Here is a 53,915-nt window from a genome sequence, read left to right on the forward strand (position 1 = left end):
AAAATTAAGTGGAATAATAGAAAGCAAAATTGATGTAAAAATCGAGATCTACCTCCTCTACTTCTTCAAATTTATTTCTACTAATTATATGTATTTTAAGAAAGTGAATCCTATCAAAACTAGAAAAGGAATTCGATCTAAATTGTGCAAGGACAAATTTTACTTTTATAAATATGAGTGTGTTAGTTTTTTTTATCATCAATAAAAGAAAAGGGAACGTAAAATATCCTAATTTCGCTAATTTTTTTATCTCTTTGAATTTTCTTTTGTAAGGGTCGAGTTGAGCGGGTTGAGAAAAATCTTCTTTCTTCTCGATCTGATCACTATCAGTGAATTTTCATAAATAATTCAGATATTTTTAATTATTTTAAAAATACTATAAAGTTTTGTAATTTGACTTAATGCATGACTTGATATTAGTAGTGGCTTGTTTTTGGGTTACGGGTGACCACTTGTGCCTTTTTTTTTTTGGAAAACAAAAATATCTGATTTTTAAAACTTTATAGGCGAAGGGGATGAGCCTAAGGTTATATCCCCTTCAGGAGGATATAACTACTTAGGCGAACTCCCCCCCCCCCCCCACTCCTACGTGAAAGTGGTAACGTAGTTACCTCTTTCACTCCGGAGTTACCCCCCTCACAGGGGGGATGAAGAATGAAGTGCTTCCCACGCACCCGCGCAGAAAGCACTTCCCCCCTTCTAGGTAGACTTATTCACCGGATATCCCCCCGAGGGGGACGAGGCCACAGGCCGAAGGGCCTCGACCCCTCCCACATGACGGGCCTTGATGTCGATAAAGTCGAGCTGGTCATCGATCAGGGTTGAGATGATTTTATGTATAACTATTTTATTTTACACACAATTTTTTTGTTTTCTGTACAACTTATTATATTTTGTTCTGTATACAACATATCATATTTTGTTTTGTATATAAACCAAGGATTAAAAGATAAATCACCACTAATGCAACAGAGTAGAAAGTAAATTTACAGTTAGTTGCAACCTAGCCATATAGTACTGTCTAGCCCGGGGTTGAACCGGAGAGATCCAACTCTATTTCAGATACCAATAAATTATGCAATAATTCATGATTACATGGCTCTATTTCCTTATATAGTGTGCTATTTCATATTCGACATAAGATCCATAGGCCATTAGATGATTCATAAAGAGCAGCTTTTTCAATATTAGATCTCTCCAGCTCAATTTCGAGTTGAAAAAGATCCTGACCTTTAGTTGTACTATGAGAAAATAGGTTTTTAGCAATGATTTTTCTAGCAGCAAAATAATATTTACCTCTAAAAACAATTTAGTGGCCAAAATAGACCAATGGATGCAAAAATGTAGCTGCTAAAAATTTCTAGTTTGATAGAGATTTTTTTGTAGCTACTATATTTTTTAGTCAGAATAAATATTGTAGCTAAACTTTAGTGATGGTGGCCAAGGAGTCTATTTTTTTTTTATTTTTTTATGAATATCTTTTTAAATATTTCAATTTACATAAATACTCTCTTAAAAATTATATTTATTTATGTATCCTCATAAAATACTGTTTTTGCACAAATGACTCTAATATAACAGTTCTTCTAACACTGTTAATAAAAACTATAATTATTTTAATAAAAAATAAAATAAAATTTTGAAATTACTTTCTTATCATCCATCGCGATCGTCTTATAAATATTTATCTTTACATATCTATCCATTAAGAGCATTTTAGTTATTTTAATTTGAAATCGTTATTTGTTTAACAAGAATAAACATAAGTATTTTATGAGAATATACAAATATCAATTTAAAAAAATATACATACAAAATTTAATATTTAAGGGATTTTTTTTCTTCCCCATAGTCTATCACAATATTTCTTCCGAACACCACTCCCGCTTCACAAACCGTGCCTGCGAGGTCGCGGGCTTGGAGAAGACTCGGTGGAAGACCTTGACCTCGATCACCGCCATCCGTTTTAGGCAAGGCCTCGTTAATTGGACGGCAGCGATTCAAAAGCGGTCCTGATCCGAGTCAAAGCACCATGAAATCCATCAACTTTCCACGAGTCTTTATTGCTCTCCCACCACTGTTCATTACCAAGTACTCAACGCTAATTCCCCAAGTCTTCTTCGTAATGGTTTTGGATCCTTTTTGAAGTCCGCTGATCTCTGCAAGTCCTGTGAGAATGTCCTAGCTGATTCTTTTTAGATACTTTAGTTGCTATGGTTCCATTAACTTAATGAACAATATCTGTCACATAACAAAATTTTTCTCTCCCCTAAATGGAATTTTAAGTTAAAAACAACTCCAAACTAGGAAGGAAACATTAGAAGGTGGATTGATACAAATCTCAAATCAAAGTTATCGTTTTAAGTAAGATCGATCTTCTGCTGAAAAGTTATAAATCTTAGTTACAGCAAAATAATACTTGTCTCTACAAATATTTTGCATATATAGCAGCAAAAATAATTGTCTTTAAAAGAAAAATAAGTAGACCTATAGCGCCCATGGCCGCTCGAATATTTCTATTTTATAGAGATTTTTTGATGCGATTAATTTTTTGTACTAAAATATAAATATTGCCTCTAAAATTTTAGCAACGGTTTCTATATAATACTATATATTTTTTCCATCACGATAATGTTGCTACTAAAAGCCTATGTTGTTATATTATTTGGATAAGCAAAAGGGTAAGCAAATCATACATGTCTAGTAACATGATATATTATTTGGATATGTAATCTCGAAGTCTTAACAATTAAACATATTATACTATAACATACAGAAGTCTAATTCTCTTAGAACTACACCAAACTGAGTGAGACCTCAGCCATGTTGTTCTCTCCTTCGCCTTGCTTTGTCCTCCATCCTGACATTTTTAGATGCATGTTTAACTCCAAATGGAAGTTTTGATTATCACAGCAGGTGTTATACTTGGTGGACTTTAAAATTCATTTTCAGAATAGGATGATACTTTAACTTATGAATTGATGGCTTACATTTATGAATCCATTGAGAAGAATTCTAGATGGATTTGAAGTTATTGTAAGAGATTGGAGAACAGATTGTCGGTCAACGAATGTATTTCCTACAACATTGGTCCTCCGAGATTATCTTCTAATGATGCTTTTCTTCTCATGTAATTTGGTATTTAAAAATATCATTCAAAAAATGCCTAACACTTTGCAAAGGCTTAGCAAATTATGCAGTATCTTGAGCAAACTTTGCTTTGGAGTTTTGGCTTCTTAAAATTTGGAATATTCAAAATCTCAAAAAATTAAACCAAGAGAATTAAGAAAGGTGAATCCACTAGAGTAGAAGAGACTATATAATCTAATATAATAGCATCAAAGACAAACTCAGAATTCTTATGTGAAAGAAATGAGCAGTTGACTCAAAAAAAACTTTCAAGTTTTTGGGTTCTAATGATTCCATAGTACCAAAGCCAAATTCGCAAGAAGTTGCGAGTATAAATCCCCTCTAAGTCTGTTATTTATTTAATTCACTCAATGGTCATCTTGTCTCCAATTTTTCTCTCCACCACTGCGATTCAGGCTAAATATGAGGGAGAGTGTTAAACCTCATATACATTGCTAATTCATTCCTAAACATACTAAGCTTTAGGGTCAGGTCAACACGATACATTAGCGGGCTCAGGATGTATCTTTCGCACAAAAGAATGATTGATCTTCTTTTACAATGCCGACTGTTAGATAGCTCCTTGCATGGATCTCAAAGCATTCTGAATTTTTTCATTCACCCGTCTGCATGGATCTAAAAGCAACTATTGCGCGATCCAACTGTGGATTCGTGCAGACGATTCTTCTTTCATTGACAACTTGCATCGTGTCATCATTTGCTTTAGACTCTTGGATTTAACAATCTTCCAAACAAAAACGTGTAAACTTATCCATTGACTTGGAAATGGTCGTACCAAAATTATCTTTAGTGCTGGCCCTCAACCTATCCCACACGAAAAGTATAATGGAGAAACTGAAGCCCGTTGCTTAAATTGAATAGTATTTAAAGGTGAGGCTGTGGTTCCCATTTATTCCTGTCCCTTGATTTCGATTACCATTTTGCTGTGAATCCTGAATCCACGTATAAAGGTCATTAAAATAGAAGTAATTGCATAGAAACATTGTTTTGGAAAAGATATCTATATTTCTCAGTAACAGGGCCATAGAAATGGGCATTGTTGTGTTATGAACAAGGTTGACCATGTACTAGAGACTGAATGTTAGATGACACTTGGCAAGTAACTAATCATAAGATGGAACTCAAACAAAGAGTATGATATTAAATTGGCTAAGTACGAATCATGCTTGAGCACACCTTAGGATAGCCACTTTGCACTCCCTGACAACCTCAACTGAGAATAAAAAGACACCTTGAAGCAGATAGAAATTTTATATCTTTTGTTATCTTTTCTTTTTCCCTTGTTTTAATCTTTTTGTTGCTAATATCTTCCATTGCCTTATCATCTTGAGTTAACTCGCGAGAATGAAAAAAGAGAATAATATTATCCTTAAAGAAAAAATTTAGTTTTTACTTAGAAGTCATGGGGAGCCAAAAAGGGACTTAGCATGGCTTATCCAGGCTCTGGGGTGATGGAAACATTTTTTTTTTCTTTTTCTTCTTTCTTTTTTTTTTTTTGTTGCTTGAGGAGAATTGAATTCTTATTTAATTCTTTTTGGGAAAGGCTAAAGGTTGTTTATAGTTTCAAGTATTTGATGGATGAATTAATTACATCCTGTAATTGATTAGAGAATTTTTCTGTTCTATATATGATTTTGATAAAATTCTCTATCTTTCAGGATCATTTATTTTGTTTCTCTGCTTAAAAAAGAATCATGAATTGAGCCAAGCGGGGTTATACAAGCAAGATGAGAATAGAAACTTGGGAAAGGTGTTCATGGGAAAATTGAAGGATACATGCTGAGACAAAATAGCTATTTTATTTATTTATTTATTTATTTACTTACTTATTTATTTACTTATTTTATTTATTTATGCTGGATATGTTCAATATGCATGAGATGCAACAGGAATAACTCTATCTACCAACATAATTAAAAAACGTTTTGTCATTCATACAATTTGTAATATATATAGCTCCAACTTCTTTTGTTTTTCTCCATCAAATTAAAAATTAAAACTTTTTAAGTCCTAACTATAACAACATGGAGAGGAATATGATAGTTTGGCATAAAGACCTAGAACCTTGTATATAGTACTCTATGATCTTTGTTATACATCTGATAGATGGCATTATCCTGTTTAGGGTTGGCAATCGAGTTGGGTTGAACCAGATACGGGTCCGATCGGATACAAGATAGATCAAAAAATTGTTATCCCATACTTGACCTATTTATTAAATAGGTCAAAAATTCAGATTCGAAGCTAACCATTATAAGAGATAACCTAACGTGACCTACAATGAGTTGAATCAAGTTAAATGTGTTAAATAGTTAAGTATTGCCACCCTATCAGTCAAAAAGTAGATTTCATGAATATATTTCTACTTTATTTTCATATAGTTCTATGTGCATCATTTTAGGGCAAAGATATAGGGGTATATTTATCATAAATCTAGTCTAAATATAACATTACGGGAAGAAAAAAAAAAGCAAGACAAATGCTCAAAAAGTCTGCTCAAGAGTTTATTAGGAGACCAAAATAGTGATGGTGATGAAACACATATGCCTCATCTGGAGAGTACGGATAGAAATCGGATAGGTTAGATTGGGTTGGAGGTCACCCCTAAACATTCAAATCTCTGCACAAAATCCAACCGACTAATCTTTAGCCCAAGCTCCTCAACCAAAGCGCAACCCGATCTTAATTTTTTGAGCTCAAATTCAAAATCAGGGTGGTTTCGATTGGATTGGGTTGGCTTGATTGGATAGTTTAGCCAAGTCACATTTACATGCATTAACACCATAATTTCTATCCCAAAAAAAAAAAAAAAAAAAAAAGCTATGGCAACATATGAGTATAATGTAGGATTGTAACTGCAGTGGCAGCGGGGATTTATGGACAATAGGCCGATCTAAGGACCTGCTTATGTGGACAATAGGCATTCATAAGGGGAGAAAAGATGTTCATATAAAGCATAATAAGATCAAATTTCATATTATTTCCTTTATTTGGTGTTGGGTTTATGGGGTGGTAGCTCTTTAGCAAGCAGCTTAAGCCTCATGAGACTTGTATGTGATTTGCTACTTTGTTTTAATGCACTAATAATATGTTCAGTGTATCTCGAAATGGAGGAAAAAAGAAATTCACATGATTTCATCTGGCTGGGCTCCGTAAGCGTAGTTCAAAGTCTGTAGCTATCATTGTATAGCACCATTCAAGCTCATCAGGAGCCCAAGACAGGCTTCTCTCCGTGGTTTAAGCTATTCCTTTAGGCTAAGGTGCAAATCATAGTAAACCACAATTGTCAAATGTTCTCATAGTTTATTTTTTCTAACAAAAAAAATATCCCACTTCTGCAGGATCCTAGGAAGGTTTAAGAGGGTGGGCTTGATGTAGCTTAACAAAGTTTGAAGGAAATGAAGGATCATGGTTGTGTCCTTCGCATTCCTTCGCACCCATCCGCCTTTGGATTGCCAACTGTGCAAATCTCAAAATGCCTCAAACTCTGTTATTCACCTGCCTGCATAGATCTTAAAGTGAGTAGTGGATGATCCAATAAAGAATATTTGCCGAGAAAAATCTTTCTTCCAGAAATAAAAAGTTTTCAGGCACTAAAAATTATAAAAAATAGAAAATTCAAACTGTCACCATTACCCGCTATCTACTTGGACTGATCTAACCTTTGCCCTTTTATGTTCCTATAAACCATAACCCCCCCCCCCCCCCCCCCCCCCCCCCCCCCCCCCCCTCCCCCCCTCTTTTTTTTCCGATACAATGGCTGTCGCAAAACCTATCATTGTATTTGTCCGCCGAAGCCTTTTACCATTATAGCAAGCAATAACCCCAAACATAATATTGCTTACTAATTGTTTCTTACAAAAGATCCTTTCCATCAGATGTTAAGTAATAAATTTTTGACCACTGTAATGAAGAAAGGGAAAATAATTTTTCCTCCCTCTCGTGCTTAACCTGCAAAACTTCATCACAAACATGACATGCACATTGCTCAACCTCTTTGGAACCAATGATGAAAAATGACATGCAGTGATTAGTATAAAAAAGAGCCATCCATCATCCTCACTGCATGACAAGTAAACATGGAACATTGTGTTCAGCATAAAAATCCAACCCTAGTAGAGCAGAACTCGATGGTTAGTTGCTCTGTCAAAATCTGCACTTGGTTGAAGAAGCTTGCCATCACATTTTAATAGGAGATTCAGAAGTTTGAACCATGTGCTCGAGACTTGGTTCTTCAGAAATACCATTACTCCAAAACATGCTTTAAATAAGAAGCCATGATTGATTTAGACAAAGACAGGTTATCATCTGTTGCAACATGCAACAATGAGAATTCAACTAAAGCCTCCTACTGATAGAAAATTAAGAAATGGACTCATCAGAAGCTGATGGTCGGGTTGTCTATTCCTTTGAAACCTACCACCAACCTCCGCTTTGCTGATTTAGTCCGATAACACCATACTTCAAATGCCTCACTGAGATCAGGATATTTCAACTGCTCGGTCCTCTGCATCCATTCCATGAGTATGTCTGCCTGATCATTTGATGGCAATGCAAGCACCAGCGAGGTGATAGCCCCTTCAATATTCTGGCACAGATCGCTGTCCATCTTGTAAGGAAATGCTTCATCATCGGCACTCTTTGAATCCAGCAAGGGCTTCAGCTTCCTAATATAAGGCAGCCATGTCTTGAGGAACTGGACCCTCGATGGTGCCGGAAGAACCACATTCCCATACCCAATGGCATCCAGAGCCTTCCCTGTCACTTCTATGAGCTTTGCTTTGATCGCCCACAAGCCAGAGCTGTACTTCTCATCTTGAACCACTGCAAGCACATGATCAGATATGCAAGCCCAGCCGGAAACGAAATCCTTCATCATTTCCATTTTTGGTAGTATGCTACAGATCCACTCAAGGTCCGATAGGCTCTGCAAGACTCTCTGCTCTGCCGCTTCTGGTGACCGATCAAACTCCGAGGGCAGCAAACTCAGTCCCTTCTCAAAATTGGTGAACATCTTCCCAAGGCCTGACCTCGCTTCGTATTTCACTTCTTCATCCACTGCTATTAATGAAGTCTCTTCATCCTCTAGAAGCATGTACTCTACTTGTTCCTGAGCAGAAGTCTTCAGTTCATCTGTAAATGGAGGAAACGAATTTTCGAGAGTTGTAGCAAGGCGAATTGCAGAGATGAAAACAGTCTTTGTGGCATTGGTGTCGACAGGTTGGACCCGTGCCAGTATGGGCATGGCTTCCGGACCTAAGGTTGGAACGACTTTTAAAATTTCCTCCTCTTCCTTTTCGTCCCATGGCACAGCCTCCAAGTACTGGATGCAGCTCTTGGTGATTGTTTCACACTGAAGAGCAATGGAAGCTCGGAGAACACCAAGGGAGGATTTTACAGAATCCCATGAGTCTGAAACTGACTCTTCAGAGAGGTAGCTTAGCTTCAAGAGCTTAACATAATGATCCAACTCAGATCCTGGGCAGTGCACTTCGATGCAGTTATTAGATTCAGGACTTGGATAAGTAGGATGTTTAGAAATCCAGTTTGCAAAGAACTTGCTCTTTTTCATTAATATGGACGAGTGGCAGTGGAACCACTCTGGCCTCCCATCTCTGTTTCTTAAGCGAACAGTGACATCGCTTGTGGTTTGATCACCAAACTCGCATGTCTCAGCTGCACTGGCTTGGTCCATGTGGTTATGTAAAGTCCAAAGAAATTCATACTTCATATAAATGATAAAAAGCCCCTAGATAGATCTGAAAAGAAGATAGTGAACTCAGCTATGAAATTTTAACAAATTTTAATGCGGCACAGCAGGAAAAATAGTATGAACTAAAAATATGATAACTTGGATTCCGACAATATAATTCCAACGAAACCATTCAATATGTCAATGAAGCCCATTACGTAAAGTTTTGACTCCCTTTATCTTTTCTATTCTTTCTTTAACAGCGCTAGTGGTGCAATGCCGTGGTATACCTTAGTAGTTTTTCATCTTGCAATATATATTTTCTTGAAGCTTCATATCCAGAAGAGTCACTGTTGTATTTTGAAATAACAATTCAGAAAGACATGCTACTGGAAAATCGATAATTCATTATGAAATGAAATTATCGTTCCTTAAAACCACAATTTATTAGGAAGAAGTGCATAACACTTGGTTGATAGACCCAAAAGAGAGCTACCCTTCATAAAATAGAGAGCATATGAGCACTTCACATAGAATTATTCTTGAACATCTCTTCAGGATTACAATATATCCCTCTCATACCACCTCTAGCTACAGAATCAGACTATTCATCATAAATTTCAAAAATATAGTGCCCAATGCACCCTCACGGCCTCACCTCTTATATGCAGTTAGGCAAGCACAGCTGAAAGAGGATTTGATACCTAAGTCCATTAAAAAATTATGTCAAAATCTCCAATTACCACTATATTGGAGTAAACTGAAAAACTTCTTTAGCAGAACCTTTCGATATCAGATAACAACCCATACAAATCTAATCACCTATTAGTTAACTAGAATAACATTTCTACTAAAACATTACGAACCAAGAAGATATGATTTCAAACTTGTTTCCAGAAAGGCTTTGGGTAGGTTTCTGACATCTTGTAATTAGATTAATTAGATTTTTGATCAAACACTCATTTAAAAATATCATAGCAGCCCGTACACCTGGGGAGAACAATAACTTGTAATTGTTTATTTATGGCAATTAAAAAAAGAGAGGCCAAATATGATAAATCACTTACTTGTCTAATCATTTCTCTAGGAACTTAAGCTCAAGCTCATTCTGAATGGATTCATGATTCAAGCTTTTAGGGCTGGGCCTTAACGAAGGGCCAAATTTCTGAGCTTGGAGCTCAACTACACAGGCATGGTCATTATTGCTGGTTGGGCTAGTGCAGCCCATTGACACTTTTACCCTCATTGCCTTCCCCACCTATCCATCTTGCATTTTCCATGCTGCTAGATCCCTTCAAATGCTGCTACTCAGAATGTCTCCAAGAAAGAAAGCTCTGAAAGCTGACAATAAAGAGTTAAAGACCATTCACAAAAACAAATCTTTTTGATGTTAGTGTTTGTATGCCTAGGGAATAGAGTTGGAAACAGGCTTGGACTGGTTCAGAGCCTTTCAGGGTGGGCTGCTCTTGAACCAGGCTGACACAAACCTTTCTAAAATTCAGGCCATGCAGAGATAAAGTGGAATGGATGTCATACTTCAAATAGCCTCGGATAGGCTTGAAGCCTGAACTCGCAGACATATATCAATTCCTGGCCATTCATTTCTCTACGATGGATTCTAGGATTGTCAATTCTATCTCATTCTCCATTAACAAATGGAAAGCCCTAGGCACTCTATCGTCTGTCAATCTCCTCCCCTTCATACCACATGTTGACTGCTCTCCTCATGAATCCACCCTTCCACTTGCCAAGCACCACACACTGCTTTACCATCCCATGGCTGCTCCACCCCTTTAATCCCATCTCTCCACTGTCATGAACTCCTCTCTCATCCACCTCTGTCCCCCCTTCCTCCAATCTTCCATTTCCCCTCTTCCCTTATCCTCCAAAAAATTCTCTTCGTTCACTGCGCTCCTGTCTCCCCTTCCAACAACCTCTCTTCCTTCACTCTCCTCCTTGGGTTCTTGCCTCCTTTATTCCTCATCTAGTCCTCTACACTTCTTTGTGCTCTCCGATCATTGAGCCTCCATCACTAGTTCATCTCATTGACATCAAACTCCACATTGTGCCACTGTTGCAACTTTACAGCCTAACTCTTTGTCACTCTGCCCATCCCCGAGCCTTGGGCTCAGTTGAAGCTAGGATTGAGCCTCTAGCTTTCGGGCTTGAACCAAATTAAAAACTAGCCTCCACATTTTCATTTTGGACCCCAGACAAGAATTAATACAACTACAATAAGTCATATCAAGCCAAGGCTAGAAGGGCAAGTCTTAAGCCCAACCTGTTTCCAGCCCTGCTAGCGAAGAGAAGCCAATGAATGTATTGCAAGGACATTAGCTGGATTCCTTGAAACTGAGCCCCTCCTTGACACCTTTAAGCCCTGATCACTTTTTTGAGAAAACGGCAACCCCGGCTTCAAAGTCTTCCTTTCTACCCATGGAACTTTCCAATTGAACTCTCTCTTTCCCAATTCATGATTTGGCTTGGTATGGTTGAGTAGATTAGTGAAACAAAGGATAAAACAGTGAAGAATATTATAGAAAAGAGGGGGAAAGGATATAAGCTACTTGGATGTAAGGACAACAGCTCTAATTGGGTGATAAGTTGGGCGGTTGACCTTATAAAGAAGCAAAGAGGAAGAGAAAAAGAAGAGGAAAAAGCAACCCGTGGTTTTAATCTGCACTTGGTAAGTGGATTTGATAAATCTCTCCACATACACATATATATAAGTATACTGCATATATAGACATATCCACATGCACATGTATATATACATACCAAGGTACGCCGAACTGGTACTGGTCGGCGTACCAGTGGCAACCTGGACCGAGTCGTACCGGTTCGGGCCGTACCGAACCGGTACCGACCCGGTCCGCCGTGCAGCGCGGTTCCCAGCGCGGGCGCGCGCGCTACCCAGTGCGCGCGGGGCATGTTCCTCGCATTTCCCCCGCATTTCCACAGGCGAGGCCGCGCGCACAGGATGCGTTTTACCACGCGGGACGCTCGCAGCCGCATCCTTTTCTTTTTCTTTTCTTCTTTTCTTTTTCTTTTCCTTCTCTTTTTCCTTCTTCTTCCTGATTCTTCTCTTTCCTTCTCCTTTCTTCTCCTCTCTCCTCCTCTCTTCTCCTCCCTTTCCCCCCTTCTCCTGCGAGCACCCCGACAAGGATTACCCCAACGAGACCCGATACCGGTAAGTCTTCTCCTCTTCTTCTTTTCCTCTTTCTCTTCTTCTTCCTCTTCTTTCTTACTCTTTCTTCCTCTTCTTTCCTCTTCTTTTCCATGCGCACGAGCACGTTGCCCCGCGCATACCAGTGCGAACTGGTCCGGTTCGCACAGGTACGTAGCGGAAACTATTTTCCACAGCTGAACTGTACCAATTGGCCCCGATATCAGTACAGTACATGCTGAACCGGCCGGTATGGGCTGGTTCAGCATACTATGATACATACATACATAGATATATAAACATATAGATACACACATGCATATATTATATATGTGTGTGGATGTATGTGTGTATATACATGTATATATGTAATCTAAATAAGAATCTACACTGAATGTTAGGCATGTCTTAGCACCATATTACAGAAAATGTTTTGGAGACAAGAATACAGGAATATATCACCTTTCTTACCGGACCTTACAAATTTAGCAATAATTGGATATAATAGAATTCATAAACTCTTAATACTTGAGAAATAACATAGTTTTTCAATGCCATTATATTAATCTTCCTGCGAAAATAAAAAAAAATTGTTCTTGAATCAACTTTTATTCTAATGGAATTTGAATTTTTGAGAAAATGATGTCAATGTTTCAAATCTAGTCAAGGGACCAAATAGCACATGTGCATTATCAGGCTGAGTATCCTGGTGCATCAGCAATAAGTATTTTTAATATTTTAAATAAATAAAATATATTAATATAACAATAGCGAAAATTATAGCATAATTTATATTGCTAATATTATTAAAAGATTCATGCATCCACCTCACCTGAAACCAATACCTAACCCAATCGCCTATTTGAACCTGCCCCATTCACATGGGCCTGCATAAGAGTGGACCGCATGCGGTCGGAGAATGCTAAAAGAGCTACATTTGCAATTGAATAATAATAAGTAGGCCGCAGAAGCCATTGCATGATGCTAATTTTGTCAATATGTATTGAGATAGTGCTAAGTAAACCTTCCTTTCAGCCCATATGCAGCTCAAATGCATATGGTGTCTGCATACAAGGAATGTGATGCGGTCAAGGAACTCCCAAAAATTTGGTCTTAATTTGAAATAATGATAAGATCTCTCAACTGGAACTATGGGCTCTTTTTAAGCAGAGACTAGGGTATTGCTATAAGTGCTGTCTATGGTTTCCAAATATATTTCATCAAATAAACAACAATACATATTCTTAGCCAATCATTACCATCCATATCAGAATGGATGGATGTTCAGTCCCATAGTGTTTGAAATCTCATGGACTCCTGCTCACTTCATTCTCGTAATATCAGTTTCTTTCTCAAATGGCTCTTCATTGCTATATAGAAGTGCACATGACATAAGAAGGAAAAGGAGACAAAAAGGAAGAGGAACTTGGATCAATTTTTTCATTCAAAAGACGAAAAGGGAGAAGAAGAAGATTGATGGAAGGTCAGTATATTTCTGAATTTTTTTTGCTCATTTAATTATAATTAATGTTTACTAGTTAATTGTTGTTCTAATCAAACAATTTCAAGATACTAGAAATGGCTTGAAGAAAATTATATTTATGAATTTTATGAAGGATAAGGTTTACCCTTCCCCAAGCAAAATCCTGGCTCTGTCATTGGATAAGATGAGGCATTCGGATTCTCAAATATGTGAGTCATAAAGTGCAAACATTAAGGCATAAGGCATAAATCTTGTACAGCGAAATATGCTCCTAACTAAGCCTTTTAAAGAATTTATCAAAACCACATTCCCTAACAAAAGCAATGCTTCTAACTTCTAAGAGTGTGTATTCTATCATTTGAAATAAACATCAGCTGAAATTCAATAATGGTTCCTGTGTTTGGGGTTATCAGCACACCCTGATGCATCATCCAAGGGCATTTGGGTCATGATTTCAGGCAGTCAAGAAACAGATGCCCTAGTGATCCATCAAAAGATTCATTATTAGCAAAAAAAGAAAAAAGAAAAAAAAATCAAACATCAGATCTAATATAATACAAGAACGGAATATGACAATATTTTAGGAAAGATCCATAGACAGTAATAAGCTATAAAGGACATGTAATGGCAACACGTGAGTGACAAGATAGCACAATATAAAGCCTATATAAGGTGCTTTCAGTAGGAAGTATGTCACCCACCATGTTATGCGTAGGCTCCAATTATAGTGCACCAATCTTAGAAGCATGCACCATAGCATCTGTACAAGTGTATTCCCCTATCATTTTAACATTTAAGATAGAGATATTTACACATCTTACAATTCACAATAAACATAACAATTTCAGTGAAACAATCAGCAATCACAAGCGATATTAATAAAATAGATAATTTTGATGGGCAGTGTAGTAGTAAAAGGAAACACAAACAGAAGACTGATGAATATGGCAAAAAAAAATATGAGCATGGACACATTATTAGGTAAATACAAAAAATTGAAGAGTTTGTCCGTCAAAACTGTTGTTAACAGAGAGCTACAAATGGTCTGAGCAATCTTATATGAATAAGGGAGGAAATGGGCCAGGTTGGGTGGGGTCAGTGACCTATATCAAATGTATAAGGGCCTCTCTTAAACCCGGTCGGTTAGGGATGCCCAACTTGAACCTGATAGAGGACCAACCTGTGTGACCAATTTAAGAACCAAGCCCATTTAATTTCTGGGTTTTCTATCTTTTAGGCAGAAAAACCAAGGATTGAAGTACCGAGGATTGAAGTCATACCGACCAAGAGTGGGTTTGGTATTGCGCTGAAATGAGGATCATATGGAAAAAAGGTACCATTGGATATGCATAGATACACCCCAAATACTCTTGGTGTGGCTTTTCTTATCTATTTTCTTATCAAAAGTTATGATTTGCAAGGAAGAACTGTGAGTATTCAGTTAACTACCCTAGTTATGATTTCCTCTTAGAGCTGAAGTTAGAAACATGTATAATTATCACATAAGTAATATATCAAATTACATATATATCACATAGTTGTTAAGATTAGCATTTGAAAAGCAATTAGAATACTAGAAATCATAATATATAAGGGGTATACTAATAATTACAACTAACAGACCGATGCACTCTAAAGAAGTCTAAAACTTTCACAGATTTTTACAGATGGGATAGAAGTGTAAGTATAATTATCTAAAACTTAAGATTTTTCAACATGATAATTTTTTAATATATTTAGAAATAGAAAGTCAAAAAAATTGCTACTAAAATTCAAAAACTAATACAAAAGTTTTATTGCAAACAAAATACACAAACCCAGAACATAGCGTATAATTAGCTATTACATCACAATAAATGATTAATTAAGAAATTAATTAATAACTTAATATTTTATAAATGATTTATTAAGAAATTAATTTTAATAGCTTATAGTCACAAAAATTATTTTTAATTGAGGGCTCTTGTAGACCAGCTCTATATATACATCATATAAAACAATTAGCCGAACATTAGTATTTTTTGCCAAGTAATTTCAAATTTATTTAACTTTCAGGCCTAGGCTCAGTGGAAACGAGCACCTAAATTGACCCTATTATTCGTAAAAAATTGCTAGGATATACATATCACAAGTGCAAACATGCTACCAATATTTTATCAAAATTTTGTATTTTTATTATGCAAAAAAATTAGTCCTGTAGGATTGTAGATTAAAACATTATCTATATCATATCCAAAAAACAAGCCAAACAAATACTCTTTTATCAGATTAGTTCCAGATTAAATTGACTTTTGGGTGTAGTATGTGGGATTGCCCCCAAAATCCACATACTGGAGCTTTGATTCATGTTCTCGAGCATGAATCCAAGCGCGATTATATCTTCCCTAGATTTGGCAAGTTCTCGGGGATCTTACCTGGATTTTTGAAAAAAGTAATAAGAGAAGTGACATACGTTGAGTCCCTTGATGTTTTAAGCCCATATCCTTGATTTTTGATGAAAAGCACCTAGATCCCAAGCCTCCCAAGCCTCTCACCTTGCTTTTTCTCCCTCACTGTTGTTTCTAGCCAAAGATGATGAGAATGAAGGAGAAAGAAGGCTCAAAAGGGGGTATTTGGTGGTATGACTTGGTCTCGCTCTTCTTGAACCAGTCAGTTTGGGCTGAACCAAAGCCAATATATCCAACCAGCTCAATCCCAGAGCAGTTCGGTTGGTTCAGGGTGTGGTTCCCTCTGAACAGAGCCTATGCGAACTGAGAAACCGTTGATTCAGTATGAACTGAGTGATTCCCGCATCCTGAGAAAAAACTGCAAAAATTTGGGCTGTTCATTTTAGGCATTTATGATAATTAAACTAAGACCAAACATTAGAAAAGAAGATAAGAATTGAAAGCTAAAACAATGATCTGCCTAACTATCAGGTTGCAAAATCATGGAGACATGAGTGCAACTTTATCTCCAAGCAGCCAAGTTACCTATAAGAGTTAATAGAAGCCATAACCACCAAAATAGCCATTGCCAAGAGCTGCAACCCTTGGACCAGTCAATAGCTTGGAAGACCCTTACAGACCAAAGCATTTACTTACAAGAAATCTTCAAGCACTTTAACAGATCCCACCCACCTTCTAAAGGGTCTCATTTGAAGCTCTGAAGTAGATAAGCTTGCTAAAGATAAAGAGAAGCGAAACCCATGGCTAAGGAGAAGTGAGGTGAGGAGATCTTAGTGGTCGATCAAGAGGAGTTGAGATAAGGAGACTGGTGTTGCAATGGTCGAAAGCTGCAGCTTGGTACAGTCCTGCACTATGTTGTTGGGAAAGGGTAGCTGGTGGGGTCAGGGACGAGAGGACAGTTAGAGAGAGGAGGGAAAGAGATTGGACTTGGGAGCATCCAACAGGGTCTAGTAGTTTAAAAACTAGATCATAGTGCCCATCTCTTCCTAGCTAAAGTCTCCAGCATGGTTGGCAAACCGTCCCAAACCAGGCAATTCGGAGCGTACTGAGCTATATCGGCGGCGAACCGGAACGATTCCGGCAACCGAAAAGAAAAACTGTCAATGGAGAAGGAGAAGGAGAAAGAGAAGGAAAGAGAGGAAAAGAGAGAGTAAGCGAAGGAGGGAGAGGAAGAGGAAGGAAGAGAGAGGGAGGCGGAGGCCGGCCGGCGGACGGCTGCCAAGGCCGGCCAGTGGAGGGCTGCAGAGGCCGGCGAGCCATGCGGAGGAGGCAGATAAGGGGCACCACCTCCGGTTTCCTATTTCGAACCGAGCCATGCGGAGGAGGCAGATAAGGGGCACCACCTCCGGTTCCCTGTTTCGTTCGAAACAGGGCCCCCAGAGGGGGGCTCTTTTTAATTTGGCGATTTTTAAGCAAGTCGGCAAATCAGCAAATTAAAAAGAGGCCCTTTTTGGGACCCCTATTTCGAACAAAACAGAAAAACCGGAAGCATAGCCCTTCTCCACCTCCTCCACACGGCTCGCCAACCTCCATCGGCCCTCCACCGACCTCTGCCACCCTCCTTCTCTCTCCCTTCCTCTCTCTCTCTCTTTTTCTCTCTTCCGTTCTCCCTCTCCCCCGCCTTCTTTACTGTGTCAGTACAGGTCTGGCACGGAATGATACAGAGGCGTATTAACCCGTGCCACCAGGCAACCAGTCAGGGCTTCGGTTCCAGCACAGCAGACCTTGATCTCTAACCATTGGTCAATATCCAGTGGCTTGTATAAGCTTACTTTTTCAAATTTCATTATATAACTAATACAAACTTAAATTTCTAGGTATAGTCCTCCGACTCAAAACATTAAGGGGCTTTGATCTAAACCTGAAAACTTGCTAACAGGTTGGGGTTAGCTGACCCACTAACCCAATAAGTGGGTCTAGGCAAGTTAGGTGCAAGTTGGTGGGGCCACATAAACGAGTTCTGGTCAAAATTGATATCCCTCCAAATGAAGATGAAGAAGTAGTGATTGGATCTTCTTAAAAAGCTCATTATGGATCAAATATCTTGAGCATTTATATTCCAAAGTTTCTTAAAGTTATGAAGTCAAATAACAGATTCAAACATGATAAAAATATTTGAAATCATCGTAATTCAGTTTAGTCACTACATGGATGAAGTTACACATAGTCCAAAAATTATGTTGGTTAAAGAGACAAACAATTATGTTGCCTAAATAATTACATTTGGATCATGTACCATATCCAAGTCTAGTCAAACCCTTAAAGTAGACAGTATGGTAGTTGAAGGGCTAACTTGTTAGATGAAGAATCATCTTGGTGTAATGTCACCACAATACTGAACTAAAATTGTAAAATTCTACATCGAAACCATGTTGGGACTGTGTTCCTTGACCACTATTGTCAACATCGGAAAATCCATGTCGACATGCATAGGCAAGTCAGATATGCATCAGATACTTTATCCGATCTTGGACCGCCACCTTGCCCGTATTGAAGGATAGGCTAAAAGATATACTTCAAACAACAAATCTGAAATGGCTCCAGACAAACCAAAACATAACAAGAAATAGGCTTTGATTGCTCTTATGACTCTTTTAAGGTTAAAGGGATTAAGAAAATAATATTATGTCATATATATTTTGTCCTCAAGCTAATTATCAATTTCTCGTAAGAAGCATGTTTTTTTTTTATATATATAAAAGCAATACTGGTAAGCCAAACACTGCCATTGTTTTAGTTTTCTCGAAGAGTTTGACAAAAAAAACACATAATTTACCATGTTATTGTTTTCTCTAATATTTATTGATGTAAAGGCCCTTAAGTTGTAAATAAAAATAGCAAATGAACAACCTAATAGTTCATGATGCATATTTGTGACCACTTTTATGGTCTCTAAAGTTCGCATAGTTACTAGTCTACCTCCCTTTCCAAAAATACCTATGATTGCTTTTAGCGCATTAAATCAAGAGTTACACTGCCATGGTGATATGAGTTCATCCATCACTAATAAGTTGGCATTAACATCAACAATCCACTTGTTAATTACATGTAAGACAAAAAAAAACTTAATAACTGTTTCCTTTTGACCCTTTTCTACTTTACAATATAAAACTCAATCTACTACACAGTTAAAGTAAAGCTAATTTTTCCTATTTTTCCCTGTATCCTGTTTCTTTGCCCTTCTCATACCAGATACTTAACATGCATCCCTATCCAAATCTACTATCCATGCTTATGCAGCATTAGTATGTGCAATTCCAGTTCTGACATCTGAGGAAAGCTAGCATTTGGAAGAAAAGCCAATGGGATGTGAGTAATAAACCTCATTGTTCCAAATAGCAGATCGCCCTCATCACGCGCAATAAACCTATGATCATAGCCGTTCTCATTCCAACTTTACATTCCGGCATTCAGCAGATATCATTGGTAAGACAATTTCTTGATATGCACTAACAAATAAACTCGTTAAACCTCTTAAACTAAATTTATATGATGCCTTAAAATTACATAACTCCATATCACTGTGGAAAACATTTTAAATTACATGCTCAAAATATCAAGGTACCCCTAAGAAGTTCAATTGAAACCCAGCAAACAATCCACAATCAATCAAATCACAATGAAATTCCTCATTCCAATCATATATATTACTACCACCAAAGGACTCCACCATACGACCTCTCTCCAAAACTTCAGTCCCAGTCATTTACTTCTTTTTACCTTTCTTTGAGGTACAATATTCTCTCAAATCCAAAAACACTCAAACCTTTCATTCCACTTACCCAAATAAAAACCACAAATTCAGAGTCGCCTCCAGAAACAACTCCGGCACGTCATATCAACAAAAAACAGCATCAGTCACCCAATACAAGTTTTCAAAATCACAACTTTTAACTACCCAAATTATCTATAACCCAAAATTCTCCTTTTACAAACATTAATAGCGCAAAAACCGAAGAAATAGAACAACCCGTCTCGAGCTATAGGGTAAAACAAAAGATTTTTATATTAGGGGAACAGAAAGAAACATCATAAGAAACAAATCAATCGACAAAAACAAAAAGAGGACAAGAGAATCCATACCACAGAATGATATGTTCCTCATCCCAAAGAAATCGATCGGCCGAGCGAAAGAAAGAGGACGAAAAGAGGCGCCTTTTCCTTCTTCCTCCTCCTCCCCACCCCAACTCACTCACTGAGACACGGAGAACAAAGGGGAAAGGAGAAGAAGAGCTCACCCCCAGAGAAAGAGAGAGAGAGAGATCAGACCGTCCAAATTTGGTCGTTTTCTTCTCCTTTTTACGTCAATTTCTATGAATTATCGTCAGCCCCCAACAAATGATTGGTGGAACAAAAAGGCTCACAGCTGCTTTCATCGAGGGCAGTTCCAGTTTCACTTGTGCCCCGTAGATGAACTTAGCTTAACTGAGGTCGGCTAATAAAGACAACGCAACACCAATAGATTTGTCATGATTTTGATCAGTCGGTGGAGATCTAGTGGGGAGCTTTGATAAGGGTTTGGCCTGTCTGTTGTCACTGTTGTTCTCTTCCTTAGGCCGGGGGTCGCTTATACAGTGAATGTAAGTGCTACAAAATTATTGGATGTGTGGTGATTGATTTGAGATTGAGGGTTGTGCATGGGAGACAGGTGCGCAGGCGAAGTACCGCGACTTGTTTGATTCATAAAATTTTTTTATTAAAATATTTTTTAAAATAATATCTAAATAAAAAAACTAATTTTTAATATTTAGTTGATCTAAAAAAATTTACATTTTAGAATAATTTATATTTAGTTGAGCACCTATTTTTATAAAAAATTATGTAAATATTTGTTATGCTATTAATAAAGAAAAAATTTTATTCTATTTTATTCAAAAGCTTAAGAATATTTTTGAAAAAGAAATATTCCAATTTTTAACGATAAAAATTGAATTTTTTATGTTCTATATGGATTTTTTTCTATAAATATAAAAATTTTATTTTTATAAAAGTTTTTTTTTGTCTGAATATTCTTACTAGATGTAAGATATTTTTGTACTTTTCTGTTGACCATATTTTTTTTTCTGAAATAAATGAGCTGTGTGTGATGCTATAATAAATAGCTTTATTCTTAAACTGGGCAAATATTTGAGAATGTTTAAAATCCAGAGGCCTTTTGTTCAAAAATAAACAAGTAATTTTTATAAAAAAATATAGTTCTTACGACATTTTTAAGTATCATGTAAAATTCTAACGTGTTTCCTTTTGCTTGTGTGCTGATGATTGTGACTAGCATTTGCAATAAAGTTCCGAAGCCAAATTAAATCAAATTGATGTCATCCCCACTTTGTTTAGCAATTTGTTGATTCAAAAGTGTACCACTTAAACAGCAAAGCTTCTAAAGTTCTCATTCCCTTTTTATTTGCCTATTCGCATATCCCCATCATCATTGACCTCCAATTTCTTATTTCTTAGGAGCCTCCATCCTTCAGTTATCTCAAGATAAATTTTGATGATAGTAGTTCTGGAGATGGTGGCAAGGCAAATGTGGACTTTGTGATTAAAGATCATGACTCACAGATGATTGCTAAGGGCAGGCGAAGCACCAATGGGCTGTCAGCTATAGGGATGGAGCTTAGGGCAGCATGGGAGGGTATCTTTTACGCGAGACGAAGGTTGGAGGCTGGGCACATCATCCTTGAAGGAGGCTCGGCCACAGTGATTGACTAGATATAATAGAAGAGATAGAGAGAGGATGGGAGTCCTCTACTCTGCGGATCCATCAAATGCTAAGAGACTGTAGTGCCTTATAGGCAATGCATGTATACCGGAAGGTGAATAGGGCCGCATACTAGGTCATTTTCTATGCTGCACGATATTCTGAAGAGGTCCGTTAGCCACACCAGGTGTCACACCTTTGTGAGGTCGGAATAGGGAAACCAATTTTTTTTCGAGTCCCCTCGCTCACGGTGTGCGGCAACTAGGATCTTTGGCTACCTAATCCTAGCTCAACCTCGTGCACGCCCTTTGGTCGGGATTAGCCCGCATGCACACACAAGTTTCAGCCCTTTAGACACTAGGCCGAAAGCCCCTCAAACACTCAACACTTGGCAATACATGAGGATCAAGGGAAAGAGACTTGCATTCACTCAAAACACAAGTGATCACTCTCACAAGCCGAGAGCATAGCTTTGCCCACTCACAAGGACTCAAGCCAACCTCAAAACCCTTCTCGGCCAACACCTTGGCCCGGCCAAATCCTCCTTTGGCCGTGGACTGCACTCACTTCACTCCGCACAAGTGCACTCCCCCTTGGAAACTCCAAAGTCTCTCTCGGCCAGAACTTAGGCTCCTCCTAAGTGGCCTCACACACCTCAACCTTAGGTGTTTACAAGGACTCCATGGACTCCCAAGCTAGCTCACTAAGTCACACACTTAGCTTCTCTTCTCTCATATTCAATCCGACCACCACCCAAGCCCTTTTATAGGCTAAGGTTTGGGTTAGTTACAATCCCAACTAACTAACCTCCTCAACCGAATTGGTTAACCGGTTGTAACCTCCTAACCTCTCCAACTAACTTAGTTAGTTGGTTACAACTTTCCAACTAACTTAACAACCTTTGCAACCGCTTCTTGAATTCCCCATGTGCTGGCTGCCAAGTCATCCAACCAGAACTCCATGTCAGCCTGACAACCAACACCTTGGCTTTTTGTCCCGCCATGTGGCACAGCAGCCAAACATTCCCTGTTGGAAAATCTGTTGCTGTCCTACGATCTGGTCACAGCCCAGCCAGCCAGCAACCCGCCCGGCCAGCCAGCGCCCAGTCGTGTGCTGCACCGCATGCCCTACGCGCTCGTGCGGCTTGAGCGCCCCGACGCGCCCATGCCTCGGCCTGGCCTGCGCGCCCCGCGCGCAGCCTGCTGTGGCCTTCGCAGAAGGACCAGCCGCGCGCGCGCCTGCACGCGGCCAGGTGTTAAGTCAGAGCGAGGTTCAGTGAGCCCAACCTCGCCGCCTGTGCATGGCCTGTCCAAGGCCAAATGTCTGGCACCCGGCCAAGTCTTGCCTCGGCCACGCGCACGCCTGCGCGCCGCCCGCGCCTGAGTTGGCCTGCCGTGCATGCACCAACTCACGGCTTTGCCTGTGCGTGCGCACGCCTTGCGCGCACCAGGCCTGCATCCGGTCGGCTGCCCTGCGCGCCCCTGCGCACGGCCCATCCAGTGTGAGCGCGCCCCGCGCACGGTCCGCCCAGCGTGCGCGCACCCCGCGTGCTCTCGACCTGTGCCTGGCCAGCCTGCCGTGCGCAAGGCTGCGCCCAGCTGCCTCCGCACGCCCGCACCTTGCGCGCGCCTGGCCAGTGCCAGCCGGCCGTGTGCCCACCTGGGCACAGCCCTCTCCTGTATGCGCGCGCCCAACTCGCGCCTAGCCTGGATCAACCAGTCGGCTGTGCGTGAGCCTGCGCACGGCTCAGTAGCGCTTGGCCCAGCCGTGCGCCTCCTGCACCCGGCCTGGGCATGGGCCAAGCATCCACGCGCGCGTGCCGCGCGCGCTAAGGCTGATGGCGTGACATTCCTCCCCCAGCTGAAGAAGTTGACGCCCTCGTCAACTCCTGCAAAAAGGAGAAAATGTGGTCCTCGAATTGCCACAAGTTGGCCGCTTGCTCCCAAGTGGCCTCCGTCACACCTTCACCTTGCCATTGGACCAAAAATTCAGTGTTTTTGCCCACCTTGCAGCGCTCAAGTATTCTTTGAATCCCCTTGGCATACTCCTTGCCGATGGTTGTTGGTGCCCTCCTTGGAACCACCTGATCTTCATCGTGGGATTGGTGGTAGGGCCGCAAGAAGCTAACATGGAAGGTGGGGTGAATCCTCAATCTTTCTGGCACCTCAAGTCGGCATGCCACCGTGCCAACTCTTGCCACAACTTTGAAAGGCCCGTCACACCTTGGCATAAGTCCCCGGTGCAACTTGATCTTCCCCATTTTCTTCCAAATTTGCGGTGTAATCTTCAATAATACTAAATCACCCACTTGAAACTCCAATGGTCTTCTCTTCTGGTCAGCAAATTTTTTCATTCTTCTTACGGCCTTGGATAGACTCTCCTTGGCCTCATCAATCAACTCCTCCTTCTCCCGAGCCATTCGATGAGCAGCCGGACACTCACCGGTCTCCTCTTGGAGTGCAACCTCTAAAGGGGACAAAGGTTGGAACCCCAAACTTAGCTCGGCTGGACTCTTGCCCGTTGAAGAAGATCGATGCAAGTTGTAACTGAATTGCGCCGGCTCAAGCAAGTCCAGCCAATTTCTTTGGCTTGCTGAAATGTAGTGCTGCAAGTTCTCCTCCAATAGTCCATTTATCCTCTCCGTTTGGCCATCGGACTGTGGGTGGTATGCAGTGGAGAAATGCAGCTCGGATCCCATTGTTTTGAGCTGTGTCCAGAATTTTCCCGTGAACCTTGGGTCACGGTCACATACAACATTGGCCAGCACTCCAAAGTACTTCACCACGCCATTGAAGAAGAGTTTTGCTGCAATATCAGCTGGGCATGGGAATGGTGCCGCCATGAAGACTGCGTACTTGGAGAAGCGGTCGACCACCACAAAGATAGACCGCATCCCTTTTACTTCCGGCAGACCTGTGATGAAGTCCATGGATAAGGATACCCATGGCTTGTCTGGAATGGGAAGTGGCTGTAGCAAACCAGCATCCTTTTTCCACTCCACTTTGTCCATTTGGCAAAGATGACATTTCTTCACATAGAACTCAATATCGGCATACATCTTTGGCCAATAATAGGACCTTTCCAGCAGCGCCATCATGCGTTTTGCTACTGGATGACCCACCCATTGTGAGTCATGGCACTCCTTCAACAGTAGCCTTCGAAGGCCTCCTCCCTTTGGCACAAACAGCCTTTGGCCACGGGCAAACAGCAGCCCATCTTCAGCCCAAAATTTCTGCAGACCGCCAGCCTGCACTTCTTGCAGCATCTTGATATAACCTTCATCTTTGGCAGCAAACTCCTTCAGCTGGGTTCTGAAAGTGCTGTGGAATGCAGTGAGGGCAGCAACATAGCCCTCCACATTCTTCCGGCTTAGTGCATCAGCAACACAATTCTGCTTTCCCGGCTTATGCACCCAGTCAAAACAGAATTCAGCAAGGTACTCTTGCCACCGTGCTTGCTTGGGAGTGAGCTTCCTTTGAGTGGCGAAGTAGGTGTTTGCCACGTTCTCGGTGATGATCTTGAAAAATGTCTCCAGCAAGTAGTGACGCCACTTCTCCAAACAGTGGATCATGGCGGTCATTTTCTTTTCATGCACCGAGTACCTTTGCTCCGTGGGGTTAAGCTTCCGGCTTTCAAACGCCACCGGGTGTCCCTCCTGTGACAACACACCTCCAATAGACACATTATAAGCATCCGTGCTTACCTCGAATAGTTTGTCAAAGTCCGAAAGTGCCAACACGGGTTCATGAGAGATTGAGGACTTCAACTTCTCAAAAGCTTCATTGCATTGAGCCGACCACTCCCATGTCATATCCTTCTTCAAAAGATCCGTGAGAGGGCTCACGATCTTTGAGTATCCCTTGATGAATTTCCGGTAGTAGTTTGCAAGCCCTAAGAAGGCCCACAAGTCACCTACCTTGGATGGAGCCGGCCACTCTTAAATGGCTCTCACCTAGTCATCCTCCATATGGATCCGGCCCTTGCTAATCCGGTGTTCCAAGAAGAAAATTTCCTCTTGGCCGAATTGGCATTTCTCCTTTTTAAGATACAATTTGTTGTCCCTCAAAGCTTTAAATACATGTTGCAAGTGTTCTAGATGTTCATCTAAAGAATTGCTAAAGACAACAATATCATCTAGATACACTACAACAAATTTATCTAAGAAAGAGTAAAGCACATCATTCATGAAATTGCAAAACGTAGCCGGTGCATTGGTTAGCCCGAAGGGCATCACCAAGAATTCAAATGCTCCATACCTTGTGACGCAAGTGGTCTTAGCTTCATCTCCCTTGGCAATCCTCACTTGCCAATAGCCGGATCTTAGGTCAAGCTTCGTGAAGTAGGACGCCTTTGCCAACCTATCAAAAAGATCTGCCGCATTAGGGATAAGATAATGATTTTTCACCGTTACCTTATTGAGTGCTCTATAGTCGATGCACATCCTCAAGGACCCATTCTTCTTCCTTTGGAAAAGCACTGGTGCCCCGAACGGTGCCTTGGATGGTTGGATCAAACCGGCCTCCAACAATTCGTCCAATTGTTTCCTCAACTCAGCAAGTTCCAAAGGAGCCATTCGGTAGGGAGCTTTTGCTGGAGGAACCGCCCTCCATATCAGCTCAATCTGATGATCCACCGGCCTCCTCAGTTGAAGTTCTTTTGGCAACTCCGTTGACATAATATCAGTGAAGTCACCCAGCAAATTTTGCACTGCCGCAGGAATTTCCTGCAGCACCTCCGGTTGGACTTCTCTTAAGGCAGCAAGGAAGGTGTTCTCCCCTTGCTTCAAGCCCTTCTTGGCTTGTTTGGCGGTGATCATAACTCCCTTGCCCTTCTCAGCCAGCACCCATGCTTCAGTTGAAACAAAACATGGTGCCTTCTCATCACCCAACATGACACCCCGAAGATGAGGCATTAAGCATGCCTTGGCCGCCAAGAAGAACTCCATTCCTAAAATCAGATCAAAGTCGTCCAAGAGTACAACCATTAGGAAACACGTACCTCTCCAAGATCCCAGCTCAAGGATGGTTTCGGCCACTCCCTTCACTGGCATAGCCTCCGAGTTCACGGCCTTTATCTTGCTTGGACATTCAACCACCTTCAGCCGCATGTGTTCAGCTTGCCGTTGCGACATGAAATTATTTGTCGCCCTGGTGTCCAGCATAGCCCTAACCTTCACTCCATTGATTTTTACCATTGTATACATCAATCCGGAGTAGAGTGGAGGTACCTTTTTAGCTATGAGAGCACTCACAATCTGTAGTGGATTGACTCTCGGCGTGTCATTCTCTCCCCCCCTGCGCTGCAGAATTCTGCACAGGCAGTGCAGCAATTGTCTTCTTCTTTACACAATTTTTTGCAAGGTGGGGCTCACCACATATAAAACAGCCCCAAGGGGCCTTCCCCTTCTCCTGCTGCTGCTGCTTTCGGTTTGAACTAGCAGCAGCTGCTTTGTTCTTCTTTGCAGCAGATGGCTTCTTCCGTTTCGGCCACTCCTTGGCCGCTTTGGACTTAGGCTTCGGTCCATTGCCCAGATGAGGTGCCCGAAAATCCATCAGTGCCTCCGCTGCCGCCATCGCCGAGGGGATATCTCGAACCCCTTGGCGTCGAAGCTCAGTTTGAGCCCATGGTTGCAAGTCACTCAAAAAGTTGAATAGCTTGTCTTCTTCGGACATATTGGAGATGTCAAGCATAAGGGAGCTGAAGTCTTTGACATACTTCCTTGTAGTCCCTGTCATCCGCAACTTTTTGAGGTTCTCCCTTGCAAGCCATGAGGTGTTGCAAGGCAAGAATTGATCCCTCAAATCTTTCTTCAAAGCAGCCCAAGAATCAACATGTGGACGCCCCGCGCCCACGTCGTCGGCCATCCGAGTTGCCACCACAATTTGGCATCCGAACTTAGGAACATTGTGGCCATGTTCACTTGATCTCTCTCGGGCACCTTCATAGCCTTGAAATAATTTTCAAGATCCCATATGAAGTTCTCTAGCTCCTTGGCGTTCCTTGACCCGCCGAAGGCTTTAGGCTCCGGGATCTTTATCCTCCCTCCATGGTCCGGATTGGAAGAGGTTGAAGGGGCATTCACCACAGCCCGCTTCAACAGCAAAACCTCCTCTTCCATGGTGCGCATTCGGTCCATCATAGAGGCCACCAAGTCAGCTTGTTCAGCCCTTTGGTGCTCCGCCCGCGTGCCCACATCTTGGACCAAGTCTCCAAGAAAAGTTTCCAATGAGACTAACCTTTCTTGGTGCTCGGTGTAGACTGAAATCAGATCTGGAATCTCCTCTTCACCCGGGTTGCCAACTAGCTCCTCCAGCCGCTCAACCCTTTCGGTCAACGTCATGGTTTCGGGGTGCACCAAGAAAGCTCCAAGAACAGCAAGAACGCTGCTCTGATACCACCTGTCACACCTTTGTGAGGTCAGAATAGGGCAACCAATTTTTTTTCGAGTCCCCTCGCTCACGGTGTGCGGCAACTAGGATCTTTGGCTACCTAATCCTAGCTCAGCCTCGTGCACGCCCTTTAGTCAGGATCAGCCCGCATGCACACATAAGTTTCAGCCCTTTAGACACTAGGCTGAAAGCCCCTCAAACACTCAACACTTGGCAATACATGAGAATCAAGGGAAAGAGACTTGCATTCACTCAAAACACAAGTGATCACTCTCACAAGCCGAGAGCATAGCTTTGCCCACTCACAAGGACTCAAGCCAAAGACTCTCACAAGGACTCTCACAAGGGCACCGCTTGGACTTTGGCCAGATCCTTACCTTATTTGTTGGGCGCACATGTGCTAACTGTTGTACGCCTGCTTGGCTCACACTTGGCTGACTTGGGCGCAATGTGCGCGGGCTTGAGCTTGGCTGTCGCCCTTGACTCGCTTGCTTGGATTGAGCTCAGCCACTCGGTCGGCTGGCCAATCCTTGGACTTGTCGCTGGGGTCTTCTTCTGTGCGCGCATGCCTTGGTGCGTGCTCACGGGCTGGTGCCCTTGGACATCACCCATGTCCATGCCCTTCAGTGGCATCCGTGCAGCCGGGTGCTGCGCGTGTGTTGGATGCTGGCGCGGCGTGGGCTAGTGTCCTGGTAGTGCACCTGGCCTCTTCGGCTAGGGCGAGGTTCTGGTGCCAGAACCTCGTCTGGATCCAATCTGGGTGAGGTTCGGGTCGGCCCGGCGCTGGGGCGTTGGCCAGCCCGGCTGAAGGCGGGGCGCGCGCGGGGGCACACGCGGCTGCTTGGGCGCGCGCCCGGGCGCACACAGGGGCACATGCTATTGGGTTGGTCCATTACTGGGATGCGCGCGGAGGGCCGCGCGCCTGCTGTGGCTGGTGCGCGCGCGGTTGGCCGCGCGCGGTCGGGATGGGCGCGCAGTGGTCTGCGCGCTGCTGTGGGCGCACGTAGGGCACTGCGTGTGGCTGCTGCGGGCTAGGCGTGCGGTTGGCCGCGCGCAGCTGCTGTGGTTGGCCCAGAACCTCGCGCGGGCGCTTGGCATGGCCTGCGCGGGGTTGAGCCGGCTGCTGTCCACTGCTTGGGCAGACCTCCAAACAGTGGATAATAGCTACTTCTTAGACTTGGCCGAGGTTGTGCTCGGCCAAATGCTCCGGATTGGGGCTCGGCGGATTAAGGTCTCCATCATTCCCCCCTCCTTGGAGAATACCCTTGTCCTCAAGGGTAGCATCAAGGATGGGACTTCCTTCTTTGCGTGACAATGCATCCGCCATCTTGTTTTCCTTTTCTGGTTGGTAAATGATATCATATTCAAAGCCAAGAAGTTTTACCAGGAATTTTTGCTGATCCGGAGTGGCAATCTTTTGTGTGAGGAGATGCCGAAGAGCTTGTTGATCGGTCATGATTGTGAAGCGCCTCCCAAGCAAGTATGGCCTCCAAATCTTGACCGCATGGACCACGGCTAGCATCTCCCGGGCGTAGGTACTCCATGCCTTCTTTTGAGGTCCGAGGGTTTTAGAAATGTAAGCCAAAGGCCTCTTGTCTTGTGCTAGAACCGCACCAATACCTTCATTGCTTGCATCCGTGTAGACTTGAAATGGTTGGTTGAAGTTTGGAAGGGCAAGCACCGGGGTTTGAGTCATGGCTCTCTTGAGATCTTCGAATATTTGCTTGGCAGCTGAAGTCCACTCAAACCCATCTTTCTTTAGCATGTTGGTAAGGGGTTTGGCAATGAGGCTGTAATCCCTCACAAATCTTCTATAGTAGCCGGTGAGGCCTAGGAATCCCCTCAAAGCCGAAATATCCTTGGGCAAAGGCCAATCGGTCATGGCCTCTATCTTGCGTGGATCCACTCTCACGCCTTGGCCGGAGACAATGTGCCCAAGATATTCGAGTTCTTCTTGCATGAAGGCGCACTTAGAAGCCTTGATATAGAAGTTGTGCTCTTCCAAGATGCTCATGACTAGATCTAAATGCTTCATATGTTCCTCCATGGACTTTGAGTAGACTAATATGTCGTCGAAGAAAACAATCACAAATTTTTGGAGGTAAAGCTTGAATACCTTGTTCATGGCCGCTTGAAAGGTTGATGGAGTGTTGCATAGGCCAAAAGGCATGACGAGGTACTCATAGTGGCCAGAGTGGGTGCGGAAGGCCGTCTTGTGGATGTCTTCCTCCCTTATTCTAATTTGATGGTAGCCGGCTCTTAGATCCAATCTTGTGAAGTATTTTGAGCCATGGAGTTTGTCCAACATTTCATCCACCATGGGTATAGGGAAGCGATCCTTGATAGTGGCTTTATTCAAGGCTCGATAATCCGTGCAAAACCTCCAAGATCCATCCTTCTTCCTTACCAAGAGAACTGGTGAGAAAAACGAACTTGTACTTGGACGGATCAACCCTTGCTTCATCATCTCTTCAACTTGCCTTTCGATTTCACTTTTTTGGAAGTGAGCATACCGGTAAGGTGGTACATTGATGGGCTTGCTTTCATCCTTGAGCCGTATTGGATGATCAAAAGGATGTTGAGGTGGAAGATTGGTCGGCATCTCTAGGACTCCTTGGTGTGCTTCAAGGAGTTGGCGCACTTGAAGTGGAAGGTCACTCATGTCTTCAATCGGCTGCGGTTGAGGTCCCTCCACAGCCCCTCCTTGGTTGGCCATAACCACAGCAAAGCACAAAGCTCCCCCACGGCATAGCCTTTCGAGCATGTTGGTCTCACAAGGACGGACCTCCTTGGGATGAAGTGCTGTCCAAACTCTCTTCGTAGTGCCGATTTTGAACTTCATTGTCATTTGTGTTGTAGTCGGTGACTACTTTTTCCACACTTCGAAGCCATGCGTTGCCTAGAACAACATCTAGGCCAACTAATAATAGGACATGTAGATCAGCCACTATGGGACTCCTTGGACATTGAGCCGAACATCCTTCACAATTTCTTGGCATTGGAGTCGCTCACCACTTGCAACCTTCACATCAAAGGGTTCGGTATCTGCCCCCTTGAGTCCAATCCTTTGTAATGCACCCAGATTGATGAAGTTATGAGAGGATCCGTTGTCAACAAGAAGGGACACCTCATGTCTTTCGATCCATGCCATCATCCTCGTAGTAGATGGGCGTTGTACTTCTGATAGCGCATGCAAGGAAGCTTCAGCATTTTCATGGGCGAATCTCGTGGCTTCGACTTCATGGTTCTCTTCATCAATGGTGCTACCTTCGGAGGATGATGTAGCACCTTCATCGGCCTCATCTTCGCTGCTCACAAGGTAGATGGCGAAGGATCGGCCGGGCTTGCATTTGTGGCCTTTCTCCCACTTGGAACCACACTTGAAGCATAGGCCTTCTTGATGTACTCTTACAACTCTCGGTTGAGCTTTCTAACTTTATGTTGCTGTGGTTTGGAGGAAGTTGCTGCAAAATGTTGAGGCTTCATTCGCAAGGGATTGGAGTCCTTGCGGTTGGATGGTTCTTTGTTTGGCCGCCGGTCATGGAAGCCACTTTGGTCTAGGATTTCGGCCATCCTCATTGCATCTTGAAGGCGTGTGGGCTGCTTGAGCTTGATCTCCTTGGAAAGCCATGCCTTGAGCCCATCAACAAAAGTGCCAAGGAGTGCTTCTTCGGACCACCCATCCACCATTGTTTGAAGTTGGCGGAATTGGTCGATGTAGTCTTGCACTTTGTCTTCTTGCCTCAGTTTGGCCAATTGGCCATGATGATTGATGGTCGGAGATGGTCCCCATTGTTTCAAGAACTCATCTACAAACTCCGTCCATCCCAACTGATTCCCCTCTCTAGCATAGATGCTCCTTAGCCACCTCCACCACCTACTGGCTCTTCCCTCTAAGTGGTAGCTAGCTAAAGTCACCTTCTCCTCTCTAAGGCTTTCATACACTAGGAAGTATTGCTCCACTTTATCCAACCATTCATATGGATCTCCTCCTCCAAATGTAGGAAAATCAATCTTCGATTTTCGGATCCTTTCATGATGATCCAAAACCCTAACATCATCTTCATCTCTTCTTCTCCTTTCCTCCCGATCTCTCCGGCCATAAGGCCTTCGATGTAGAGGACTTCTTTGGGGCTCACTCTCCTCCCCTTCACACTCTCTTGAACAATCCTCCTCTTGGATACCATCGGCCCATCTTTCAAATGCTTGTTCTCCTCTTTCCATTCTATTCCCTCTTCTTCTTCTCTCATTTTGAAGACCATCACTACCATTACTCTCTTTTTCTCCATATTTTCTTTCTAACCTCTCGTCATTAGCATTGCTGTGGCTGGTGCGCGCGCGGTTGGCCGCGCGCGGTTGGGATGGGCGCGCAGTGGTCTGCGCGCTGCTGTGGGCGTGCGCAGGGCACTGCTGCGCTGCTGTGGACGCGCGCAGGGCACTGCGCACGGCTGCTGCGGACTGGGCGCGCGGTTGGCCGCGCGCAGCTGCTGTGGTTGGCCCAGAACCTCGTGCGGGCGCTTGGCATCGCCTGCGCGGGGTTGAGCTGGCTGCTGTCCACTGCTTGGGCAGACCTCCAAGCAGTGGATAATAGCTGCTTCTTGGACTTGGCCGAGGTTGGGCTCGGCCAAATGCTCTGAATTGGGGCTCGGCGGATTGAGGTCTCCATCATTCCCCCCTCCTTGGAGAATACCCTTGTCCTCAAGGGTAGCATCAAGGACGGGACTTCCTTCTTTGCGTGACAATGCATCCGTCACCTTGTTTTCCTTTTCTGGTTGGTAAATGATATCATATTCAAAGCCAAGAAGTTTTACCAGGAATTTTTGCTGATCCGGAGTGACAATCTTTTGTGTGAGGAGATGCCGAAGAGCTTATTGATCGGTCACGATTGTGAAGCGCCTCCCAAGCAAGTATGGCCTCCAAATCTTGACCGCATGGACCACGGCTAGCATCTCCCGGGCGTAGGTACTCCATGCCTTCTTTTGGGGTCCGAGGGCTTTAGAAATGTAGGCCAAAGGTACGCGGTACTCCGTGCGCGCACCAGCCACAGCAGGCGTGTGGCCCTCCGCGCGCGGCCTAGCAGTACGCGCCCCTGTGCGCACCAGCCCAGCAGCGCGCGCCCGATCTGCAGCGCGCGCCCCCGCGCGCGCCCAAGCAGCAGCGTGCGCCCCCGCACGCGCCCAGCCTTCAGCCGGGCCGGCCAACGCCCCAATGCTAGGCCAACCCGAACCTCACCCGGATTGGATCCAGGCACGGTTCTGGTGCCAGAACCTCGCCCCAGCTGAAGAGGCCCAGTGCACTGCCAGGACACCAGCCCACGCCGCGCTAGCATCCAGCACACGCGCAGCACCCGGCTGCATGCATGCCACTGAAGGGCATGGACATGGGTGATGTCCAAGGGCACCAACCCGAGAGCACGCACCAAGGCACGCGCGCACAGAAGAAGACCCGAGTGCGACAAGTCCAAAGATCGGCCAGCCGACCGAGTGGCCGAGCTCAACCAAGCAAGCGAGTCAAGGGCGACAGCCAAGCTCAAGCCCGCGCACATTGCGCCCAAGTCAGCCAAGTGTGAGCCAAGCAGGCGTACAACAGTTAGCACATGTGCGCCCAACAAATAAGGTAAGGATCTGGCCAAAGTCCAAGTGGCGCCCAACCAAGCACTGCAGCCATCAAGACAAGTGCGCCCGGCCTAAAGCAGCAGGCCAAGACACATGGCAGCGCACCCAATAGAAGCGCCCAGCATTGCGCCCGGCTATAACCAGTAGGAGCACATGGCAGCGCGCCCAACAGAAGCGCCCAACAAGGCGTGCGGCCATAACTGGCCACGCCACATGGCAGCAGCTCCAGCAGCAGCACCCAAACAACCGCCCGGCCAAATCCCATGTGCGTCAAGGCAAAACCAAAGGAGGAGCCCGCTGGCTCTCCCATAGAGATTTGGCGAGCAGATTCATGGGCGGCCTAGATGCAGCAGGCCGCCAAACCAATGTCTAGCAGAATGCCATGTCAAGGATCCGCGTGAAGGGGCAACAAGCACACCAGCCGAAGGCACAACTTCAGCCCGACAGCAAGCCAAGCATTCAAACCACAGCGGACACATGGCAACCGGTGCAACCATCAACATGAAGACCTTCCTTAATAGGTTGGAATTCAAATTCAAACCGAAGCCGGCCAACTACCAACTCATGCATCACATGGCTGAATTAGTTTGAATTCAAATTCAAATTAATTCGGCCAAAGTAGAAAGCTTTTGAATTTTGAAGGCAATCCGCCAATAAGGCATTAGGCCTATAAGAAGAGGCCATTAGGGTCGAGCCAAGCATCTTATCATCTATCATATTTTGAGTCATTGTAAAGGGTTATCCCTTAGGTCCCTTAGGGGTCATTCGGCCGAAAGGCTTGGGCTAGGGTGGAGAACACTTCCCTTAGATTGTTCTTAGGATAGGCAAGGATATGCCAACCATTCTTTGTAATTTCGTTATCCTCTTGGAATTGAATCTCACTTATTTTTCCCACATCATTGATTCATTTTCCTTGCCGAATCTCTTGTGTGGACTAGTATTGGTGAGGGCCAAAGGCAACAAAAAGAGCTGCGTTACCCACAAGTCGGTCCCAAGGCACAAGCCAACCGAATCACTTCATCCTTTTGGACGATTGGGCCGGGGATCGGGACCGCAAGTCCCCGGGTACCCAACAACGACCCTCTCCTGTATGCGCGCGCCCAGCACGCGCCTAGCCTAGATCAGCCAGTCGGCCGTGCATGAGCCTGCGCATGGCTCAGCAGCGCTTGGCCCAGCCATGCGCCTCCTGCACCCGGCCCAAGCATGGGCCAAGCATCCACGCGCGCGTGCCACGCGTGCTAAGGCTGCTGGCGTGACACCAGGAGACACCCTACTTGCAATTATGCCAGATTGTAGCTTTTGACTCTGTTGTTTGCACCTATATTAGAGTAGGATGAGCAGCCATTAAACCAAAAAAAATGTTTTGTTCAAAATAAATAAAAAATTGAAGCTGTCTGGAGTCGAACGCCTTCAGCGTGCTGAACTAGCGTGATAACTGATAACCAACTATAACCAAAACAGGCAAGGTCAAAACCCGTTTAGGTTTATTATATGTGATATATCGAAAGCACCAATAATGACATCATAAGTTCACAACCTAAGGCTTGAATTTTTTCCAAAATATTTTCAAACATAATTATGAACTATGAAATGAAAATGCAAGAAAAATAACATACTTTCCCACCATCGGTCCCCTGGAGGGACATCAATACACTGAGTCACTTACCAATTTAAACGGATTTGCATTAGTTCATACTGCAATTACTCAGATAAATATTTGCAGATGCACCATTTAGCCTCCAATCCAGAACCTCTGTTTCTAGGTAAAAGAATATAATCACTGGGACAAGCCGCAATTCATAGTTATACAAGTTTGTTAGATGCAATCTATTTTAAAAAGATTAGATTATTAAAACCTTGCATGGATTCATATTTTAGAAAAATTAGTTTTACTTAATCCATAACGAGATCAATGATATCCCTAGCATTTTACAAAAGCCAATCCCTATTAACTAGCAAACCATTTAACAAACAATAATGGTTCTATTATACAATGCATTAAACCTGTCTCCTTAATCATTACAATAGAGAAAACGGTAATTAGCTAATGAAGACTATGTGGAATCTGATTGCCAACTTAATTGGGAGTGCTCGCACAGAATAAAAATGCTCTCCAATAATGATCAGCATGTATCTGGAAGTATCGCGCACATTCAGCATCTCCAATCTCTCTCCTTTTTTTTTTGGTACATCGACGGGTGTGATTGTTGCCCAAAAAGTCAGAAAGTAAAATAAACTGCATCCCCAATCTCTTAAATCATAGTTGAGGAATTTGATAAGTACTGAAGTGCTTGATGTGCATTCAACTTGCCAATATTCGTCGATACACGATCTTCAAGCTGTATGCTAGTGAGAAGAGAATGAAGCAGAATCTAAGCTCTTAAGGTATGTATTAAACAACCTAGAACACAAAATCAAGGTTTCGGGTTTAAGCCAGCATGCCGAAATTTTCATGTCTTCTGTAAAATAACGAGTAGGCAAATATCAGGAAACCTCAAGAAAATGGCTACAAACTAAATATATAATACTCGCAAGCATGCATAAATTCTTCATAAAGCTTACAAATCTAAGAAAGCATTTTATTTAATACCAGGACATGATAAACTTGGAGGAAACTATTAACAAGTAATAAAAGAGAAATTCCACTAATTTGAGATACGCATGATTATAATCAAAACGATTCTTATTCTTCATGATAAAGTTTTTTCAGCATATCTGCTTATCTTAATGATCACTATAGTATTCAAAAAAGTTTAACAATGGCATCCTTTCCCCAGAAAACAGTAGCTGATTTTGATCAAAATGCCTGTTTAAAATCAGTTAAAGTTTATTAAGAGCTTCACCTGAAAAGCTTTCAAGATTATGTCGTCGTGAAGACAGACATGGTTTCGACAATTGCAGCAGCTGTAGATCCGAGGACCAACCAATTCCCCCGTCGATGAAGGAAGTAATAAAATCCAAACAAACTCTCCTATCGCCGCCACCGCTGCCGCCGCCGATCGCTGAGAAAGTGTCTTAGAATAGAATTTATTAGAACCCAAAGCACAACGGTGGGCAGCGGAAAGCCAAATTAGGGGGAGAAGAATTAACCACAAAGCACAACGGTGGGCAGCGGAAAGCCAAATTAGGGGGAGAAGAATTAACCACAAAATAGCAATAGAGTAATAAGGAAAGCAAGATTTGAGTAGCCAAGTAATAAAAGAATGGGAAAAAAAAATATGGGATGAAAAGGACCGAGGTGGTTGCTAGGATCGAGTAAAGGGGAAGAACACGCAACAATTAATTTAACTGATACAAATAAATTAAGAATTAGTGTAGCTAAGTCAAGGTAAAAATAATTAAAAAAATTAGGAGGACAGAAAGGTTCATAAAGATAAAGAGGAGAACAAAATCAAATTTTGGACACTATTCAATAAATTTCTTGAAATTTTAATGGAATTGAGTTGGGATCCCAGTTATACATCGAGGAAAGTTATAGTATTTATAAAAAATAATATTACTTTTAGACCTATATGGAAAAATAATCTTTTCATAATTATTATTTTAATTAGGTACATAATGACAATTTAATAAAAGGACCATCATTTTTATTATATATGTAATTACAACAATCTAGTGCTAAGATAAAATCCCAAAGATAACGCGTACTTAAATCATATTATGCCTATGCAGATGTAATCAATGCTTATGCAAGTGTTGTTACGATTTAATTTTAAACCATGATAGGAAAATAATATAGAGTAATATTATATATAGAGATATATTATCGTGTGCTCTGTATGTAGAAAATTAATACATCTTCTTTAAAAATTAATAATAGGCCATCTAAATTCAAAATCTAAATTGTTCAATATGATATACACTACAAAGTAGTCTTAGAACTTAAAATTTATATATTTTAGTTGTCTCTGATTTAATCATTAAGTAGGTGTCTAAATGGATGGTTTTAATAGTATGATACTATATTTTACTATAATCTAAATTTCTAAAGTTGGTGAATTTAAATTTACCCATGTTTCAAGATATATCAATCATGATTTATAAAATAAATAATGATCTATATTTCCTATATGTATTTTTACTATACTAGTGCAATCGATATTGCCCATTTTGATGCCTACTTGGCAATAATTTTAGAAACTATAAAAATATATAAATTTTAGTATTTTAGTTTCTAGGTTTTTTTTTGATAATGCACATCATGTTCAATAATTTGAACATCAATTTTATGATATGCTCAAATATAATATATATATATATATATATATATATATCCAATTTTAGTGATTTTTCTTTAGGACATAATTGTGGAGGTAGGACATCCGGCGATTGTGTTATGATTTTCTACAAATAGTAACAAGGGCAATTAACAAAGGCCATAACGTGATAACTTGGTAACATATATGATAACTCACACAAATGTGTGCTTTTTTTTCTCCTATAAATAATGTTACTATATTATTATCTATAATTATTTATATATATGTATATTATTTTTATTTTTTATATATTATATATTATATTTTTTTGTATTTAATATTTACCTAGCACGTGCAAGCCACGTTATGCAATAAAGCGGCTGCCCTAATATCGAACCGCTTTATCACGCCCGCACACCGTCGCTCGTGTCTGTTTTCGTTTATTTGGCCCTCTTTTTTCGATCCGCCACTGTTCGTCCAGAGAGGAGAACCAAAGGAGAAGCAAAACCCTAGCTTTTTCTTCTTCGTTCCCCTCACCGAGAGACCAAGAATGGCCGACGGATACTGGAGGTACAGCGACCCGCGCCACCAGGCGGCGGCCATGGCCGCTCCCGCGGCTCCCCTGAAGCGCGCCCGCCCCGATTACGCCGGTACGTCCCCCTTCGCCCCCGGATACTGCTTCGCTCTTGTGCTTTATAGGTTTTTTTTTTGTTAGGCCCTTTCATCCAATTCTATTTCTCGATTTGTTTGTTCTATGTTCTCCGCTATCCGTTAGATTCACTAGGGTTTCCTTTCGTTTTTATTCTTATTTTTTATGATACCTGAGATTAGTTTTCCTTCGAATCTACCTATGAAGGGGTAGTTGGGCGAGTTCTTCACATGCTATGGAGATAAGAGTGGATGTTAAGTAAATTGGTTCGATTAAAGATTTTTTTTTGTTTTTTAAAAAAGTTATTTTTTCGATCGATAAAAAGTAGATGGAATGCTGGCGTACGTTATCGGTTGGATTAAATTGATGCTATTAGTGGGCTAGTTATGGTGTGGAGTTTTGGCTGAAAATTTTTGGACCTATTACTGTAAATTTAGCTATGTTGGATTTTGAGCAGATCTGTTACGCGGCAGTCCAAATATCTCTATTCTTGTTGATCTGGTCAAGGGTAATATTGGTTGTGCACGTGTTTTCAAATAGGTGAAATCCATTCCTTTTGTTGTGGGGGAAGATTAAATTGAATCTGAAATAAGAACAGACAAGATTGCTCGTGATGAATATGGCAAAATTTTGTCGTAGTAGCCTTGATTTCGTTTCAGGGGTGTCTTTTTTTTACCCAATGAAATTTCTTTCTTTGTGTTAATAGTTTTGTGCAAGGACATGAACTTGGATGCTGCTTGAGATTCTAAAGGTTTATTGATTATATTTTACTGATGGCCTTTTGCATCCATGTTGCACACCATTAATTTTTACTTAGTGTTATGATTGCTGCAGTATAGACCTCTCGGTATTCTACCATATTAGTACTATATTATATTTTTAACTTATGTCTTCCTTACTAGTTACGAAGCTGGTGGTTTGCCTCAATTTTTGACATTCTTCATTTTTTTGTAAAATCTGATGAATGTTATCTGGAAACTGAAATATATTTGTCATGTTTGATCGCTATGGTATCCATCAATATTGAGTGCACAAGGTGAATGCTAGTGCATTGGCAGACCTAATTAGCCTCTAAAATACTTTATCATAACTCTCATTCAAAATGATAGATGGTCTGGGTCAATGATTAAAATGTCGTGTTCTGGTGCTGTGCAACCTTGGCACCGACAGAGTATGTGCCTTGCTGTGTAGTTCTACCATGTGGTGCGCACTGGACAAGCAACATGATAAGCACTGACACAGCTGGCACTCTGCCAGTGTGTTGTGCTATTTAGACACTGGTACGACACATGTTGTGCTGTTCTGATCAGCACTTAACGATCGCATGAACCTTTAGTATAGGAGAAGATCCATATTGAATGCCCCAAAACATGTAAACTTTTCAAATCATTCTTATAGCTACTTTCTCAAATAGCTGCTTAAGATCAAACTTTTGCTTTTAGTCAATATATCTGAGGATGGTAAGGGTCATTTCCTGAATATGTAAACCACTTCCTTAATTCTAATTGGTCCCGGATGCCTCAAAAAATTTCTACAGAAGGTCTGAATCTTTTGTCTCTTCTGACTTTCTTTCCTTTTATCTTGTAATTTCACATTTGCTTACTTTCCTATATATATGTACTCTTATTAGAGCTTATTTGTTTCTTGTCTTGAATGCACATATTGTCCACGAATAAAGAACATTTATAAATAAGTACTTGCTATACTTTCATATAATGTTTTATAGGTTTACCTAGTCATGACATGCATTAGAAGACAGTATGATATTTTATATTCTTTTAATGCACCATGCATGTGTAATGAGTTTTCCCGGATATCTTTGGAGTTATCTGCAAGAAATTTGAAATCCAAAAGATGATGGCTTTGTGAACCCAAAGGTTCTTGCCCCCATTTTACGAAGTCATACACCTTGCATAACGTGGCATGCAACTACATCAAACTTTTTTTTGCTTTTTCCTGCTCATCGCACTCATATTTTTGCAGATGATACTCTTTGTGTTGCGGGAATATATATGCTTGCATGTTTTGAGACCCTAACGATGCTAAAGAGTGGATTCACTCTTTATAGTTTCTAAATGGTTGATCTAGAACCTAAGAAAAAGGCTTAAGAACCAAATAAACTAACTTTTCTGGCTTCCAGATTATTTTGTTTAAGGAAAGAAATCTTTATATTCAATGAAATCTGTATCACTAAATTTGTTAAATTAGACAGATGAAAGTAAGAAATTACAGTGATAGAAAATGACAGATGGTGGGAGAGAATTGAGGATGTCATATTACTGCTGCTTCCATTTGATTGCCTCGTAGCTCTTTAGTACCCTTGTTGTCCGGTCTGCATATAGGAAGATCCTTAACTAAGTGAGAAGTTCTGTAGTGAACTCCTCCGGTGGCTTGTGTAGGGTTCTGGGATGGTATCAAGTTGATTTTTGAGGGTTTTTAGAGATCTGCATGTATGCTTCTCTTGCTTCCTGAGGCATGTTTGGTACTTTTGAATGTATTTAGAAAATATGGAGGTCTTTTCTTTTCTTTTTTATGAGGAGAAGGAAAGGCTTAGCTAGATTTTTTTCAAATTTGATAGACTGATCAATGCGTTTAGATAGAGAAGAAGTTTTGGAATTACATTTTTTATATGGGAAAGGGGAATGAAGAAATGCCTATCATATTTGGAGATTTTCAGGCCTTGTGTTTATTATTTATTACCTTGTACTTAAAAACTGAAGAGCAGGGTGGTAAACTTGAAGAATGAGATTTGAGATTGTTAAAGATCAATTCTGTTGATAGTATCAGTTATGGGTGAGAGTAGGAGCTAGTTTGAATAGCTTGAAGACTTCAATTAGTCTTTATGCCTTGGATTTTATGATAGTATGGTTGATTGTTGAAATTTTTGGACTGGCATTCTGTTATTGTCTTATTAATATGGAGTGTGGATGGACTCAATGATTTAAATCTTGTTGAATGGGATGTTCCTTTTTTTCTATGGAATGTGATGTGCTGTCATCATGCCCACTGTCCCAGGTGTCCTGGGACAAGCTGAATGAGATGTTGGCATAGCGGTTGTCCTATCCCAACACCTAGGACTATGCCTCGTCTCGATGTCCCATGGGACAGCCCACCAAGACTTGAATTCTTGGGCGGAGCATTGTACTTATTGTGGAAGTTTTGGATGAATTATATGCATAGATACTGGAAATATATCTCATAAAATAGGTTACTACATAAATTATTTTAGAACTACTCTTTTTAACCAAAAAAGAGATCATCTCGAGAAAATTTAAACATCCATGACTAAAGCTGGGATCCTTGTAGTCTGTGTTATTGTTAGCTTGGCCTGGGAGAATCTCAAGGCAAGAACTGTGGAAAGGTAAAGAAAATATGAGAACCTAATAGTAAGAGCCCTTGCCTACATAGTTTGCTGGGCCTCCTAGAACCCATTTGTTCAAATTATAAGAACTTGCTCTGAAGGATATATCCTTTGTCATTTGCATTATTCTGAGTGCCGTAGTTCATCTGTTTGTACAGAAGATATAAGCTTATTCGTTTCATAGCTGTTTATGAAATAATCTGCCAATGAAGGGTCCATCTATAACAAAGTTGCCCCATTGATGATGTGTTTGCTTGCCAATATTCAAAAATGCCACATTCATGCATTGAGTGGAGATCGTTGGGCTGTTGGAAAGATGCATAATCTTCCATTCCTGTTTTCTTCAAATGGTCATTGGGAAAAAAAAGAGAAGGGCTTCCAGCAGAAAATTAAAAGAGGAGATTAATAGATGACCGCCTATTGAAACAAATAGTGTACATTACTCTCTGATAAGAACATTGAACATGCAGTGATCTGTATCAATTTTCTATAGATGTGTTCGAGGTATACCTCTGAGGCAAGCCATTTTGCAACATTTGCTTTATAGTTTGTGCAGGATGGAGTCCACAAGTTGGGACTTATGTAGAATTTTAAGATTGGTGGGTGAGTCCTTACTTAGGAGTCATTTACAATGATGCTTTTATTTTATTTTATTTTATTTTTGCCTAGAGGCCAGCTGCTGAGTTTCAAGCAGGAGCCTTCGAATCTTTTGGGCATCAGCAACCAGCAATTGGTGTTGACTTATTTAAATGGGCCTTTACCTTCATTATGTTGTGGAACGCCTTCAGTTAACGGGCATTGGATGAACTGCTTCTAGAGTTACTGTACCATCAAGATTGCTGTTATCCAAGCCTTGGGGTTCTTGATTTTACTAGGATATTTGAACCCAGATATAAATCTCTTAAAGTTTAGTACTTTACTGGACATATTGGAATAAATTGGCCTAGCGCTAGATAGACTTGTATGACATTCAGGGTTGATAGTGTAATTTTTTGATTATTGCCAAGAATACTAGTATTAGATATGGGCTGGTTCTAGCTGACCTAATATCACTACATCTTTCCAAAAGTGTGGTCTTAAACAGAGCAGAATGGAGAGAAAGGATTCATGCAGCCAACCCCTACTAGTTTGGGATTAAAGCTGAATTGAGTTGACTGGCTCTAGCTGCATTTACAATGTTAACTTTAACATGAGCTTGTATAGATGGGCCTACCTAGAATGATTTTCTGGATATTTTAAAAGTATTTTGGGCAAAATTTTCTGAAGGCATTTTAAAGTGTAGAGGCAATGTCTTGAAACTGTATTTGGGCTTCGGACTTAGTGAAAGGTTGACATGATGCTGGGTTTAGCCTATTAATTGAATTTAGCAAATTTACCAAAAGTGGTGATCAGGAGAAGTTACGTAGCTTTGGATGTGGAAATTGGTATACTAGTGTACTTGATGGACCTTTTTTGATAGCATAATTTGGTAACTCTCTTTATTGCTCTCTTGCTAGCATTGTTCTTCCTTCCTCATCAGAGTTGCATGCTGAATGGTTTTGCTATAAAAGGTATCCAGTGACATGCTGACATGTTTCTTTTGGTGCATATTTGCTTTTCCCTTTTATGTTTTAGAAACATTCCATAGAAGATGAATTTAGATATTGGTTTCCATGAATGCGTTATTTGAATTGTTTGCAGAAGTTTTTAGTATTAATGAGATTGTTTTCCTGTTCTTGAGTCCATGCAATTGATGATTCAGCAGATAAGCACAATGTCATATCTGCTGTGCAGATTTTGAAGTTTTCATTGTTAGTTAATGCCAATATGAACGAAAAAAACAATTTACTTTGGAGCATAGTAAAAACTAAATTATAATCTTAACATTTAGGTCTTATCCTAGTTATTTGAAAATGTATGATAATTATAAATTAAAAGAATGCGGCATTCTTTGTATCTACTAGCGTTCAGGTCTTAGTTCCATTGCACGTGTATCAAACTAAAAAGTGCTGCACTTGTTTTCCTAACAGTGGCTGTGCAATGTTGATTTGGTAATTATTTTTGTAGGATATAGTCTGGGAAGATGACAAAAAGCTTTTGTTGGAATCATGAAATCATTGTTGGGAGAGTGCTATTGTGATATTGGAAGGTCGATGAATTTATACTAATTCATGATATCAAACAATATGTGAATCCATTGGATGTAATGGTACTCCTTTGAGTAGTCATAATGTGGGTATGAATGAAGCCAACTAAGAAAAGAGATATCTAAAATGATGCCTAGGCTGATTTTAAAGTGAGATTGCCCCATCCATTTAGAGGATGGATTAGTTTTGTCTTCAGCAGTAACACAATCTAAATTCAATAAACCAACAACATCAAAGGAAATGCTGCTGGTAGATTAATGTTTCTGAAATTATCTGTGATGATCTGTTGTGATGTCAGGAATATTAGAATCGTTCAGCTTGAAATTTTCTAATCATTTATTCTAAGGAAATTTCGTGGTTCATGTTTAATTTAAGTGTTATAATAATCTATCATTTGCTTTATCTGCTGATTAGGTGCTGCAATAGTGCAGTTGCTGCCTGCAACTATTTCTGGAGAAGGAAAGAGATATATTACATGCACAGATTAAGCTTAACTGAGACTATTGTGAATATTGTTTAATTGGGAAAATAGAATTTATCGACATCGTAGTATTTTTGCTCTATGCTAGGGTGTGCAACAAAACCAACCAAACTGCAAAATCGGCCTGAACCAGTTATTTAGGTTCGGTTTGGATCGGATGGAAAATCCACATTCGATTTTGGTTTCGGTTTGGAATTTTTTTGGAACCAAAAAAACCAGTTCGGTTTCAGTTTAAGTTGGAAAAAACAACTTAAACCAAACCGACCCGCATATATACTATCTTACCTGGAATGGGCAAGCCAACCCAGTGCACCAATCACACCCAAACCCAGCATAATGCTTGAATCGAACCCAAACCTGGTGCTACTGTGCTTGGCGGAGGACCCATGAGGTTTCTTGTTTTAAAGTGAGAAACTTTCATTTAAATAGCCATTGTGGGACTAAATAGAACCAGCTCCTTCAAACCTTTTAATCCTAACACTTCTAAGGCGTTCGATCAAACATCAATGGCCTCTATCACCTAGGCTCCAATATATATATGATGGCTATTGGTTCAGTTCCCATAAACCCTCGCCGTCCCCTTCATCCTCTTGCCACCCCCACTCTCCTCGCTGCTCTGCTTTCTTCCCTTCAGAAATTGTCGCCTCTCTTGCGGCTTCCCGCAAGCCTCCAACCATCCAAGGCTGAGCCCTAACGCCAACCAGTGATCCCCCTTCTAAACCCTCTCCTTGATCTTCCTCGTCGCCCCTCCTTCGATGGCCACCGCTGCCACCTCATCCTCCCCCACCAGGTGCAGACTAAGCACTTTCTCCTCCTTCACTAGGAGTTTCAAGGCCGGCGTGAGGAGATAACTCTCGTCTTCTCCCCCTCCTTGGCCTCGGTGCCTTGCGAAGAAGCCGGAGTGGACGAGCAGGCGCATTAGGCTTTCAAAGGCGGGGGTTCTGGACGAGGGGATGGAGAGGGAGGTGGTGAGCTCGGAGAGGGTGATGGGCTTGCCGTGGTTGTGGAGAATGTCCAGGATGTCGAGCTCAATGGCACACTTGAGGGGCATGAATTTGATGAAGTTGAGGGTATGGTTCAACCGGCTGCTTCTCCTAGGTGAGTTCCATCACTTGCATGTGTGCTAGCTAGTTTTCTCTAGACTAGGGATCTACTAAGATTAATTTTGGTGGTCTTACAATTTAGATCTACATATAGCTAGTGGGTTAGGTCGTCCATAAGGAATAGCAGACATTGATATAGGTCTAAGTATAGACTTTAGGTTGACCCCTTCATCTGTAGCAGCGTCACCATCTTTGGCACCATCACCGACCTCTTCTACCTTGTCCACCACCTCCTCCAATTAAACCTAATAATCCAAACCAAACTGAACTTTTCAGGTCAGTCTGAACTGGTTTTCGTATTAGGTCAGTTTGGTTTTGGTTTTAGTTTTAAGAAACCGATTTAAGTCAGTTCGGTTTTAAAAATACTCCTAAACTGACTTGACCCGAATCGTGCACACCCCTACTCTGCACGGAGAATCATTAATAAGATATAATCAAGATGTAATACTTTTATCAATGATATGCTAGTTTTGTAGCATGTATTCCAGAAAATTGTAGCCCATGATTTTTTTATGGGCAAGCTGGTTGATGATGAGGACACCCTTTCATGTGCTTTGCTCTTTTTCTCAGTTGGGAAGTGGTCTGCAGAAGTGGTGATAGAGATATTGATCCTGAGAGGGACAGATGGAAGGGTACATGACTCTGTTCAATGGGGTAGGGGAGATAGAAGTAGATAAGACAACAGATGGTTGTTTAGTTTAGAATTTTATTACAACCTGAACTAGTCATTAAAAGGTCAATTAGTTGGACCATAGTGTGGATCAAATTGCTTATCAGATTATATCTTGTGGTTGCTAGGTCAAGCACGACCTACTTCTTCTGACTTAAGCTTGATCCTTGATAGTAGATAGCCCCTTGCTGCAAGTAGTAAAACATCATGTCAATTTGTATCTTTCTTTCTTTATTTTTGGTTTGTCTCATTTTGGAGCTGGATTTAATTTAATCCTTGTGGAGCCTTAATGGCAAATACTGGTAGTTGGATAAACACCACAGCGTTGTCATTTATGTATATGTTGATCACTTCCAATTTCATTATGCTTTATTATGCACCAGCAGACACACTTAGAATTTAGAGAAATGTAGACCTTTATTTGTATTTTTGTATAAGAAAGTTGTCAAAATTTGTGTTCCTTTTCTTTTCTATGCTTTGTCAGAAATGACATGCTGGCCTATCTCCTGCATCTTTTCTTCCCGAGACAATATATGCTTGTATGTCTACCTTATCTCAATGATTTGAGACCAAGGTGATTTGATGCCTTTTATTTCAGATACATTTTTGGTTTCCTTACTGTACATTTCTAAACCTTCTGATCCTTCTCTTACAGGTGACCTTTTTTTTTTCAAATTTTTTCTCTTTAGAACATTGCGATTATGGTTGTTCTTTAACCAATTTTAATTATACAATAGAATGATTTTCAATACAGCTTGGTCATAAAGATCTGATGTTCTGTAGTTTTATGGCTGTAAAGGGCCTTTTACTTGTGGCACACAACTTGCTCAAGAATATGCTGCCTCAGAAAGAAATATATTATTGAAATGGAAACTTATGTGGTGAATTTTTGGGGGCATTTGCAGATATCAAGAAGCAGAAATGACTGCACAGAACTTTTTGGCATGTCTTCTTTTTTGAACCTCTTGAATTGTATTATGGCCTGTTTAATAAAGTGGTTGAAGTAACCCTCTTTTCTTTTGTAAAACATGGAACTTTTTGGATAATATACATGGTCTATATATGATTACATTTTTCTAAAGCAAAACAACTTGAGCAAAATATTCCAATCTATATTTACATTTTTTGACTGAAAGTTTCTGACTTTGAAGATATACCTGGTGGCCCGGAAATGCTTGGTTATTATTCTCGTGATGAAGAAAGGACAGGGCACCGTGCAATCAGAGATACTGAATCAATTGCAGCTTCCTATGATCGTTACTTACGCAATGGGGTATTGTTTTGTGAACGCTTAGCTATTTACATATTTAGTTAAAAAGGCTAACTTTCAGTTGTTAACATTCCTGTAGGTTTCTTCTTTTGGTGCGGGAGAATCAGTCAGGACTGTGGCTGGAGGAATGACTAGTCATCCTGTCGATGATCGGCGCATGATGGGTGTTGGGGGAATGGATGGCCGGAGTGTTGGATATGGTGGTGGAAGGCCTGAACCTCCTCTTGGGGGAATGGATGGCCGGAGTGTTGGATATGGTGGTGGAAGGCCTGAACCTCCTCTTCCTCAAGATGCCTCAAACACATTATTTGTGGAGGGCCTTCCTGCAAACTGCACCCGCAGGGAAGTCTCTCGTATCCTTGTACCTATCTCCTTGTAACATTTTGTCAAGTATTTTCTCTTCTGCTGTTGTTCCTTAATTTCTTTCTGCAGATATTTTCCGTCCCTTTGTAGGTTTTCGAGAGGTGAGACTCGTAAACAAGGAATCAAGACATGTAAGTTGTATTTGCTAAGACCAAATTTATGTCAGTAAAGTATTTCTGTTTGTTTGTAGCTTCATCCTTTTATCCCTTTTGCAGCCTGGAGGAGATCCACTTGTCTTATGCTTTGTTGATTTCTCCACCCCTGCCCAAGCTGCAGTTGCTTTGGATGCATTGCAAGGTGAAAACAACAAGCTTATTACTCTTAATACTTATGTTAGATATGTACAATCACATTTAGTTGCACATCTGCATTGCTGCTTTTTAATGCTCTTATTTGTAATTGCATCACTGCCACATTTTCATTTGTTTCTATACCGTACATTATATACCCACCATATTTTTCAAGTTATTTTCCTAGTCTTATCGAGATTCCCTTTCAATTTGCTGGTTCTACGCTATCTAGTTTTCTGCTAGATTTTACATTTTGAAATTTTATGCTGGTCTGGATTCATTAGAAAGCATATTCAAGATGACCGGCTCAATTTTGTACCATAATTTTCCACTGAACTTGTTTCTGCCTGTGGATTTCAAATTTAAGATCTTTTGATCTGCTGAAGTGTGCTTATCACCAGATGTGTTAACATGTCCCACTTGTCATGGTCTAAAATCCAAGTAACTTGTGCCTGATAAAAAATTCAGGGGAAACTTGAATATGATGTGAATGCAATCTGGATAGGAAAGACAAGCACGATTTCTCTACCATTCTTTAGAATAAGGCCTTAGGCCTGGTCACCCTTGTCAGACTGAGTATGAGATGGACCACATATAATGGAAATTTCTTGTTTGGAACAGACGTGCTGTTTGAGTGGGCGATCATCTATGGATGTGAGTGTTATTGATTGTAATTTCAGTATAAGTTTGTCCTCCACTAGAGATTGATAAAGTTCCTGATAGTAGTTTCTGTCCATCTTTATTCGAGTTCTCATCTGATCTGTCTAGGTTCTTTCCATTTTGCCTGCCTGGGGAAGTGCTTGTGCTATTGCTTATACTCTTTCGGCTACTTCACATGCCTTTAGTCTTCTCTCCTATTGACAATAGTTGAATTTTTGGCATGCAAACATGGCCCCTATACTGTGTGCTGATTCTGGCGAACCAATTAGCTAGTCAAGTTTATGGATGTTTCTCCGCCGCTATCAAGATTTTAAGCTGACTGAGAACTGAGGCAGAACTTACTAGCCTCTTTGATTAATATATATATATATATATATATATCCAACCAAATGGAAGCCGCATGATTGCTGCGACAGCATCCATAGGATGAACTGTCTTATAACATATTGCTTGAGTGAACTGATGATTGGTGAAGAAGTAGCCTATAAACTGGTGCTTGAAGAAGTGTGATTGTATCAATCTCTCTACAATATGGCTTATCTGGGTATATGCACACATAGACCGGGTATTTATAGTGACCGGGTATTTATAGTGCGTTATGTTGCATTATTCGCATGTTACAGATCCGTTATGTTCCCGTGCCACGCAGTCCCGTACACAACGTAAAATAGTTACGATTCGGTTTTGCAGGTTATAAATTTGATGAGCACGATCGAGAATCAGCCAATTTGAGGCTGCAATTTGCTCGCTTTCCTGGTCCGAGGTCATCTGGTGGGCCTCGTGGAAGGCGTTAAGTTCTGGGATTCCCTTTTACAGGTGATACGAGAAATACATGCGTTTTTCCTTAAATTCTTCATGCGGCTGTAAAATGTGCTTGAGAATAGCGGTGCTGCATTACGATGACAAATTGCGCTGAAACCGTTCGTTGGTCGTTTCTTGTAGGTTCGGAGGCTCCTGTGAGCGAGGGACTCGGTAGATTATCCATTCTGGTTTTCCTATGCTCTAGAGTTCTATGAACGTAGCTGCCATAGGCAGCTGAACTTTGCGGTTATTATAACGCGATGAATCTGTTATGCATCTATATAAATGTTACATGATACGCTATTGTGTCTATGCAGTTATAACTAAACACAGGACCATCTAAACATTGCTTTCTGTGGATCATATTTCAAAACAGCAACTAATATTTGTCTGGCACTAGCTTAGTACTTGCTACTTGATATGAATGGTTAAGATCTGATCTTTACATGCTGCCTCTTCCTTGTGGTTCACCTAATGAGCTTGATCCCAATTTCAGTTCAGCGATGGCACAACAGCAGGTGACATGAATTTGTCATAAGGAGTTACACTAATAGAACATCATGTGACCATAGTCTAGTGGTTAAGGTAACACCCTCAGTTGGCGGCGTATATTTTAGATAAATGGGTCTCAGTTATTGAAAATTAATGTCCATGAACAAAAATAGTTTTCTAGAATAACTAATAAACTCTAGTGCTTAATAATTGTAATACTTACAGAGATCACCTTTTGAAACTTCAAATATTACAATGTCAATTTCTACAGACATAATGTATGCATTATGATATACTTGCATACATTTAGATATTTTTTATTTTTTTTAACATATATTTAGAGATCGCACCTCTTGGGCACCCCTTGATAATTTGTAATGGGATAAGTGAGGTTATGTCATCTTTTTTCCAGGTATAGTGTTTGGAAGATCAGAAGAAACCCTACTTTATTTTCCTCAATTGTCTTGTCTGTCAGATCACAATAAGGGGGAAAGTGATTTATATGTCTTTTTTAGGGTTGGCCATATGCGAAGCTGCATGTAGGTTGGCTTGACCTCTGCTAGCAAGGTCGTGTTTGGTCAAAACTCCACCTGTTGGCAGCTTAGAGGTAACTGATAATTAACAGAGGATAGGGGAAGGTATATGAGGAGAGAGCAGGTAACAGGAGGTAAAAGTGGTGGGCTTGCCAATGGATTGGATATGGATTAGTTTGGGGTTTATCTGAGACCAATCCATTTCCAAGAAACCTAAGATGATTCTCCCCAGTAACGTGATAAAGGTCGACCTCAGATCAAGTTTTTTAAGATTGGATATCCAATTCAAAACTTGACTTCATCTGGCAGTCTCGGACAGTCATGGAGAAATTGATCTCCACTGGCCACCCACTGCTGCCAAGAGCTGTAGGAAAGGTGAGAGAGAAAGAGAACTTGCTATATTTTTGGATTTGTTCTCTGGTTTTTAAACCTTGGGGTGGCAATCTTGTCGAGCAGCAACTACCTAAAACACGGCGGAGTGGGTCCAGATGCGAGGGGATTTGTAAGAGGACAGAGAACATTTAGAAGCAGCAGTTAAAAACATTTCTGCGTTGGATGACATATTAGGTCTCATAACATAGCATATTCTGGGTGTGATTTCATTATATATTGTCAAATATTATGTATATTATATATTGATGATACTCGGTGAATAAGGAACCATAAAGCCGAATCCAAATAGTCGGGAAATGGCTTGATGGTTATGGTTGTAGCTAGATGATATATGGACAAAGTAATGTATTGTTATCAGATTGGGCTGGAATGGATTTGATTGATCATGATCCAAGTTTTGTTGCTTAAATTGTTATGCTCATTGTTGAATCTAATTTTGTCAAACCTTCATCAACTGTCCGGGGAGTGGTCCTAGATATGGGGCCAAACTTAAGTCATGTGTCTGACATTCTTATCTTCTGCTGGGGATGTATTGGATATGATGCCAGGTAACATGCACCCCCAGTGAATCTGTACCATCATTATGATCAGGATCATATGTCCGATTTGAGAAATCTGAATCATTTGTAAGTAATTTAAAAATAATTTGGTGAATTTGATGTTTAACAATTTTGAGTAACTAATGATTGTTCTCCCGTCGTGATGAATTATTTTCATTTTTCTTTCTTTGTTATTAACGTCTACAGTAGCTGCTTTGTGAATTTCCTTTGTTCGAAAGGTGAGCAATGCTATACTCAGGAAAATTCAACCAATAACATGACTGGAGAAGTATGATTATTTACTACTTTGTATAGATATATGACTGCAGGTGCAGGTTAGGAACTAGGGTTATTGGGTATTCCACAGATGTGTTTAAAGTATTGTGCAATGCGTGATATGTTCACCCAAAAGAAAACAATGCATGATGGTAGCGCCCAGAAAGAAATATTCATCCTGGCGTTTGCCATGTTTCTGGATCATGTTCTTGGTAAAGCAGTCTCTGAAGGAATCTATGGATTTAAGCCATGTAGCTGTCTGATATGGTTCCCATTTTAATGTCAGATCATCAGGTTACTAATTTTATGTGTTCATAGCCTTTTTCTACTCTGATTGTTCAATTAAGATATCCTGTCCCGTGATTTGTTCTTATGTTGCTTATTACTTTCTAATGGAACGATGTGGAAATTTATTTTCTGATGGTAATCTTCCCCTCGTGCTTCCTCACATGATAAATGGCAAGTTAGGAGGATGGATTTGTCTGCTGTGGATTAGGATTCTGCATATGGTTTGCAGTATTCGGTAATCTTGTGTAAGTTGGGACAAAGTTATCCTATCCACAGATTGAGAATTTCAAAATGAAGCAGCTTAATAGCGCTCTCATCAAGTTGCTTGTTTTTGCTGGCTCTATCATAAGGTGACTGCGGTGAGTTAGATATGATTCCGTCGTTGCAGAAGGCAATATTCAGCAAGGTGGATTTTTTTTTTAATATCCAATGAGAAGTTCCTCATAAACAAATCATACTTATAATTTTTACCAGATAGCAGTTGTGGAAGTGCCTACCGGATTCTAATGATTAGCATCCATTGCATATGAGGCACATCAATGGGGTTTTTATAATATGCTAACGCCTAGTGCTGTTTGATCCAAGATATTCTTCTTCTTCAGGCAATTTGATATATTTGGCATGGAGAATGGGCTTGTTAATAGGATCAGTCTCCACCAACCATGATTTACTCTTGCTTGACATTGGCCTCATCAATTGACTAAAGAGTAATGCCATCTTCGCAGCGACACCAATCGACCATGCTTGTATGTAATCTACGGGCCCAAAAGTAAATGAAGATGAGGTGTTAAAAAGCATGGTCCTTACAGGAGCACCAAGACGTTCTTCTATCGAAGTTATTGGGTCGGTAGAGTTACTGCTAGTGCCGTGGATTCGAATATTTTATAGCTCAATGTTCTCTACCTGGACACAATCATGAGTAGGAATGAAAATAGTTTTCCTTCCAAGCCATGTTCTTTCAGCCAGGATCGTGATTTGGTAGAGTTTCTGCTAGTCTTATAAGCTTTGAACATCTTATAGCTTAATATGCTCGACTTGAACATGATCACGAGCAAGCATTGAGCAAGCATGTATACATGCTTTCTGGGAATTTGAAATATATTAAATTGTAACCTCTGAGAAAATGAGAACTTAGACATTCTACTGATCATACTTTGGCATGGAAAGAAGAGAGAGCCTAAACCTTGGTAAAAAGAGTTACGGATATTCCATCAAACGCAAAGAAACCCAGTGTAATTCTTGGATGTGAAAAGAGTTGATTGCCAGAATATGATATTTTAGTTAGCTTTGTTTGTTAAACGTCATTAGGAAAATAGCTTGGTATTACCATCTTTGGCTAAGAAGTCGATGCTTCAGTTAAATATTCCTGTGGTTCTTGTACTCAAGGATATAAGAGACGAGTTTATTATAGTGGGCTAAATAGGACCCCAATCGAATTTACATGGGGTCCCATTAGTGGGTCTTTCACAAACCTGTTTCAACTCCAGACCAACCAATTCAACTCCAGACCAACCAAATACGCAAAGTGATCTCCCGTTGGGATGAACCGGCCAGTTGTTGCTATACATGCAACCAAGGTAATATTTTCAAGAGAACAATATAATGAAATATCTTCATATTATGCTATAAGTTTTATTTGTATGAATACTAAAAAAAACTTTATCGCAAGACTATTCAACTTCTCATTTCTTTAAATATTTTAGTGCGCACAGTTTGTGCATATTTCTTTATGTAGAGTTCCAAGACTTGATAATTTAATTGAATATCTTGAAGATAGCCAG

General features: G+C 41.1%; 1 protein-coding gene, 1 long non-coding RNA gene and 1 pseudogene across 16 annotated transcripts; 1 reads left to right on the top strand and 2 right to left on the bottom strand.

The window, feature by feature from the left end:
* Window positions 1–7,160: 7,160 nt before the first annotated feature.
* LOC103716717 (BTB/POZ domain-containing protein At3g05675 pseudogene) lies at window positions 7,161–20,285 on the bottom strand (annotated as a pseudogene). 10 transcript variants are annotated; one of them, XR_015969338.2, is made up of 4 exons: window positions 20,022–20,285; window positions 15,944–16,296; window positions 14,193–14,269; window positions 7,161–8,909 (listed from the first exon to the last, which is right to left on the bottom strand). The product of XR_015969338.2 is annotated as a BTB/POZ domain-containing protein At3g05675 pseudogene, transcript variant X2 (transcript). The 10 variants fall into 10 exon arrangements; XR_015969339.2 differs by having other exon boundaries at window positions 16,026–16,296; window positions 20,022–20,282; XR_015969340.2 differs by having other exon boundaries at window positions 14,193–14,251; window positions 20,022–20,282.
* Window positions 20,286–35,486: 15,201 nt separating this feature from the next.
* LOC103716718 (uncharacterized) lies at window positions 35,487–37,093 on the bottom strand. The gene is made up of 2 exons (XR_605575.6): window positions 36,484–37,093; window positions 35,487–36,099 (listed from the first exon to the last, which is right to left on the bottom strand). It is a non-coding gene; the product is annotated as an uncharacterized LOC103716718 (long non-coding RNA).
* Window positions 37,094–38,258: 1,165 nt separating this feature from the next.
* Window positions 38,259–52,174, top strand: LOC103716719 (RNA-binding protein 1-like). Of its 5 annotated transcripts, none has more exons than XR_015969349.2 (8): window positions 38,259–38,489; window positions 47,381–47,502; window positions 47,579–47,852; window positions 47,932–47,993; window positions 48,078–48,159; window positions 51,580–51,657; window positions 51,778–51,809; window positions 51,886–52,174. XR_015969349.2 is itself a non-coding variant. In XM_088705602.2 (7 exons), the coding sequence occupies exons 1-6, from the start codon at window positions 38,390–38,392 to the stop codon at window positions 49,604–49,606; spliced, it is 744 nt and encodes a 247-aa protein (XP_088561728.1). In that variant the 5' UTR covers window positions 38,260–38,389; the 3' UTR covers window positions 49,607–49,628; window positions 49,755–50,058. The 5 variants fall into 5 exon arrangements, 2 of the variants coding, with proteins under 2 accessions (XP_038971547.1, XP_088561728.1); XR_015969348.2 differs by having other exon boundaries at window positions 51,900–52,174; XR_016396653.1 differs by having other exon boundaries at window positions 51,778–52,174.
* The last annotated feature ends 1,741 nt before the right edge of the window (window positions 52,175–53,915 follow it).

This window comes from Phoenix dactylifera, chromosome 10 (assembly GCF_051530095.1).
Source record: "Phoenix dactylifera cultivar Ajwa chromosome 10, Ajwa_hap1_PhDact_Kaust_v1.1, whole genome shotgun sequence".
Classification (NCBI taxonomy): domain Eukaryota; kingdom Viridiplantae; phylum Streptophyta; class Magnoliopsida; order Arecales; family Arecaceae; genus Phoenix; species Phoenix dactylifera.

Coding starts and splice junctions, on each gene's coding strand:
- LOC103716719 (XM_088705602.2), top strand. CDS start 38,390: ATGGCCGACGGATACTGGAGGTACAGCGACCCGCGCCACCAGGCGGCG. Junction 38,490..47,380: donor CGCCCGCCCCGATTACGCCG/GTACGTCCCCCT, acceptor CTGACTTTGAAG/ATATACCTGGTGGCCCGGAA. Junction 47,503..47,578: donor ATCGTTACTTACGCAATGGG/GTATTGTTTTGT, acceptor ACATTCCTGTAG/GTTTCTTCTTTTGGTGCGGG.